The 71,020-nt window shown below is 46.1% G+C and overlaps 3 protein-coding genes across 4 annotated transcripts; all 3 read right to left on the bottom strand.

Annotated features, from left to right (window-relative positions):
* Nucleotides 1-1,481: 1,481 nt before the first annotated feature.
* On the bottom strand, nucleotides 1,482-14,236 carry Slc22a14 (solute carrier family 22 member 14). 2 transcript variants are annotated; one of them, XM_041677572.1, is made up of 9 exons: nucleotides 13,826-14,236; nucleotides 12,651-12,754; nucleotides 12,283-12,437; nucleotides 11,259-11,427; nucleotides 5,304-5,424; nucleotides 4,969-5,066; nucleotides 4,453-4,688; nucleotides 3,082-3,211; nucleotides 1,482-1,680 (listed from the first exon to the last, which is right to left on the bottom strand). In XM_041677572.1, exons 1-9 carry the CDS (start codon nucleotides 14,234-14,236, stop codon nucleotides 1,482-1,484), a joined length of 1,623 nt encoding a protein of 540 aa, XP_041533506.1. The 2 variants fall into 2 exon arrangements, 1 of the variants encoding a protein (XP_041533506.1); XR_005976523.1 differs by lacking the exons at nucleotides 1,482-1,680; nucleotides 4,969-5,066; nucleotides 5,304-5,424; ... (2 more) ...; nucleotides 12,651-12,754; nucleotides 13,826-14,236 and adding an exon at nucleotides 2,945-2,956 and having other exon boundaries at nucleotides 3,082-3,190; nucleotides 4,474-4,503.
* An 18,922-nt stretch (nucleotides 14,237-33,158) lies between these two features.
* Nucleotides 33,159-47,071, bottom strand: LOC121464504 (solute carrier family 22 member 13-like). Its single transcript, XM_041677536.1, has 10 exons — nucleotides 46,694-47,071; nucleotides 36,442-36,545; nucleotides 36,068-36,222; nucleotides 35,693-35,861; nucleotides 35,398-35,518; nucleotides 35,219-35,313; nucleotides 34,421-34,635; nucleotides 34,145-34,253; nucleotides 33,516-33,731; nucleotides 33,159-33,296 (listed from the first exon to the last, which is right to left on the bottom strand). The coding sequence occupies exons 1-10, from the start codon at nucleotides 47,069-47,071 to the stop codon at nucleotides 33,203-33,205; spliced, it is 1,656 nt and encodes a 551-aa protein (XP_041533470.1). The 3' UTR covers nucleotides 33,159-33,202.
* A 16,278-nt stretch (nucleotides 47,072-63,349) lies between these two features.
* On the bottom strand, nucleotides 63,350-67,386 carry LOC121464521 (solute carrier family 22 member 13-like). Its single transcript, XM_041677553.1, has 10 exons — nucleotides 67,009-67,386; nucleotides 66,237-66,340; nucleotides 65,850-66,004; nucleotides 65,460-65,628; nucleotides 65,165-65,285; nucleotides 64,986-65,080; nucleotides 64,569-64,783; nucleotides 64,293-64,401; nucleotides 63,664-63,879; nucleotides 63,350-63,455 (listed from the first exon to the last, which is right to left on the bottom strand). The coding sequence occupies exons 1-10, from the start codon at nucleotides 67,384-67,386 to the stop codon at nucleotides 63,350-63,352; spliced, it is 1,668 nt and encodes a 555-aa protein (XP_041533487.1).
* Between the last annotated feature and the right edge of the window lie 3,634 nt (nucleotides 67,387-71,020).

The raw sequence follows: 71,020 nt of genomic DNA, 5'->3' as shown, positions 1-71,020 counted from the left end.
GGTGGAGGTCAGAGGTCAGCTTCCCTGAAGCTCTTAGAGGACATCTCTCAGGATAAAGCCCATGGTGGGTGACCTTTAACGCCATACTTATTTGGAATACCGAGGGGGAAGAAGTGAGACTGGCCTAAGCGATGAGGGACATTCTTGGTAATCCCTCACATTCCGTCCAGACATTGATCGGTTCCGACCTCGGCCTGGCATTGAGCTGCTGGCTGGACTAGAGGTTATGATTGATACCCTTGTTCTTGCTCTGAAATACAGAGAGATTGCCCACACTACACACACTCCATCCAGAGAATTATTTGCTGTCCCTGAGGATTTAGCCAAAGATCCTGAAAAACTTTGGTTGCCTATCTAACCACCACCCCATACCTGTCTAGGCTGCATCTTCTGGGTTGTCGTGACAACTTTGACCTAACCATCTCAACAACAACATGGTATTTTATTGGATGAATCACAACTTAACTCCTCCTATACAAGCGGCTATTTTTAGCTCCTGAGGGCTGGCCTTCGAAAAGGACAGATTCTCCCCACAAGCCAGACTAGGCCTAGAATTTAAGACTTTGAATCCATGTCCCTCAACCCAGGCAGTAAAGTCCAGTCCACAATGTTCTGGGGAACCTGGCCCTCAGGGATCTGGACTGGGTTCTTCCCCATTGCTGGGATCCTTCAAGTCGGGGTCGAAGAACCCTCTTGCTTCTGATTTTAGCAGCAGGGCTTTGAGAATGGTATTCTTTGCCACTTCGTCGACCACGTTGCTGGGTTCTTCTAAGTCTGTGTCAGAGGACCCGCTTGCTTCTGATTTTAGCTGCAGGGCATTGAGAATGGTATTCTTTACCACATTGTCAACCCAGATGTCAGACATGGACTCCTCAGATAGCATCATTTCAGTGATGTCCTGGCTTTTCCTGTTGGAGTCAATAGACTCTCTGATGATGCTGAGAAAAACCACGAGACATTTTCAATCGTAACCTCTTCTGGGAGGGATGGGCTTTCTCATTCATCTAGGTCCCTGGCTAAGCCTGTTCTTGGATTTCAGGATCAGGCTGACTCCATCTCCTGACCCAACTAGATCCCTTTCTTTCCCGGAATTTTGGACCTTTTCTCAGTGTTTCTGTCACCAGCTTTCACTGAATGCCTGCCACATGCTGGATCTTTAACAATGTGGGTTTAATCTTTTCATACACCCTTCAGGAGAAAAGGTCCTAACACTGAAAGAATTCATGTCACCTTAGTTCCCTTGTCTCCAAGGATAATACCCCAGTCTAGACAGGCATATGGGGCAGGGCAAAGGGAGGTTCTATGGGCAAGGAAAGCCATAAAGAGGGGGAGAACTGGCAGGACCTAAGCTGGATCCAGGCCAGTGATCATATCCAGAAGACCTGGGGAGACGGCTTTGAACAGGGAGATCTGTCGTTGGGATGGACAATATCTGGCATACTCTCAATTCCCAGCACTTGTGACAAGCAGACCCTATTCATCTACCTTGAATCGTATTCCATGCTATCACGGAAAGGCTGGTTTCCTGTTTCTGGCACCAAGGAGGATAAACACAAGGCCAAAACGCAAGAGAGACAGCAGAAGAAAACAGGCAGCTGTGTTTTGATATGGTTGTAGACAGCCAGAGCTGTGACGCCTCCAGCTGAGACGGCTATAGCCACCATACCCAGACCTGTAGACCTGAAAGCAGAGTTGAGAACTGGTTTAGAAGACATCAGAGGCTCAGAGGCTGGGTACAGTGAAAGGGAGAAGCTACCTAAAGTCATACCCTCTGCTCTTTACCCCGTTCCATCCAAGTGTGTGACCTGGAAGAGCCTAGTTCTTTATTGACATAAGAGGGGTAGTTATTTCTCCTGGGCTGCCTTCTTGGATATCCAGAGTCAAAGAGTTATTAATCATGTACACATCATAATGGTGTATAATCATGTGAGGAAAGGATACAGCCCTGGGGTCAGTAAGATGGGGCTTCTATCACCAGGAACTCCGTGGTAGAAGAGGCAGAACCTCAGGGTAACCCAAACACATTACAAGCATCTGGTGTGGGCTGGTTAGTTTTGTCAACTTGGCACAGTTAGAGTCATTTGGGAAGAGAGAGTCTCAGTTGAGAAAATGTCCCCATCAGATTGGTCTATGGGCAAGTCTGGGGGCATTTCCTTGACTGATGATTTGATGTGGGAGGTACCAGCTCACTGTGAGCTGTGCCATCCCTGGGAAAGGTGGTCCTGGGGTGTATAAGAAAGCAAATGAAAATCCATGAGGAACGAGCACGGAAGCCGCACTCCACCATGGCTTTAGATTTAGTTCCTGTCCCCAGGATCCTCTCCTGAATTCCCCATGAAGGTGTGCTGTGAGGGGAAGCAAAACCTCTCTTCCCCAGATGCTTTTGGTCTCAGCATCCTCCACAGCAATAGAAAGAACTAAGGACCAGGTGCCAGGCAGGGTCTAGAGTCAGACCCCACGTTATGGTCATTATTCCTTGTCAATCAGACAGAATCTAGAATCACCTGGGACACTGACCTCTGAGCATGATTGCAGGGGATCAGGTTACCTGGACTGGGAAGCCTTCCCGACCATGGGCGGCACCATTCCCTTGGCAGGGATCCTGGACTATGCAAGTGGGGAAAGAGAGCAAGCAGTGGCAGAGCATGCATGTAAGCATCGCTGCTTCCTGACTGTGCTGTCATGGAGTCAGGTGCTTCGAGCCCCTTCTGCCCTGCCTGCCCCACCATAAATGATCTGTTTCCTTGAACCGAGAGCCACGATACACTCCCCTCTCTCTAAGTTACTTTTGCCACGGTCATTGGATCACAGTGACATATAAAGAAACTAAGACATCATCCCTTACAAATGCCAGCTCTGCTACCTGCTGGGCAGGACTGACAACAGGGACCTTACCTGTCTTTGGCTTTGTCAACTGGAAGAAGGTCGATGAAGGACAGCATTTGGGTTTTGTTTTCTGACAAGAGATAGGTGAGCCAACCCATGCAAACCGTGTTTAACACAGCAAATGTTTTTTGACAAATACTCAGGCTTGGCACTGTCCCATCCCCCTCCTTCCACTCAGCCCACCACACTCCATACCTGAGAGCAGTGGGGAGGAGCTCACAGGTGTAGATGAAGAACCCAGAGACACTGGCTACAATGTTAAACAGTCCAAGCACAAGCATCAAGGTTATCGTCGACTTTAGCTCTGGGTAAAGACAGCACGGCCCTGAGTCATGGGCCAACCTACATTTGGGGCCTTCCAGCCTTCTCTCAGTCCCTTACCAAAGGCAACTGAATGGCCCACCCCTACTACTTAGTCACCTAGCCAGCAGACTCAGACATTCAGCCAGAGGAAGTGTTGATCTGCATAGGCCCAGTCATTCCTGAAGTTACTATCCTGGCAGAGTTGAATAGGGCTAGGGTAGGCCAAACACTATTTGGGGGAGGTAGAGTTTCTCACTGAACCTGGAACTTGCTGATTCAGTGAGATTAGGTGGGCAGCAAACCTGAGACTCTCCTGTCTCTTTCTCTCCGAGGACCGGACAATGACATGTACTGTCCTGAATGCAGGGTAACCAAAGTCAACTCTTTATGTCTCTGCAGCAAGCACTTCAAAAACTGAGCCATGCCTCCAACCCTCAGACTTCTATCTCCAGAATCCTATGCCTAGTTTCTTGCCCACACGTGAGATCAGTAAATCTGCCAGCTAGATTCAGTGCTCTGTGTAACAGCAGCAACAATGTCAATACCAATAAACACCAGGATATGTGAACCTAAGAAAGTTTCATTTTTGTTTTGTAGCTAATCAATATCTGATAATGTCAGGGGGATGCCGAGAGTTTCTCTGAGAGAAAGAAAGGGGCTCCTTCTGGAAGCATGCATTGCAGCCCCCTAGTAGGCCTTGGCCATTGATGGGGCACCATAGCTCTGTGCACTCTGGCCCCACAGACTGACCCAGGTTCAAGGCCCAGGGATCTTTGAGTTGCTGGCTATAACACCAGACACCAGGAGCCAGGCAACGAGCCCCTGGCAAAGCCCTCTGAGCAAGAATATTGGCACTGGTCCAGTATCCCACCATCCCGATGTTCCATGAGTAGATTATCCTAGACAGCATAGGTAGCCGGGAATGCTTGCCAATCAAAGGCTGCATATGAGAGGCACGGCCTGGGGCGTGAGTTCAAAGAAGACTCTGCTACCATCTACTCTCATTGACCTACTAGATCTGCTTCTGGTGTGGACTGGAATAGAGTCCCGGAGACTGCCTGCCCTCACATACAAGGATAACCACTTTGGGGATAGCCTGAGTTCCTCTCTCAGGACTCTGAATGTGGATAATGCTGTCTTGGGGGCTGGGGTTTCCTTGAGGGGTGGGAAGAATGATACATGCAGGAAGCCACCTGCCGTGTGCTTTCAAGCCAGGCAAGATAAGAGACACTAGGAAGCCCCAGAAGAGAACAGACGGGAGGCAGCCTTCCTGGCAGGTTGTACCTTGAGTAAGGAAAAGGAGGAAGAAACACGAGATGGTAGCCAGAATGAGGTTCGCGAAGAGGGAACACTTTCTCCCCAAAATCTCCAGTAGAACGAGGCAATACAGCCGGGCTGGCACCTCCAGAATGCCTGGGATTATTTGTATGAGGAAGGTCTCTATCCCACAATCCTTCAACTTGAGGTTCAGTGTGAAATAGATGTAACTGATGGAAAACCTGAAACAGAACAACAAAAAAAGCAAGGGAGAGAGAAAGGAGGAGTAGGATGGAGAGGTGGGAGGAACAGCAAGAGGGAAAGGGAAGAGAAAGGAGAAGGAAGTGGAGGGAAGAGAAAGGGGAAGAGGAAGAGAGGAGAAGAGGGAGGATTGAGTGTAGGAGGAATGGAACAGAGGCAGAGAGAAGATGTGTGTGGTAGGAATGACAGAGACAGGCCTGGCCCTCGGCCTGACCAACCTCCATGCCATTCATGAGTTTGAAGCCAGCCCCAGCAACTCACCACACACAGGCCATGGTCAAGACCACCTTGAAAAGGTGCTGATTGGTGTAGAAGTCCAGGATCGAGACCTTCTTAACCTTCTTTGCCGGCGGCTGCAGCTACAAAACAACAAGACCAGTCAATGGCAGACAGGACCCGAGCTTGCTCTCTGCCCAAAATCACCAGGCAAGGCCTGCCCCTTCCCCAGTGCTGGCCACTCTCTGGCCTTGGCAGGCAGGGCTCAGTTTTGTTGCCATCATTCTGAAGCAGTAGACTAAGATCCCATGAGAGGATGAGGAAAGAGGCCTTCCCACAGTCTGCAGGCCTGGCCTCACTCCTGGCTCAAGGCTTCTTACCTCATTCAGTAGATTTAAAGGGATGGTCTTCTTGTTCACCTCAGCTGCGTAACACAGAACCTTTTTGGCCTCGTCCACCTTCCCTTTGACCATCAGCCACCGTGGGGATTCTCGGACAACCCTGTGTGACCACCTCTCTCTTACTTCACAATTCCAGGATGCCCCAACTCCAGCTGAGATGCCTCAGCTGTGGCCATCTGTATCAGCATGTGACCAAGGAACCTTTAGGTACCACCAACCTCAAGATGCCTTCTGCTCCTTGGTGGAAGCCAAACCTTCTTTCAAGCCTCCACAAACCCCACTGCTTAGTGATAATAGTCAGTCTCTTGATCCCTTTGCCCTGTGGTCTCTTTAACTACCCCAATCACCTCCCAGTTCTGCTTTCCGGCCCCAGGAGTACTGATACCTCTGTCTTCTGCAGATACATGCAACACTTACATACAATTTTTTTTTTTTTTTAGAAAGCAGCAGAGATGACTCAGAGTGGAACTTCCACGGAAGAAATCTTGAGCTGGCCATCTTGCTCCATGTGGTATGTGCCGGTATTCCTTCCTTGATGACTATGGTTTACCACATGCACACAGAGATACCTCCCACAAGGCTAGCAGACTAGAAAATAGGTTGTGATCCCTGACCATGGCAGTATGGACCAGAGCTGTCGGAACACTGCAGAGGCAGTTGCATGGCCGTTGCTGTGGGTCACAGGACAGGCAACTGAAGCTAAGCTGACTGCCCAAAGGGAACCTGTCCACAGCAAACAGAGAAGCTGCAAAGGGCAGACAATGACTATGATTTGACAGGAAAACTAGACAAGAGGGAAGACAGAGGGAAATGCTGGCTTGGCATTTTGAATATACCTTGACTTCAAAACTGAAGTCTAAAGGTATGTTACTTTGGAGAAGAGGATTTACTTTTGTTTCCACAGGAAATGAGAGGCTGTGGATTCATTCTGAGTTAAGAAAAATCAGGTTTGATCAAGGAAGACCATCTAAGAAATCCCTGGTAAGAACAGATGGCCCAGATGTCTGTCTGAGTTCTGCATCCAGAACAGATTCAAGACTGCTGCCTGAGATGATCAAGCCTCACAGGATACTCCAGTCATGACTTGATGATATTTCTCAATTTTCTTTAGGTCCCCATAAGATTATCAGAGCCCCCAACCAGCAGGAAGTAGCTTGGAAAACTATGCCCACATTCCCCCCAAAAATGGACTATGTATATTTTCCTTTGTTTAGAATGTTGGTTGCAAGTTGTTATGGATAATGGTCAGGAGAAAAGTTAAACAAAGGATATTAGATTCAGAGTTCTTTTTCCTTAAAAAAGTGGGGGGGGGGGGTTGCTGTGGGACAATGGTTTGTAACCTGTCAAGTGTATGTTAATAAAGTGCTGATTGGCCAGTAACCAGGCAGGAAGTATAGGCAGAACAACCAGATAGGAAGTAGAGCTGGGTCAATTAATACAGGAAAATTCTGGGAAGAAGGAAGCAGATTCTGCAGTCATGACCCAGTCACTGAAGAAGTAAGATGTGACTGCCTCGCTGAATAAGGTACCACCAATGTGGCTAGCATAGACAAGAATAATGGGATAATATAAGTTATAAGAGCTAATAAGTCTGAACCTCTATGCCAATCAGTTTTATAATTAATGTAGACTTCAGTGTATTTCTTTGGGTTGGGACAGAAACACCAGTCAACACACAGTCACCTAGGAGATAGGCCTCTGGGCATGTCTGTAAAGGAATTTCTATATCAGGTTAGTTGAGCTGGTGATAGCCACCCTAAATGGGGGCAGCATCCCATGGCCATGTTCCCAGACTGAATAAAAAAGAGAGAGTGAGCTGAAGATCAGCTTCTCCTTCCTCCCTCTTCCACTCTCCTCTCTGACTCTACCTACTGACTTGGATACAATATGCCAACTGCCTTAGCTCCTGCCATGATGAATTGTAGCCTGTAACTGTCAATCAAAAATAAACCTACATCCCTTCCTAAGGTTGCTTTTGGCAGGGACTTCATCATAGGAATGTGAATTGTAATTAATATATCCTTATTGTTGCAGTCATTTCTTCCAAATTGAAACACTCTCTTCTGGAGGAGGAGAAGGAGGAGGAAGAGGAGGAGGAGGAGGAGGAGGAGTAGGAGGAGATACGCCTCAGGAAGCTTAGAAAGTTACAAGACTCATCCAAAGGTTATAAAGGCAGTTAGATCACACAGCGTGATTCAATCTCAGGACCTTTGCCCCAAAGGCAGCAACATTCCTTACTTTTCTCATTTCTATGATAAAATGTCCAGCTAAAGCAACTTAAGGAAGAAAGTGTCAGAGTTCAAGGGTCCACCATGGTGGGGAAGTCACAATGGCAGGAACCTGAGGCAACTGCTCATGTCACATCTGAAGTCAGAAGTGGAACAATTGATGCTTCTAAGCTTTCCTTTTTATACAATCCAGGATCCCAGCTCAGAGGATGATGCTACCCACAGTGGGCTGATCCTACCATCTTGACTAATCAAGATAATCCCTCAGAGGCATGTCTCCCAGATGATTTGAGATCTCATCACCATAGAAGCCCACAAAGCCATTGTTGTACAGTGCATTTATAGGAATATGGTAGACTGTGCTAGCTCTAGAGGACCCTTGACACACGTTCTCACAGGTAGGGCTGCTCCATTTCCTTGGTAGTTCATGCTAAAAGTACAGAGGGGGCTGAAGACATTAAGAACCTGGAGACTGAGGGGAAATCCTCCAAACAGTGATAGGAAGGAAGAAAAGGGAAAGAATGTAATTATGTTATAATCTCAAGAAAAATTTTTCCTTTTTTTGTTTGGTTTTGGTTTTTTGAGACAGGGTTTGGTGCAGAAGAATTGTCTGTATTCTGTCAATTATGTTTTAAATAAACGCTGATTGGCCAGGCAGGAAGTTATAGGCAGGAAAACAAGACAGGAAGTAGAGGTGATGCAATGAGAACAGGAGAATTCTGCGAAGGAGGAAGATGATTTCTCCCAGTCCTGCGCAGAAATCCGAGGAAGCAGGATGTGTCCTGTCTGAAAAGGGTAGCGAGCCATATGGCTAAAATAGATCAGAATAATGGGTTAATGTAAGTCTTAAGAGCTAATAAGAAGCCTGAGCTAATGGGCCAATTTGTTTTATAACTTCTGGAGATCTCTGTGTGATTTTCTTTGGGGCTTTCCAGCTATGGGGTATCAGGCAGGACAGAAACCCCAACAAGCAGGCCCCTTCTTGTTACAAGGGTTACTCTGTGTAACAGTCCTAGCTTTCCTGGAATTAGCTCTTATAGACCAGGCTGACTTTGAACTCACAGAGATCCACCTGCCTCTGCCTCCTAGGTGCTGAGATTAAATGTGTGTGCCACCATTCCCCGGTAATAAAACTATTTTTTAAAAGGCAAGTGCTCCAGTCTCCAGATTTGTTGGAGAGTGTTACAGCTAGAATCAGTCCTGACTTGGCTTAGGGAATCCTTGGAGGAAAACCACCTAACAGAGTGGGTCCCACAGTGTGGCCTGTGAGTTAGAATCACTGTTGGAAACATTAGGCATGTAGATTAATAGACTCCACTGAGGCCTGCTGTTACAGACAGTAGGAGTAAGGTTCAGCTGTCAGTCCGACACTGGGGGTGGGGCCCTTGGACTGACTGTGGACTCTGGGGGTGGGGTCCAGTTGCTGCTCAGACACTGGGGGTGGGGTCCACCTTCTGGTCTGACACTGGGGGTGGGGTCCAGTTGCTGTTATTTTCAGGGCAGTAATGAAGCCTGAGGGTCTTCTATATGCTAGGCAAGCTCTCTACTACTGAGGTACATCCTTATTTTTTTTTTTTTGGTTTTTTGAGACAGGGTTTCTCTGTGGTTTTGGAGCCTGTCCTGGAACTAGCTCTTGTAGACCAGGCTGGTCTCGAACTCACAGAGATCCGCCTGCCTCTGCCTTCCAAGTGCTGGGATTAAAGGCGTGCACCACCACCGCCCGGCTACATCCTTATTCTTAGTTATCAAAGTGACATTTACTATTATAAGGAACAGTGGCTGAAAAGAGATGGAACCTTGCCAACATATGTCCGGTATTGAGGAATGATTAGCTAAAAGAACATGTCTGAAGGCAGGGGCTGAAGAAAATTATGCCCCAGAGAATTCAGCCCACTGAAGACAACATCAGCTCTAAGCAAGCACAGCAGCCAGAAGAAAGGCTAAAAGACCTCAGGAGGTAATTCTGGGAAAGAATCTGGAGGCAACAGAAAGAGAGAGGAGAAACTAGGAACTTGTCATCCCAAACTTACTGGCATTATTTAGTTTTTAATAATATTTACCTATTATATTAGTAACCCTTGTATGGAGGTTGTATGTAGTGGGTGTATATGTGTTTATGTGTGTGGCAATGTATGTGTATGTGTGCATTCATGTGGAAGCCAGAAGTCAACATTAGGTGTCACTTCTCAAGAACCAACCTGTTGACAGAAGCCACTCGTTCATTCCTGGGAGGCTGCCTGGACCATGAAATAATCACTCAGAAATTATATTATTTGCAATACTGTTTGGCCAATAGCTTAAGCATATTGTTAGAGAGTTCTTACAGTATTTTAATTGATACAGTTTCTGGGTGGTTGTTTTGGGTGTAAGCTAGCCAGGTGGCAGGGACAAACAAGCAGCCTCTCCTTACAACACTGTATTAATAACATTTTAAAAAAATCCTTGAGAGTTTTAAATCTTTTGACCCTTAAGATCAAGATGTCCCAAATACATGAGAAACACATGCTACCTGGCACGAGCTACCACCCACACTCACTGATATCTGGAGGACTGTCAAGGTTAGTCCCTATCTTGTGCAGGACTGGAAAGGTCCCAAGCCACTTACTTGTCCCCTGTAGTGACCCATTGCCTCCTTTCTCATACTTACCCTGTGTATGGTGCAGCAGGTATAGTCAAAGGCTCTGAAGCCAGGCAGGCTGGGGTCACATCCCAGGTCCAAATGCCTTAACCATTTCTTATGTACCTTACCTCCACCCTCTCCTGATGCCCATCAGAGCTGTGGGATAATGCTCTTGCACACTGTAAAGATTTGTCACTTGTATTGGTTTAATAAAATACTGATTGGCCTGTATCCACACAAGAAGTATAGGTGGGGCGACCAGACTAGGAGAATTCTGGGAAGAGGAACACCAGAGAGACAGTCACCAGCCAACCAGCCAGATGCAGAGGAAGCAAGATGAGAATGTTGTACTAAGAAAAGGTACCAAACCATGTGGCAAAACATAGGCAAGAATTATAGGTTAATTTAAGTTGTAAAACTAGCTAGTAATAAACCTGAGCTAACAGGCCAAACAGTTTATAATTTATATAAGCCTCCGTGTGTTTCTGTAGAACTGAATGGCTGAGGGACCAGGTGGGATGGAAACTTCCATCTACACATTAGAGTTGTTCATTTCTTGTCTCATAGTTCCTTCTCAGACTTGACTCCCCTCTCTTCAGACAGCCAGCACATTGCTGTCCCCCCATCCTTGTTTTTCCACACTCTGTAACATGAGCAGTACCGTCACAGCCCCAACTTAGATTGCTGTCTGTGGTCCCACATCTAAAAACCGCAAACACCTTGACCTAGCCTCAGCTGAACACAAGAACCTCTTTCCCTTTTCCCCTGAAGGGTCATTTCTTGGGGGACACCATTTACTCAATTTCAACTCATGGGTCATGCTTCGGCACTCCTCCAGTGAAGTCAACTCTAGAAGGTGACCATGGCCATCCCAAGCTTTCGGTCTCACCGCTTTAACCTTGACCCTTGCCTGTCTTTGGATCTCTGTCACTCCCACTGTCTGACTACCTCTTAGGTTCTTCTCTGAGGGTGGTGAACGGCTTCGGCTCCTTCTAAGGCCATGCATCTCCCACCCACTTCCATGTTCCCCATCCACTTCCACCTATGAGAATCATCCCCCAGTATGCGCTCTACTGTTCTGCTCACCAGATATTGGAGATGATGGGAAACAAGGGCGCGCCAGCCAGTAAGAACACGAGCCTCCAGTGGAAAATCTTGGTGGCAACTCTTGACAGGAGAATGATCCCTAAGGCCAGGAAGCAGTGCTGCAGGATGATCGCATGGGTCCGGTGCTCACCCACCAGCCACTCCATGACTGTGCAGAGCACATGAGAACAAAACTGTGGTCAGTTTGCAGTCCCCAGGTTGGCCATCCATACAGCTGGCTGGCATGCCCACCCTTCCCTTGACATGAATTCAGAGTAGACAGTGTCTTCTGCCTGTTCCAGATCTTTCTCAGAGATAGACTGTCTGTATCTCCCACCACACACCCCAAGTCTTGATGAACCTCCTCAGACCCATACACGCCCTTCCATTTCTTCTGCTCCCAACCACTCCCTCTAAAACTTCTGCCTAACTTGTTCAGGGACTCTCATGAGGTCTGACATGGGCTGAGACCAGGAACCACCTGTCTTGGAGTGCTTTGCTGCTTTGACCTCTTTGGCCTGAGGCTCTGTAGAGGGGTAGTTCCCTTTGGCTGTGTGCAGACAGATTCTCCATGTGAAGAAGAGTCAGAGAGCCCCAGGAAAATGACAGAATACGTTTGGATATAGGTATGGCTGTATATGCATTTAGGTATTAGCATGACACAGCTCCTGGGGAAGAAGCCCCAGCTCCTTCCTGCTGTGTGGCCCTGAACAAGTTGGCTAACTCTGTGAGGCTCAGGATGAAAGAAGCAAAGCAATAGAGGGCTTAGCAGCTCCCTTGATTCTCGAGGTGCAGGGTACACAAGTAGCAGGAGGGGGAACATTTGGGGTACAGGAGAATACTGTGGGGATGAGGGTTGGGGGCACTCCCTTCTGACTCCCTCACACTACTGGGAAGCCAAGAGGGGAGCCTCTTCTTCCTTCCCCACTAGGTTTTAGTCTGTCCATCCCAGGTAGATCTGCCCCCTGCTACCTCTTGAATTGAACCTATCTCGATCCCACCTTGCCCCTTGTGAGTCAGTCACCTAAAGACGAACTGCTGATGACGTAGCCCAGAGATGCCTGGGCTGAAGTGAAGCGGAAGAACAGATACTGGTTAAAACTTTTCACAAAGGCTATTCCGAATCCGAAGAAGAGGAAGCCTGCCAGTGACATCAGGAAGACGGGATAGCGGCCTATCCTGTGGGTATGAGGAGGAGATGCCACCAAGGGTCACACTTCCTGGCCAGCCTCGGTGGTGCACCTGGGCCAGGCTTTGGGTTACCTAGGGCTTTGGAGCATCCCTCCACTTGCTTTCCCCAGCTTGAGATTCATTCAGAGTTTGAGCGTTATGCCATCTCCTGAGAAAGAGGCAGGGTGTCCTAGGGATCAGTGGGAACCCCAGGACACTTACTTGTCACATAAGAACCCGAAGAACAGAGACCCTGTCAAGACGCCCGCCATAAACACAGTCTGCATGTTCTCTTTGTTTGGTTCATTGCCACACACCAGGTCAAACTGCAGGTGAGACAATGACATTGTTCAAGCCTCCACACAGACCTAGCCCTTCGGGAAAAGAGACTGAGATTGACCCCAAGGGGAACCCTAAGGTCAGTGATTCTCAGCTTTCCTAAGACTGCGCCCCTTTAATACAGTTCCTCATGCTGTGGTGACCCCAACCATAAAATAATTTTGTTGTCACTTCATAACTGATTTTGCTACTGTTATTAGTCATGGTGTAAATAACTGATTTGCAGTATATCTGAAATGAGACCCCTATAAAGGGTTGTTTGACCTCCAAAGGTGTTGCAACCCATAGGTTGACAACCGCTGCCTCGAGCAGATGACTGACATTCAGGGAAAGGGACAGGTAGTTCTATGTAAAGTGTCTTTTAACATAGACAGTTAGTTCTATGTAAAGTCTCTGTTATCCCTGGACTCAGTCTGTCCAGCACCTGGTAGATCCTGGATCTAAACCAGGAGAGAGGAAGCAAAGACATTGGGCCAGAAAGGACATTGCTGGGGACTTATTAAGCACAGGCACGAATATTGGTCCTGGGCTCCAACTTAGAGCTTCCCATGGACTAAAAAGACCCGGATTTCAACTCAGGGTATGAAGTCCTGTGAGAAATGCCCAACACAAGTTTTTTCTTTTCTATCTGTAGCTTCTGTGCATTCTGCTTGGTTGCCTCTTGACCCGTAACCCTTGCCCTGTGCCTCTACGGCCTCAACCCAGGCTTAGATCCAAGGTCTGCCAGATGTTGGAGAGAATACAGGGGTAACAGAGGAACACACCCTACACACAGCTACCTATGCCCCATCTAAGGGCCCTCCATCTAAGGGTCTCTCCTTGACCAGAAGACAAGAGCCACAACACAATAAGCAATTCTCTGGGCAGGTGGCAAGCCTGTCTCTACACCAAAATGCACTCTAGCTTCCTGCCTAAGACAGGGAGGGCACAGGGCTGGGAAACAAGAACCCCAGGTTCCTTTTCTGGTGCACCCCACAGATTGTACTCAGGCCAATTGCCCCCTGTCTCTGTCTCCTTTTCTGGGTAGCCATAGTCAACACAACAGAAGACAAGCATACCTCATTGATCAGGGAGCGCTTCTCAGCATAAGGGTAGATCCATCCATATCTGCATGTTTCTGTGTAATTGAGGCCAAAATGGATGATGGAATCGAGATCCCATGACACTGGTATATACATGAGGCAGGTCTGGAAACTGCCATCGGGTGCTCGGGGCAGGGTCAGGTTCATCTGCTCAGCCACTGAGAGGTTGGGACCTACTTTCAGGATCCAGCTGGTGTTACAGTAGGGTTTCTGGGCGGTGAGAACGAAGCTATCTGAGAACATGAAGAAGGACAGCAGCCCATAGGGGATCAAGGTGAGGGCCACCAGCCTCCACTGGAATGTGCCGAACTCCCCCACAGCATCCAGAACACTGGCCAGCTTGTCATCCTTCTTGAGCTCTATGGCCTTCAATTTGCGTAACAACATCTCCAAGGACCAGGAATGGGAGGGAATGGAAGTCTCATTCCAGTGTGTGCTCCTGGAATCATGTTGTTCCATCTGTTCAAGAAAGGCTGAAGTTCAGTCCCCTGTCACCATTTTCCATCATCAGATCCCAGGATGGGAGCCAAGGGACCGAAAACACCCTCTGCTTGGATCAGTGAGTACGAGGTACCTTCCTTGCCTTCCAAAGTCTCTTAGTTAGAATAATCCATTCCTCTTGGCTCAACCATTCAATTTACAGTGCAATGGATATTTTGGATGTTTTAGAGAACATCCCTGTAAATGCCAGGAACTCTCTGACAGCTCCCTCACCAGGAGCTACTCATACACCTGAGGAACTCTCTGACTGACAGCTCCCTCACCAGGAGCTACTCATACACCTGAGGAACTCTCTGACTGACAGCTCCTTCACCAGGAGCTACTCACACACCTAAGGAACTCTTTGACTGACAGCTCCCTCACCAGGAGCTACTCACACACCTGAGGAACTCTCTGACTGACAGCTCCCTCATAGCTAGCTACTCACACTACTGAGGCATCACTGGAATTTCCAAGGCAGCTGGGAACTCCAGGGATCCCCTTCTTCAAATAAGTAAATAATTAATTAAGATAAACACCTGGATCAGGAGCAGGGAAGGCCTGGGAGGAGGGGCCAAAGGCAGTGCTTTGGTGCCCTTACCAGAGGCTTGACAGCCAGGGCTGGACTGTGGAACACCGCACAAGGGGCAGAGACAGCCAGCAACATGGAGACAGAGCAGTGCAGCAGGCAAGGGCAGGGAGGGTGTGAGCAGTACTCAGGACACTGCCTTGGGATAGAGGAAGGAGCACACTCTAAGCCTAATCCTGTGTTTGGAGTAAAAACCCCTCCACAGCACTAGGGTGGTTATGGGTTGGGAATGCTGCAGTCCCTTTTTCTGTGGAAACATTCTGCAAACAGAGGATGCAAGATTCTCAAAGTCCAATGGCAAACAAACATTGTGGTCTGAGAAGCAAGGCACTATGGGACGACAACAGCTCACAGCCCAGAGGGTTAACTTCTAAGTATAAGAAGGGGTAAAAGATTGCTTGAAATAAAAATCCTAGAAGGGAAGTTAGACAAATATTCAATCCAGAGAGTTAGCTAGCTCGAATGTGCAGCTAGCACGTAAGGCAGGAATAAGATTTGGTAGGTGAACAGTGGCATGGGCCTAAGCAGAAATTCGAAAGAGAAACAGAAAAGGCAATAAACAATCATTTTTTCTCAGAATTAAAAACCATAAATCAATATCGGAAACCCAAAGCTTCTCTCAAGCACAATGGCAGGAACTCGTGGTTAAACACACTGTAATTAAGTCTTAGGACCCCAGGGGCAAGGAAGGATGCTGAAGCCCAGGCAAAGGAGAATGGAGAGCACAGCCAGCCTGCATGCGCTGTGTGAAGAACCAGGGTAGAATAAAGATGTGCATTGCCAGTCGGGAACTAAGTGGGCACAGAAGCAAGATGCCTAATCTGATGGAGTTGACAAAAGATCTCAGGGAGACCGCCTGAGATGCAAACACAGGTCAATCAAAATGACAAGCCTGTACAAGAATTTCAAATATGGATTCTTCTAAGAAACAAGGGGACTGTCAAACTATGGAGGAGAGAAAGAAGACGGTGGGGTGGCAGACATGGCCCAATGGTAAGAGCACATGCTACGTTTACAAAAGACTAAGTTCAGTTCCCAGCATTCATGCCAGGTGGCTCACAACCACCTGGAATTCTAGCTCCAGGGGATCCAACGACCTCTCTGGGCTCCAAGGGTGTGTGGTGTGTGTGTGTGTGCTTGTGTCTGTGTGTGTGTACATATGCTATTTGGGAGGGGAAGGCACCTATATTTTTCAGCGCTTCCTGTGACTGAGAAAGCATGCAAGGTGGAGGCTTTGGAGCTACCCTGCCTACTACAGATTTACAGGTACTTCAATGGGTGGATAAATGTTTACTAAAGGGAAATCAGTTCAATTCAGAAAAAAAAAATCTAAGGAAGAAGACACACAGACAAAGCGAATTCAGTAACCATAACTGGAAAAGTGAACTCAAATTCATTGTCAAAACTTATAGAGCCGGTTGTTTCTGAGGACTGAGGAGCCTTCAGAGCTGGGGTTCAGCTCGTGCTAGGTCAAATACTTGAAGGTTGTAGCCAGACCCCTAGTTCTAGGTGTCATCGGCCACAGATCTAAAGCAACGTGTTTAGCCAATGCCACGTGTTCCACCATGCCCTTCCCACCAGAGTGGACTAGAAGGTCTCAACCCTTGACCAAAACAAACCTTTCTTCCTTTAAGTTGTTTCTATCAGCTATTTGGCCACTGTGACTCAAGTGATCTGCCTATGTATCTATCATCTGAATATCTATCCATCACCTATCTATCAATATATCTGTCTACCTATCCATCACCTATCAATCAATCTATCTATCTATCTATCTATCTATCCATCACCTATCTATCAATATATCTGTCTACCTATCCATCACCTATCAATCTATCTATCTATCTATCTATCATCTATTTATGTATCTATCATCTATCTATCTATCCATGACCTATCTATCTATCTATCTATCCATCACCTACCTATCTATAATCATCTCTTTGTATCTATAACGTATCTATCAATCACCTATTAATCATCTATTCATCTATCAATCACCAATCTATATATCAACTATCGCCTATCTACATATCATCCTAATTAATCTGTCTACCTATCATCTGTAATTTATATATCTATCTTCTATTATCTCTCTATAATTTATTTATCACCTATCTCTCTTCCATCTATATATGTACAGGAGAATACCATTCAGACATTGAAGACCAACATTTTGTCATTTGTAGAAACATGGACAGAATTCTGGGCGGTCGTGGCACACGCCTTTAATCCCAGCACTCAGCAGGCAGAGGCAGGCGGATCTCTGTGAGTTTGAGGCCAGACTGATCTACAGAGTTAGTTTGAGGACAGGATCCAAAGCTACAGAGGAACTCTGTCTCAAAAAACCAAAAAAAAAAAAGAAAATAAAAAGAAACATGGATAGAAGAGTAAGTCATATACACAAAGACAAATAACCTGTGTTGTGTTCTCATTTGTGTGGAAGATAGAGTTGATCTCAAAGAAATAAGTAGTGGCTTCCCAGAGCCTTGACAAGCCAGGGGCAGGGGTGGGGAGATGATAGTTAATAGGGAGGGGTGTAGCTGGATCGGGGAATAATATCATCTGATGCTCTGTAGCACAGCAGAGTAACTATGGTGGACAACAATCAATAGACTAAGTAGTCAATAGCACTTTGAATATTCCCACGGCTAAGAAATAATGTTGAGCCCAGGACACGGAACTCAGACGTTCCTCATCCCCCCTATACTTCCTGGTCTTCCTACAGAGCCTATACTCCCTGCATACTGCCTCTCTCTTCCTATCCCACCCAGCATGCATCCAGACACCTCCCCTCTTCTGCCTCCCTCCCCTCTTCGGGCACATAACATCACCTAGCTCAGCCTGTCTGGGCGCTGGAACCGAATCTTGAGGGCAACCCAGGGGGCAGGATTTCCTTTGTTTCAATAGCCTGCCTGCAGCAAGTAAGGTAGGCGCTTTGTTTATGAGCTACCCAACCAGCACGGAGATCTGATCTCGGCACCAGGAAAGCCATCACTGGAGCACCTGGAAAGACATCACTGGGGAGTGCCATCACTGGGAAGGTACATCAGTGGGCAAGGAGACCTGATCCTGTAAAAGAAGATCCATAACGGAGCATTCGGAGGAAGAGATATGCAAGCGCCAATGCAAAAATTCATCCAACAATCTGAAAAAACAATATGACACCACCAGAACACAGAGACCTCACAACAGGAGGACATGAACACCTTAATCAAGAAGAAGTAGAAAAAAACGACTTTATGAAAGTGATTGACGCCCTTAAACAGCATGTAAAAAATGCCCTTATAGAAATGGATGAGAAGTATAACAGAAAGTTTGAAGAATTGAATAAATCAGTGAATGATACCCTAGGAAACCAAGGAAAAACAATCAAACAGATAATGGAAACAGTTCAAGACTTGAAAACTGAAATGGAAGCAAGGAAGAAAACACAAACAGAGGGCCGGCTGGACATGGGAAATCTAGGTAAATGAATAGAGACTACAGAAACAAGCATAACCAACAGAATACAAGAGATAGAAGAAAGAATTTCAGATCCTGAAGACACCAGAGAGAAAATAAATGCACTGATCAAAGAAAACAGCAAGTCTAACAAACTCTCATCACAAAACATTCAGGAAATCTGGGACACAATAAAAAGACCAAACCTAAGAATAATAGGAGTAGAAGAAGGAGAAGTACAGCTCAACGGTCCAGAAAATATATTTAATAAAATTATAGAAGAAAACTTTCCCAACCTAAAGAAAGATATACCTTTGAAGGTTCAAGAAGCATACAGAACACCAAATAGGCTGGTTCAAAAAAAAAAATTCCCTCACCATATAATAATCAAAACACAAAGCATACAGAATAAAGAAAGAATATTAAGAGCTGCAAAGGAAAAAGGCCAAGTTACTTATGAAGGTAAACCTATCAGACTTACACCTGACTTCTCCATGGAAACCATGAAAGCCAGAAGGTCCTGGATAGATGTACTGCAGAAACTAAGAGACCATGGATACAAACCCAGACTACTATATCCAGCCAAGCTTTCGTTCACTATAAATGGAGAAAATAAAATTTTCCAGGATAAAAACAAATTTAAACAATACGTAGCCACAAATCCAGCCTTACAGAAAGTAATAGAAGGAAAATCACTAACCAAGGAGTCCAACAATGACCACAATAACTCAGACATCTAGAGACCCTTCACCAGTACAACTCAAAAAAGGGAAACACACAAACTCTACTACTAAAAAAGTGACCAGAGTTAACAACCACTGGTCAATAATATCACTTAATGTCAATGGACTCAACTCACCTATAAAAAAGCACAGGCTAAGAGACTGGATATGAAAACAGGATCCAACATTCTGCTGTTTACAAGAAACACACCTCAACCACAAAGACAGGCACCTACTCAGAGTAAAGGGCTGGGAAAAGGCTTATCAAGCAAATGGACCTAAGAAACAAGCAGGTGTGGCCATACTAATTTCTAACAAAGTTGACTTCAAACTTAAATCAATCAGAAGAGATGGGGGGGCATTTTATACTCATAACAGGAACAATTCATCAGGATGAAGTCTCAATTCTGAATATCTATGCCCCTAATATAAAAGCACCCACTTACATAAAAGAAACATTACTAAAACTCAAGGCAGCCATCAAACCGCACACACTAATAGTAGGAGACTTCAACACTCCTCTCTCACCAATGGACAGGTCAATCAGACAGAAACCTAACAGAGAAATAAGAGAATTAATGGAGGTAATGAATCAAATGGACTTAACAGACATCTATAGAACATTCCACCCAAATAGGAAAGAATATACCTTCTTCTCTGCAGCTCATGGAACCTTCTTGAAAATTGACCACATACTTGGTAACAAAACAAACTTCCACAGTTACAAAAAATTAGTAACCACCTGTGTCTTATCAGATCACCATGGATTAAAGTTAGAATTCAACAACAATGCTACCCCCAGAAAGCCTACAAACTCATGGAAACTGAACAGTCAACTACTGAACCATACCTGGATTAAGAAAGAAATAAAGAAAGAAATTAAAGTCTTCCTGGAATTCAATGAAAATAAAGAAACAACATACTCAAACTTATGGGACACTATGAAAGCAGTCCTAAGAGGAAAGTTCATAGCACTAAGTGCCCACTTAAAGAAAAAAGAGAAAGCACACATTGGAGACTTAACAGCCCACCTGAAAGCTCTAGAAAAAAAAGAAGCAGACTCACCTAGGAGGAGTAGGAGACTGGAAATAATCAAACTGAGGGCTGAAATCAACAAAATAGAAACACAGAAAACAATCCAAAGAATCAACGAAACAAAAAGCTGGTTCCTGGAAAAAATCAACAAGATTGATAAACCCATATCAAAACTAATCAAACGGCAGAGAGAGAATATGCAAACAAATAAGATCAGAAATGAAAACGGGGACATAACCACAGACACAGAGGAAATTCAGAGAATCATTAGATCTTACTACAAAAGCCTGTATGCCAAAAAACTGGAAAATGTAAAAGAAATGGACACTTTTTTAGATAAATACCATATACCAAAGTTAAACCAGGACCAGGCGAACAATCTAAATAGACCTGTTAGTCGCGAAGAATTAGAAGCTGTTATCAAAAACCTCCCTACCAAAAAAAGCCCAGGACCAGATGGTTTCAATGCGTAATTCTACCAGAACTTCCAAGAAGAGCTAATACCTATACTCCTTAATGTATTTCACAATATAGAAACAGAAGAGTCATTGCCAAATTCCTTTTATGAAGCTACAGTTACTCTGATACCGAAACCACACAAAGACTCAACCAAGAAAGAGAATTACAGGCCAATCTCACTCATGAACATCGACACAAAAATCCTCAACAAAATACTGGCAAACCGAATCCAAGAACACATCAGAAAAATTATCCATTATGATCAAGTAGGCTTCATCCCAGAGATGCAGGGCTGGTTCAACATACGAAAATCTATTAATGTAATTCACCATATAAATAAACTGAAAAAAAACATATGATAATTTCATTAGATGCTGAAAAAGCATTTGACAAAATTCAACATCCCTTTATGATAAAAGTCCTGGAGAGATTAGGGATACAAAGGTCATACCTAAATATAATAAAAGCTATTTACAGCAAGCTGACAGCTAACATCAAATTAAACGGAGAGAAACTCAAAGCCATCCCACTAAAATCAGGAACACGACAAGGCTGTCCACTCTCTTCATATCTCGTCAATATAGTGCTTGAAGTTTTAGCAATAGCAATAAGACAACAAAAGGGGATCAAGGGGATTCAAATTGGAAAGGAAAAAGTAAAACTTTCATTATTTGCAGATGATATGATAGTGTACATAAGCGACCCCAAAAACTCCACCAAAGAACTCCTACAACTGATAAACACCTTTAGTAATGTGGTAGGATACAAGATCAACTCCAAAAAATCAGTCGCCCTCTTATACACAAAGGATATGGAAGCAGAGAGAGAAATCAGAGAAGCATCACCTTTCACGATAGCCACAAACAGCATAAAATATCTTGGGGTAACTCTAACCAAGGAAGTGAAAGATCTATTTGACAAGAACTTTAAGGCATTGAAGAAAGAAATTGAAGAGGATATCAGAAAATGGAAGGATCTCCCCTGCTCTTGGATTGGGAGGATCAACATAGTAAAAATGGCAATTCTACCAAAGGTAATTTATAGATTCAATGCAATCCCCATCAAGGTCCCATCAAAATTCTTCACAGATCTTGAGAGGACAATAATCAACTTTATATGGAAAAACAAAAAACCCAGGATAGCCAAAACAATCTTATACAATAAAGGATCGTCTGGAGGCATTACCATCCCTGACTTCAAACTCTATTACAGAGCTACAGTATTGAAAACAGCGTGGTACTGACATAAAACCAGAGTAATCAACCAATGGAATTGTATAGAAGACCCGGTTTTTAACCCACAAACCTATGAACACCTCATTTTTGATAAAGGAGCTAAAAGTATACAATGTAAGAAAGAAAGCATCTTCAACAAATGGTGCTGGCACAACTGGATGTCAACCTGTAGAAGAATGAAAATAGACCCATATCTATCACCATGCACAAAACTCAAGTCCAAATGGATCAAAGACCTCAATATCAATCTGAACACACTGAACCTGATAGAAGAGAATGTGGGAAGTACCCTAAAACATATGGGCACAAGAGATGACTTCCTATGTATAACCCCAGCAGCACAGACATTAAGGGCCTCATTGAATAAATGGGACCTACTGAAACTGAGAAGCTTCTGTAAAGCAAAGGACACTGTCACTAAGACAAAAAGGCAACCTACTGACTGGGAGAAGATCTTCACCAACCCCGCAACAGACAAAAGTCTGATCTCCAAAATACATAAAGAACTCAAGAAACTAGACTTTAAAATGCTAATTAACCCAATTAAAAAATGGAGCACTGAGCTGAACAGAGAATTCTCAACAGAAGAAGTTCAAATGGCCAAAAGACACTTAAGGTCATGCTCAACCTCCTTAGCGATCAGGGGAATGCAAATCAAAACAACTTTGAGATATCATCTTACACCTGTCAGAATAGCTAAAATCAAAAACACCAATGATAGCCTTTGCTGGAGAGGTTGTGGAGGAAGGGGAACACTCATCCATTGCTGGTGGGAATGCAAACTTGTGCAACCACTTTGGAAAGCAGTGTGGCGGTTTCTCAGGAAATTCAGGATCAACCTACCCCTGGACCCAACAGTACCACTCTTGGGAATATACCCAAGAGATGCCCTATCATATGACAAGAGCATTTGTTCAACTATGTTCATAGCAGCATTATTTGTAATAGCCAGAACCTGGAAACAACCTAGATGTCCTTCAATGGAAGAATGGATGAAGAAAGTGTGGAATATATACACATTAGAGTACTACTCTGTGGTAAAAAACAATGACTTCTCGAATTTTGCATGCAAATGGATGGAAATAGAAAACACTATCCTGAGCGAGGTAACCCAGACCCAAAAAGAGGAACATGGGATGTACTCACTCATAATTGGTTTCTAGCCATAAATAAAGGTCACTGAGTCTATAATTTATGATCCTAAAGAAGCTAAATAAGAAGGTGAACCCAAAGAAAAACATATAGTTATCCTCCTGGCTATGGGAAGTAGACAAGATTGCCGGTCAAAAAATTGGGATCTTGGGGGTGGGGTGGGAGGGGAGATGGGGAGAGAAAAGTGAGAAGGGGAGGATGGGGGGAACTTGGGGAAACGGGATGATTGGGATAAAGGAAGGTTGGATAGGGGAGCAAGGAAGCACAATTCTTAGTTAAGGGAGCCACCTTAGGGTTGGCAAGAGACTTGAACCTAGAGGGGCTCCCAGGTGCCAGGGCGATGTCCATATTTAGTTCCTTGGGCAGCTGAGGATAGGGAACCTGAAATGACCCTATCTTATAGTCATACTGATGAATATCTTGCATATCACCATAGAACCTTCATCTGGCGATAAATGGAGATAGAGACAGAGACCCACACTGGAGCACCGGACTGAACTCCCAAGGTCCCAATGAGGAGCAGAAGGAGGGAGAACATGAGCAAGGAAGTCAGGACCACGAGGGGTGCACCTACCCACTGAGACAGTGGGGCTGATCTATTGGGAGCTCACCAAGGCCAGCTGGACTGGGTATGAAAAAGCATGAGATAAAACCGGACTCTCTGAACATGATGGACAATAAGGGCTAATGAGAAGCCAAGGACAATGGCACGGGGTTTTGATCCTGCTTCATGTTCTGGCTTTGTGGGAGCCAAGCCAGGTTGGATGTTAACCTTCCTAGACCTGGATGGAGGGGGGAGGACCTTGGACTTTCCACAGGGCAGGGAACCCTGACTGCTCTTCAGATTGGCGAGGGAGGGGGAGAGGAGTGGGAGGAAGGGGAGGGAAATTAGAGGCTGGAAGGAGGTGGATATTTTTTTTTAATTAAAAAATAAAAAAAAGAAATAATGTTATATTTGAGATAGCAGATATGTTAAACACTGGCCTGATGATAACCTATTGCATAGTTTTAAAGAGCTACACTGTACTCTATAAACACACATAACTACTCTGCATTAATTTAAATGTTAATAAAATAAGTTAAAAATAAAAGAGAAATATCAAATCCATGCTATGTCTTAAAAGGGTTGTTAGCATTTCCCAATGTTCTTGCAGCGTACCTTGTTTATATCTTCTGGGCTGTCACAGGAAGTCACTTTGGTCCTCTCCTCTTATTAAAGGTCTTGATGTAGATGACAATTAGGTCACCCTGTAAGAAGACACGTTTAAGGCACAAGGCCAAGAAAAGGCAGAGAGCATGGGAATGTTCTATTTGGTGCAGTAATCAAAAGGAAGTGGATATGGCTAAATTACTCAGATAAATGCTAAAGGACCCAGAGAGGTGGCTGCTCTTGCAAAGGCTTCAGGTTTGGTTCCCAGCATTCACCCAGCAGCTACAACCATCTGTAACTCCAGTCCCGGGGGATCTGACACCCCTGTTTGGTGTTTGTGGCCCTGCACACATATGGAAAGTGCACAAACATACATGCAGACAAAACACTCGTTTACATAATATAAATCTTTGACAAAAAGAAAATTACCAAAATTGGACATAACTAGGAATAGAGAGATTTACTACCTAAAGATAAAACATTCAGAAAATAGCTGGGCAGTGGTTGTGAATGCCTTTAATCCCAGCACTTGGGAGGCAGAGGCAGGTGGATCTCTGTGAGTTTGAGGCCATCCTGGTCTACAGAGTGAGTTCCAGGACAGGCTCCATAGCTACTGAGAAACCCTGTCTCAAAATTACCCTCCCGCCAAAAAGTTTCAGAATATAATAAAACTCTTAAACTATCTGAGCCTACTAACCCCCTTCAAATACTTCAGACAAAGTGGGCAGAGAGGAGCCACAGCTCCGACACGGTGATGACATTTGTAGCCCTTCAGGTTGACTTTTAATTGTGTACACGTATCTGTGTGGAGGCATGTGTCTGTGTGTGGTGTGTTTGTGTGTGTGCAGGCACCTTCATAGGCCAGAGCGGGTGTGGGACGCCCTGAAGCTGGACTGTGAGCCCCTCATCGCGGGCCCGAGGAACAGAATTTGGATCCTCTAACAGCAACACGCTCCTAGCCACGGAGCCACAACTGCAGACCCTAATGGAACTCCTCTAAGAAGTAAAATGTATTTAGCAATGATATAGACTAACACTGCTTGGGAGCTCTATCTTGCCACCTGTGGGGGTACATACCTGCCACCCCAAAACTCTGTAGTGGGAGGATCCCAAGTTTAAGGCTAGCCTTGGCTATAGAACTAGATTCTTTCTCAAGAATGGGGGTGGGGAGGCTTACTGGAAAGTTTCCGTGGTCTAGGGTGCTTGGCACACATCCCAAAGACTGAAGTTATGAGCCTAGCACCCACGTAAAAGCCAGGCAAGCAAATTTGCACCCCAGCTACAAGATGGATGGAGACACGAGGATTGCTGGGATTTTACGGTTTCCAGTCTAGCATTAAAAAAGGTAAAAAAATAAATAAGTAAATAAATTCTAAGAAAATAAAAATTACGGCCAAAGACCACGAGCAAGGAAATCAGGACGGGGAGGGGTGCAACCACACACTGAGACAAGGAGGATGTTCTATATATCGGGAACTCACCAAGGCCAGCTGGCCTGGGTCTGAAAAAGCATGGGATAAAACTGGACTCGCTGAACATAGCGGACAATGAGGACTACTGAGAACTCAAGAACAATGGCAATGGGTTTTTGATCCTACTGCACGTACTGGCTTTGTGGGAGCCTAGGCAGTTTAGATGCTCCCCATACTAGACCTGGATGGAGATGGGTGATCCTTGGACTTCCCACAGGGCAGGGAACCCTGATTGCTCTTTGGGCTGATGAGGGAGGGGGACTTGATCGGGGGAGGGAAATGGGAGGCGGTGGCAGGGAAGAGGCAGAAAACTTTAATAAATAAATAAATAAATAAAAATAAACTAGAGCCAAAGTAAAGGAAGGAAGCTGGACCTGGCACTATAAGCCTGTGATTCCAACTACTTATGAGGTTGAGGCAAGAGGATCAAAATGCTTGAGACCAGTCTAGGGTACAAGATGAGTTCAAGGCCAGCTTGGTTAATTTAGTTAAATTGGTTCATTTGCTCAATTACTTTAATTAACCCCTCCCTCCACGGACTACCCATGGGAATTGGCAGTCTGCAAGGGCCCTGACCACGCCACCGTCCCCAATCCCAAAGGTCCCACTAGAAGAACAGAGTCCAGTACTCCACCTGCACACAGAAAACGGCCAGGTGCCACATCTGAAACCCCACAGTTCCCTTGAGGACAGCCTGCTATTTCCAGAGTCCCACAACTGAACAGGCTCAGGCACATTCCCGTCCAGATCTCTGCTGAGAACATGGCCCCACACTCACCAGGTGTTATCATACCTACCACCTTCTACACCTGCCCCCAGTCCATCCTCCCTGGGGACAGGAACACAAGCCAAAGCCAGGGCCCACCTGACTGTTGTCCAGACCCAACCAGAGCCTCAGAAGCAGAACCCTGGGGTTCCATTGGTGGCTAGGGAGATCGTGTCACAATGGGTCGCAGAGGGTGGACTAGGAATGTTGAGGGCCGTATTCTACTCCAGACACACAGGTGGCCATGGTCTCGAGGCCAGAAATGGTTAAGGCAAGTATGCAAACTGCCTGTGAGGAAACCTTGTGCTTCTACACAAACTGTCTTCTATACCAGAAGCACTTCCCCTCCAAATGAAAGCCCACTCCCGGTCAGCTGTCCTTCAAGCCTTCCTGACCCCACCCCTGGAAAGGCCTCCCTCTGTGCTACACTGCTTTTGCCTCAAGGACACAACTCTGTCAGTTTGCTAGACCTGCTCATGTCTGACCCAGCTTCCCAGGAGCCGGGGCCTTCTCTGCTAATGCCAATGGGACTACAGTCTTTATGCTTGTTAGGGGTGGGGAATCTACACAGGCCTAGCAGCCAGCCAGAACTGAGGTGGGGAACAGAGGGCTCGTGGCTTTAGGACACGGCTCAGGATGAGAACTGAGTAAGAAGCAGGAATGACAGCAAAGGACGCTGGGGACCAGACTTGCCAGATGGCTCCTTCACTGCAGGGCACTGGCAAAACTGGCAGAGAACGTCAGGAGGCGGGACTCAGAAGACAACTCAGGAGGCCAGGGGCTCACCACACAAGCATAGAGGACCCGTGTGAAAGCTGAAAGTGGTGGCTTGTAAGCCCAGCCCTACAGAGACAGGAGGGTCCCTGAGGCCGGCTGCTGATTGGCACGTCTCTCATCCCAGTGAAAAATCCTATCTCATATAACAAGGTGGAGGGGTTAGGGAGAATGCTCAGTACTTGGCAAATGCTTGTCACATAAACATGAAGACCTGAATTCAGATCTCCAGGAACAATAGAAACTCCGGGCCCATCCCCAGATATCTGTATTCCAAGCCCTGCAATGGTAGGAGGCAGGATGGGATGGGGACAGGAGATACAGGGTGGGAGGATGGGATGGGGCCAGGTAGACCCATGGAGCTCAATAGCCAGCCAGAATATCTGAATCGGAGTTCAGGTTCATTCAAAGACCAAGTCTCAAACTCTAAGGTGGAAAGGGATTGAAAACAGACACCTGGTGCGGACCTCTGGCTTCCACATGTATACACACTCATGCATACAAATGAGAGAGAGAGAAACAGAGACAGAGAAGGTATGTGGCTCCTAAACCAAGACAGTCAAGGTGAACATCCGGCTTATGTGCATAATCACACATGCACATTCTCTCTCCCTCTCTCCAAATTTGCTATTAGATTAAAGTCATAGCTACTCTTTAGTTCATGGAACTTCAAGCCTCCTCTTCCCTGTGAAGGCACAGAAATCCTCTTGGTGTCTGGAACCCAGAACTCTCTTCTTCATCAGGATTCCCAGGTGTTTATAGGTCATCCAAGCAGCTGCTCCAAGGCCCTCAAGCCCCTTTGAGTTCCCCGATCTTAAAACCTGAAGTGTTAGGGATGAGGGCCTGAGCAGCAGCACAGTGGGAACCCAGCATTGGTAAGAAAAATCATCAGGATGGGGAGCCACTGGTCCTGCAAGTCCCAAGTCTCTACCCGTCTGGTCCTGTGAGCCCTGCCTCTGGCTTTATCTCTAGGCATCGAGGAACACTGCTGTCATCAGAGACTGACATTCCAGTGATCACATGACAGAGAGAGGCTTAATGGAAGGAGACACTGGTTCTTTACACATGAGCTTAAAAAGCTAATAGTCACACCAGCTATCCATGTTAATTAGTTTTGCTTTTAATTATGCAGACACACGCACGTGCACACACATACACACCACAGGGCTGAGAAGGTGGTTTAGTGAGAAAGATGTCTGCCATGCAAGCATGAGGGCCTGTGTTTGAATTGCCCAGAGCTTCTGTAAAGCCAGGAATGGAAGCACACATCTGTAACCCACCAGCACTACTGTACTGAGACAGGAGGGAGAGATGGGGAAACCCCATAGGCTACCCTGTAATACAAAGCAAAGACTCCAGCCCAGGCAAGATGGGAGGTGAGGAACGATATGCAAGGTCACCCTCAAAGAAAATGGCTCCCAAAGGGAGTCACTGTGGGGTGCTGTGACTTTGTTGGAGTGGATATGGCCTTATTGTAGGAAGTGCATCACTGTGAAGGAGGGCTTTGATAATATGTCCAAGCTTTGCTCGGTGTGACACTCAGACCACTTCCTGTTGCCCATAAAACCTACATAGGATTCTCAGCTACTTCTCCAGCACCACATCTGCCTGCATGCTGCCATGTCCCACCATGATGGCAATGGACTGAACCTCTGAACCTGTAAGTTGCCATCTCAACTAAATATTTTCTTTATAAGAGTCATCGTGGTCCTTGTGTCTCTTCACAGCAATAGGAACCCCAACTAAGATACCGTTTGACCCCACATGCCACCCATATATACCCTATGCATGCACACATATAATTACATCATATATACACATCAGCCTAGAATACCATTTCTGTCTCCCTTGCTGTATGAAGGAGCTAGTAAATATTAGGGTCTTTCAACTCATGTGAGCTAAATACAATACGACAACGTAGGCCCTCACTTCTGAAGTACAAAAGCCAGGAGATGGCAATCAAGGAAGAGTGATACAAGCCCAGTCCCACAGGGAGGCCCTGAAACTTTCTTATCCCCAATATGATGGTGGTCAAGTCCTGTCCCAGACTCCTCTAGAAACAAGTGGCCTAGGCTGACCACGTGGCACTGTGGACAGTCGATGGCTCACTAGAGAGCTCTGAAAGCGGCTGGCACTTCAGAAGGAAATGAAGTTTCTCGCTGACATGGAAACACAGAGGCAAATGCAACTTCGAGCCTTCCCTGACCTCCCTGACAACCAGGACGCCTGATCCAAGGAAAGAGAGAGTAGAGACTGAGAAGAGGTTTAACCTTTAGCAGCAACCAGGTTTGTGGTAAAGGTCATGGCATCTCCTCCAGGACAATACGGTTGCTGGTAGGCAGCCAGGAGAGGTGACCAGAGGTGGCCCCCATTTCTGAAGCAAGGGGAGGACTTCTTGGTTGGGAAATACTGGATGAGAGACACGCAGAGTGAAGAAGAGAAATGGCCATTAGTGAAGACAGAAAAGAAGCCCAATAGGAGCTGGGCTGCTAAGAGCCTGTGAAGGCTGGTCACTGGATTCACAGAAAAACCGAATGGCACATGACTATCCTGCAGTCTGGGGTGCAGAGACAGCAGAGGTACCTGGGCTCACTCGCTGCTGTGGCTTTTCTAGTTGGACACAACCAAACAGCACAAGAATTAAAGTGTGAGGTGCTGGTAACAACAACAGGACCGATCTGTCTCCACAGCAGGTGGAGGGACAGCTTCTGCTCTGGTCTGGGAGGTAACAGAGACTGGGAGAAGAGTCAACAGACCGCAAGGTCCCAGTGGAACTAAGAAGGTTGCTGTAGAATGTCTGCATTCCTTCCCTCAGGGTCACAGTATGTGGAGGTGAGGCCATGGCCATGATTAGATCATATCGAAATATGATCATCAGGGTGAGAACCCCCCCTCCCGATAGAAATAGTGACCTAATAAGGGGAGGGGAAGAGAAACTTTTCTCCATACACACACACACACACACACACACACACCAAGAAAGGCCACGTGAGGACCAAGAGAGGTGGCCTTCCATTCCCAGAGGTCTAGAAAAGCTCATATAGGCATGCATACAGGCACAGAGAAAGGCTCTTTACCAGAACCTGGCCATGCTGTCGGTGTAGGAGTTCCTTCTATCTTTGTGTTGCTTTCATTGGTTAATAAAGAAACTGCTTTGGGTCCTTGATAGGGCAGAACTTAGGTTGGCAGAGAAGACAGAACCGAATTCTGGGAGGAGGAAAGCAAAGTGAGGAGAACTGCCATGAAGCCACCAGAGTCAGGCATGCTGAATCTTTCCCAGTAAGCCACAGACATGTGGCAATATTAATTTAAATGGGTTAAATCCAGGTGTAAGAGTTAGCCAATAAGATGTTAGAGCTAATAGGCCAAGCAGTCATTTAATTAATACAGTTTCTGTGTGGTTATTTCGGGGTTAAGCTAGCCGGGCAGCTGGGACAAACAAGCAGGCCTCTCCTTTACAATATGCTGGCACCCTCACCTCAGATCACCTGGCTGCTCCTGTGCACCCCAAGCAGACCAAGTCAGGTGGAAGAACAGAGGAAACCAACCAAAGTGTTAGCATGCCATTAGGGTTTGAGTATGAAATGACCCCAAGGGTTTCATGGGTTGAATACTGGATACTGACCTGGTGGCCCTATTTTAAAAAGATTGAGGAACCTAGGAGGTGGGTCTTTGTCAGAGAAAGTAGGTCACTAGAGGTAAACCTTCAAAAGCTGTACATGGTCCCTGGGCCATTCCTAACCTTCTACCCTAACCTTCAAGAGGTGGAGAACCTCACCCCCCCCGTTCCCACACCCATGACGTTCAGCTAAAGCACATGGGGTTGAGTGGCCATGGAGGAAGCCTTTTGAAAACATGAGCAGAAATCCTTCTTCCTAGAAAGTCATTTTGTCAGGGCTGAAGGACGTCTCAGCAGTGAGGAGGTCTTGCAGCTCTTCCAGAGCTCCCCTGTTCCATTCCATGCTACCTACTTCAGGCAGCTTGCATATGCCTGCCACTCTAGTTCAGGGCACCTAGCGCCCTCTTTTAGCCTCTGCAGGCATAGCATTCACATGGCAGACAGATAAACATACACAAATAAAAAGTAAGTCTTGAACCTGTTCTCTTACGTTTCTTGCAGTTAGACAGAAGTAACCAGAACAGAGACTGTGGTGAGCAGTGTCTGTGAGAGCTCACTCTTCTATTCTCTTGTATGAGATTTTGGAAGGAAAGGGTTTTCTCCAAAGGATGACAGTAAGCAGAATATACGGGGTAGCTATGCCCAGAAGAAAAGTTATAGAAGGTGGGCACATGATCTAGAGGTGCAGAAGAGGGACCAGACTCAGTGTGGGGGCTTCCACAGACTGAGTTTAGCAAGTGAGGGGATGTGAGGGCTAAGAAGTATCACTGAGGAAGGGGCCCTTCACCCGGCTCCCCTGCTGTGAGAGCTTTCACAGTGTATGCACAGGCAGAGGGGACAGAGGCCTTCTGAGAAGGGCTGAGGACATGGGTTGTCTACCAACATTAGCCCACAGTAACAAGAACGCAGTGGCCCATAGTAAGGACACAGTTGCCCACAGTAACAAGGGCACAGTGGCCCACAGTAACAAGGACACAGTGGCCCACAGTAACAAGGACGCAGTGGCCCACTGTAACAAGGACACTGTGGCCCACAGTAACAAGGACACAGTGGCCCACAGTAACAAGGACACAGTGGCTCACAGTAACAAGGACCTAGGTTTACATTTGTGAGAGGAAGTGGATGACATAAGGATCAGGCCTTTAGGGACTGTGTCAAAGTAGAGGCACAGATAACCAGAGCTCAGATACAGAACTCAAGCCAGTGTCTAGTACAGTGGTCTTAATCCCAGACATGGCCTGCAGAGAGCACACTCCTAGATCTCTTCACTTTGCATTACCTGGCAGAGTCTGAGGTTTATTGTGAAGTAACCCATGAAATCACCCATTTTGAACAAGCGTGTGGGTAGGTGAGAGCATTGAGAAGTGAACTCAATGCCTCCCACATGCTGAACAATATCACTCTTTGTATAATGGGAAGGCTGGGGTCCAGGTCTGAGAGGTGCGCCAACCCCAGCAAAGATAACCTCACCACCTAGTAGCTCTGGACTGGCTATTCTCTGTTCAGCAGTGCCCTCTAGAGGTCAGGTGTGGATTGGCATATCAAGCCACTATGTCTTTCTTAAGGTTCCCTGCTACTAAAAAGAGATCTGGCCTGGGTAGAATCTCCCCTGGGATCCCAGATGTCTTAGCGTCTGTAGTGCTCATGAGAAATCACTAAAGATAACCTGATTGACAGAAGAACGTCTGTAAATGTACACAAGAGCTTGGTCCCAATTACATCTCTTACGGGTAAGAAAATGGTGTTTCTGCTACCAAACAACACAGAGAACCTCTAAATGGCCCCAGCATGTGCCCAGCAGCAAAGCCAGTTCTTCGAAGCCATCAATGGCAGACTGCCGATGAGCCAGGGCCCACTGGGAAGAAACAACAAACAGCAGTTAAACAGAAGGAGCTCTGCCCTCTTCCTTACCTACTGGGCATCATGGCACAGCGGGCAGGGGCAGGGCACCTTTTCCTTGCCAGCCTCACACATGCGAAGCACAAGCTGACGACTGGCCAGGAAGAAGGGATTCTCAAAGTGAATATGGCACAGCATTTTTGTTAGCCTGCTCCTGCAGCTGGCCCTTCCTGGCACCCTGTTCTGGGTTTGAGCTGCTTTGTTTGGGATGGGGCTGTTGGCTTCTGTTCTGTTTTAGGAGGGTGGAGTATTCCAGGCTGAGGGGACAGTGAGGCCATAACAGTGAGCCTGTCAGGAAAGACCAAGAGAGACCCGATCCCAACTCAGTCATGGTACTGGGGTGTAGTTTGTGTCTGCGAGCTGTGAAGAAGAAGGGGTCCAGTCCTTGATGCTTCCATTGGGCTCTGCCGCATGGAGCTGGGGCCGTGAACAGGTCATGCTGTGTTGCTACATGAACAAGGCTGTCTAATCCCTGTGTCCCTGTGGATCCTGACAAAATCCAGATGATGTCATGGGAAGTCCTCTGTCTTTGGTGGGCTGGCTCTCAGTGGCCACAGTCAGAAGTACGAACTATTCACAATGGCCTTCCTCATGCTGGAAGTCCTTCCTGTGGTGTCCATTTCTTTTCTCTGGGGTGCGGTGTTGTGGGACCTACAAGAAGCAGAATACAGTCAGTGACTGCCCAACACATGGTCGGTCCCATGACAGAGCTCTTACCATTCCCTGCTCAAAGTAGGGGGAATGTGCTCTAAAATAAACCAGATAACAGCAGTGCCAAGGGGGCACAATGTTGCCCAGTAAGCAATGAGTAAAGGGGTAATGGTGATGGGGAAGCCTGGCCATAATGAGGTCCAGCAAGTCAGTGCTCACCGCGAGGGGAGCCCCTTCTCCAGGTCCTGGATGGTGTCCTTCAGGGTCTGGCCCTTCGTCTCAGGCAGCAGAGCACACAGTAGGCCTGCCACGATGGGGAAGCTGCCAAAGATGACCATGGGGACAGCCCTGTGGTACTGTTCCAGCAGCATCACGAGCGGTGTGATGATGCCAGCAATCCTGGAGAAGATGCTCACCAGCCCCATGCCTGTTTGCCTGGGGAAAGCAGCACAAGCTGAGACTCTGGTCGCTGGTCAGGCTACACCCACTCCAGAGATGCGAGGACCCAGGTCTCAGCCACCGTGCCTGCCTACTCTAGCTGCTTCCTGGAGTAGTAAGCCCTCTCTGTTGCTCTCCTGTCACCTCTAGAGACCCAAATGCCTTTTCCATTTCTGAGTGCCCTCTCCTGGCACTCTACCTTCTCCTTTGCTCTAACTTCTCTCCCACATTCTGGACCAGAGGCAGGCAGGGCGTGCCCATGTCTATCTGTCCTCCAGTGTCCTGTGGTGACTCGGTGAGCAGACCTACACTTCAGTGGCCTAGATCCATAGGCAGCACACTGGCTGCCTGTGGCTGGTAGCGGAGCATCAGAGGAATGGGTGTTATTAGATCCCCAGGGCAGTGCTTACCTGATGATGGTGGGGTACAGCTCAGCAGTGTACACATAGGATATGGTGAAGGCAGAAGATGAGGCTGATTTCCCCACCACAGCCAGCACAGTGACCACCGTGGGGAGACCTGAAGGAGAGCCAAGGTCAGCCACATAGGGGGAAGACACCATCACCTAAGCCCACGCACCTCCCTGTCACTCAAGTGTCTCACCCTCCATGCCCAAACCCTGGGGAACCTGTAGTGGTGTGGGAGCAATGGGGGTAGCCCTGGCAGGGAGGAAGACAACCTGGTACCTGCTGGGATGAAGATGATGATGATGCACATGGTACCAGCCAGAGTCAGGGAACCTAACAGGCTCCACTTGCGACCCAGCTTCTCCATTATGAAGATGCTGGAAAAACGGGCAGGCATTTCCACTACTCCAAATATCAGCTGTGTCAGGTAGATGTCCAGGCCAAAGTCCCCCACTTGGAAGCTAAAGCAGTAGTACACCAGACTGTCCACAAACCTACAAAGTGCCCAAATTTCCTTGTCACTGCTGGGTGTACATCAAGTCACACCCAAAGGAACAGCCTAACTTAATGAATTCACACCTGGGGAGAGACCACCATGTTCACAGAGTAGTGTAGGAGTTCCTTCTGTTTATGTGTTGCTTTCATTGGTTAATGAATAAAGAAATTGCCTTGGCCTTGTGATAGGGCAGAACTTAGGTAGGCAGGGAAAACAGAACTGAATGCTGGGAGGAGGAAAGCAGAGTCAGAGAGAAGCCATGTATCCTCTGCCTGAGATGGTCACCAGTGAGAATCTCTGGTAAGCTACTGCCACGTGGCGATACACGAATTAATGGAAATGGGTTAAACTAGTATGTAAGTGTTAGCCAATAAGAAGTTAGAGCTAATGGTCAAGCATTATTTTATTAATACAGTTTCTGCATGGTTATTTTGGGTGTAAGCTAGCCGGGCAGTCAGGACAAACTAGGGGCCCTCTCCTTTAACAACAGAGCCTCTGTTCACCACTCCAGTGAAATACAGCAGAACAAGAGAGGTCCTCTGACTCAGCCCTCACTGAGGGACAAGACCCTGGACACTTACCAGACAGCAATGAGAACCAGTGTCACCTTCCTGAGATAGGGGTGTCTGAAAAGATCCAGCGCATTTCCAGAGGGACCTGTCTTCTCAGGGATCAGCTAGAAGAAGGACACAGTGAGGGGCCGGGACACAAGCATAGAGATGCCTGAGGCAGTGGGGAGCCTGTACCCACTGACAGGTACCTGGCTCAGGAGTTCTGGAGAAAGGGAACGCCTGTTCACCAAGGCTGCCTTCTGGATCAGTTGTTTGGCCTCCTCTATCCTTCCTTTGGAGAGGAGCCACCGAGGAGATTCTGGCAAAACCCTGTCAACCACACATGGCTCTGATACTGGGGTCTTGAGCCCAGTGCAGCCACCCAGAATTCCAGTGCATGATGAGCCTCCCACCCAAGCCCCACGGGTTCCCTCTTCTGGGTCCTGCACCCCGCCACAGCACTCCCAACAAAGGGTGGCCTATCACTGGCAAGGGCCTCCCTACCAGAAGTAGAAGATGAGCAGGAAGACTGGTGCGGTGCCTATGATCTGAAGGAGTCTCCAGTTGCGGACACCATAGGCCAGGCCTGCTAGCACCATCAGTCCAATGGCAATGTTACTCTGGGACAGGACCATGGCCCGTGTTCTCCAGGACGGCCCCACCCATTCTGAAACTGAGAGCAAAGGCTGAGCCTGGGCTGGAATCTGCCCACTCACCCACCCCTGGAGATTCCAAGTGCCAGCCTGTCAGGGATGTGACTCAGTGCCAGCACAGAAAACTTAGCTGTGACCTTTTTGGATGCACTTGGCTGACTCCATGCCCACAGGTAAATCTGGGCTCTAACTCCGAGGAATCAGGCTTTTGGGCCCAGATACTCACGGAGGACATTGGTGCTGAGTAAAAATCCAGCCACAGTGGTAGCCAAGCCAAAGCTTAGGGTCATATAAAGCTCAAAGCTGGACACACAGGCTGCGGCCATGCCCGTGATGGCAGACAGAAGCAGCTGCACCAGGAGGGAGGGTCTGCGGCCAATCCTGAGGTAACAAAAGGACAAGGCATGAAGCTAGGAGAACTTCCTAAGATGGGAGACCCAGACAGACCTGTCCTCGGCTCTGTAAGAGGAGAGACGGGGTCTTCCATGGAGCCCCATTTGAAGGCAGGCATGAAGACATATCTTGATGACTAACAACTCTCCAGGGGGGTAACTGAGTCAGCACCAGGAGCTTAAAGCACCCTGGTGCAGCAACACTTACCAGTCACAGAGGGGCCCAAAGATGAGGGCCCCAACGAGGAGGCCAGCCATGACTACCGACTGTAAAGTCCTCTTCAGGTACTTCCGACCACACACCAGGTCAAACTGAGGCAGAAAAATACTCATGTAAGACCAAGCGCAGCATCCAGGTCCAACTTCACTCTCTAGGGTCCCATGTTTTCCACACTGTGTACCAGTCAACACCATGGGCATAAGATAGTTAAAAGTCTAAATGGAAACATCATAGCAATCTTTGAATTCTCTCCAACATCACAACTAGCCCAAGAATTCACAATTCAAAACTGGGTATGCTTTTTTCACCTCCAATGAGATTAATGCCACAGTATTTTTCTTGACAGTTGCTTTTATAAAAAGCAAATAACATGTGCAATTCTGCATGAAACGAAACATGAGGGTGGCAGCATTGGGGGGCCAAGACGCTGTGCCCCTGCAGGCACCGACTAGCATGTTTCAGTCTTCTAAAGAATGGAGGAAGTGTTTCTTTTCTTTTTGTTGCAATGATTAAAAAACATGACTAAAAGCAAGAAAGGCTTATTTGGTTAACACTCCCGGGTCATAATCCACTGCTGAAGGATGTCAGGCCAGGAGCTCAAGGCAGGAATCATGGCGGAAGGCTGGTTACTGGCTCAGCCCTCCCACATCCATCACCAGTCAAAACAATCTTACAGACATGGCTGATGTAGGTGGGTCTTCTATCGATGTGTTACTTTCATTGGTCAAATAAAGAGACTGCCTTGGCCTTTGATAGGACAGCAGCTTAGATAGGAGGAGTAGACAGAACAGAATGCTGGGAAGAAAGCAATGAGTCAAACACCATGATTCTCCGACCCAAGATGGATGCAGGTTAGGATCTTTCCCAGTAAGCCACCACCTCATGGTGCTACACAGATTAATAAATATGGGTTAAAGCAAGATGTGAGTATTAGCCAATAAGAGGCTATAATGGGCCAGGCAGTGTTTAAATGAATACAATTTGTGTGTCGTTACTTCTGGGCATAAGCTAGCCAGGCAGCCAGGAGCCAGGCAGCAGGAATGCAACCTGCTGTTCCTTCTAAAAGCAGGCCTGCTGGCCTCATCACTATACATAGCCATGGGTTAATCTGATCTGGGATATTCCTCAACTGAGGTTCCCTCTTCCCTGGTGACTCTGGGTTATGTCAAATTGACAGTAAACGAACCAGCACGGAGTGTATTCAATTTTCCATTGTTTATTTTGAGGCAGGGTATCATGCGGACCAGGGTGTACTCAAATCACTTTATTACACAGGATAACCTTGAACTCCTCATGCTCTACCTCCTGAACACAGGATTATTAGTATTTGTCACAATGCCAGCCCTGCGTATTAATTTTGAAAATAATTACTTGTAAAAAGTACCGTTCAACTATTTGAATGTAATTACTTAATATGTAGAACTGAGGAGTACTTTTTCTGGCATATAGAATACCCTGCAAAACCATTGACAATTAGAATGTAAAGTCTGGAAATTTCTGACAGACCTCTAATAACTCTTCCTGACAAACAGCCTGTCTCTCGTGTGAGCTGCTTGGACCCTCCCAAGACTCACAAGTGGCTGACCAGTTTCCTTCATATGCCCACAGTCTGATCAGAATCCTAGAGTACTGGCATGCCATGTGCCCTCTGGTCAAGACACAAATATGCACTCGAGGGGTCGGAAGAGAAAATGTCACTCCACCTAGAGAGATAGGCTGAGCACACAGGCATACCAAGGATCCCCACATCCCTGCCTAGAGGTCTTCTACACACATGCTGACTGCTATCCTTGCAGGCTGCGACCCGGTCCCTGGCATGCCTGTGAGGCTCTTCCGGGGTCACAGCTACGCACTGTGTGAGGGACTGGGATAAAGGCATGCAGCACTCATGTCCTGTAATTAGACCGCACAAGTGTGAACTTTGTAGTACATAATGATGTTGCATCACAGGGTCAAAAGTTTAGACACGCCTGGTAGGTGTTTCTTACGCCAACTGAGTTGACAAAGCTAACCATCCATAAGGTTGAAAACACTGAAAAGAGCTGTCTTTTGCCTTTTCATAATTGCTATCCCAAACTGAACAGAAGGACCCCTGGCTGGTTAGAAACACTTGGTCCAAAGTCAGATGGTGAAATGTGGATGTGGTACATGCCTGTTGCTGCATGCATAGAATAAAACCATGTGAAAGCTAAGAGAATGTTTGCTGGAGATGGGTTAATGAATAAATCAACTAACGCTTACACCTAGCTAGCTGATTGTCAGTTAAGTAACTTAGCAAGAAATTAACCAATCCAGGAGTTGCTGAACTCACACTTCTCAAGGACAACAGCTCCTTCTGAAGGACTAGTGGGATGTGCATGATGGTGACCTAAATGGCCTGGTGTGACCTTGAGCCTGTTAGCCAATTGCCTTTGTCTTGTTCTCTACTCATGCAAAAATGGGGATAAAATTGATTATGTGTTGCTACCCAGTATGATTGGATCGTTTATAACACTTCTAGACTAGTGACTGTCACACAGGAAGCTCCCAGTCCAGGATGGCGATGATGACTGTGAGCTGTGCCTATGGCTCAGAGCTGTTGGGGTTGCACGGCTTTGCAGACACAAATGGCAAGCCACAGACACTTCCAAGTCTGGCACCATTTGCCACCTCCCCTTAGTTTATATCCGTTGTAACTGAAGTTTTGGGGAAAGTTTACCACTGCATTGTTCAGGAGCAGCACCTAAGATTTGAAGCCCACCCTCCTGCTAGACATCAAGGAATGAAGGGTTCCAATTCAGCATGGCAGTCATCACCGTCTTTGGGTTTTAACACATACCGTGGGTGGTTCTGTTCAAGGCCCACTGTGGTGGCCTACAGAATTCCACTCTCATTTCTTAAAGCACATCCCACCATCTCTCTCTCTCTCTCTCTCTCTCTCTCTCTCTCTCACTCTCACTCTCTGTCTCTCTCTGTCTCTCTCTGTCTCTCTCTGTCTCTCTCTCTCTCTCTCTCACTCTCACTCTCTGTCTCTCTCTGTCTCTCTCTGTCTCTCTCTGTCTCTCTCTGTCTCTCTCTCTCTCTCTCTCTCTCTATATATATATATATATATATATATATATATATATATATCCACTCCATCAATGGCTCTCTTGAGTTTCTAGAAGAGAGCGCCAACTCCTTGGCACTGGCCCTGGGACCTTTCAAGAGCTGGCTCCTACCTATGCCATACTGTAGTGAGGAGGCGACCCGACCTGCTTTTCATCCTGCCCAGCTTGGCACGGCTAGCTTAACACCAGAAATAACAACACACAAATTGTATTCATTTAAACACTGCCTGGCCCATTATATCTAGCCTCTTCTTGGCTAATTCTTACATATTTGTTTAAGCCATATCTAGTAATCTGTGTAGCATCACGAGTGGTGGCTTACCGGGAAATATTCTAGCCTACATGCATCTTGGGTCAAAGAATCATGGCGTCTGACTCACTTCCCTTCTTTCCAGCGTCTGTTCTGTCTACTCCATCCACGTATGTTCTGACCTATCAGGCCAAGCAGTTTCTTTATTAATTAACCAATGAAAGAAGACCCACCTACATCACCATACTCTTATGCCAACATCCCTCACCTGTGCTAGGCATTTCATGCCTCAAGACCCCAAAAAGAGGTTGTTCTTTCGATTTTCCCTCCCTTCCATTCATATGCCTCTAGTTCCTGGACAAATCACATTGCTGTGGCTCATTGATGGTGCATCCATTTCTCTTCATCAGTCCATGTGGACAGTGTTGCCAGACATGTTTTCATTTTACTAGGTATCCAGGGAATGGTGCAAAGGTACACTGAGAACGGGAAACCTTTTCAAGGATACACAATCTATCAGAAAAAAAAAAAAACATGCTCTCTTCAAATCAGTGTGATTTGTGTTTCCATCTGAAAATGAAGCCACTGATAATAGTATAGACAGAAGTTTCTCCCCAGCTGGTCCTATAACAATTCAGTACCAAAGAAACACACAAAGGCTTATATTAATTATAAACTGTTTGGCCTATTAGCTCATGCTTACTATTAACTATCTCTTACAACTTAAATCATCTATGTTTAGCCACGTGGCTTCGTACCTTTTCTCAGTAAGGCATTGTCATCTTGCTTACCCTGCATCTGGCTGGTGATTGTATTTCTACCTTTTCTCTTCCCAGAACTCTCCTAGTCTGGTCGCCCTGCCTATACTTACTGCTTGGTTACTGGTCAGTCAGCATTGTATTAAGCCAATATGAGTAACAAATCTTTACTGTGTACAAGAGCATCATCCAACAGCATAGTAAAGTGTCTTCTCAGAGAGAGTCCCTTGGTTTGGTCTACAGAGCCATTCCTTGGATATGGGAGCTCACACTAAGATTGTCCCTCTGGAATAGAGTTTGGGATTACCATGTGGAAGAGTACCCAAATTTCCAAAGGTAGCAAAGGTGAGTTCATTCTCTGGAGAGTCTTAGGTGGGAGGGAGCCTGTGGGGTAGACAGGCTACCCAAGGTCTAGCCTACCCAGCACAGGCTAGGTTACTGACTAATGATAAAGAGAGGCCTCTGAGCCAGGCGGTGGTGGTGCACACCTTTAATCCTAGCACTCGGGAAGCAGAGACAGGTGGATCTCTAAGTTTGAGGCCAGCCTGGACTACAGAGCAAATTTTAGGACAGCCAGGGCTAAACAGAGAAGCTCTGTCTTGAAAAACAAACAAACAAACAAATAAATAATACAGAGGGAATGAGAGTGAGCTCTGAGTGGTCAATACCACGGTGAAGAAGCTGAGCTGGATATCTATCAAATCTGAAGTATGTAAAGTGGATACCAAACAATTCCAGGACAGCAGACAGACCTAGCTCGTTCTCTGTGGCTGTGAAAAACACCATGAGACAAAATGACTTAGGGGAGTATCAGCTTACAGGTTACAGTCCCTCAGAGGAAAGTCAAGTCAGGAATTCAGGGCAGCACTTGAAGCAGAGTGGAACAATGCTGCTACCAGTCAGCTCCCAGGCTCTCAGCTCCCTTTCTTTTACCACTCAGGATTTCCTCCTAGAGGTGGCACTGCCACGGGGGGGGGGGGGGGGCTCCTATATCAGTTAGCAATAAAAATGCCCCCACAGACATGTCCACAGGGCAATTGATCTAGACAATTCCTCAATTGAGGATCCTTATTTTTTAGGCAAATTTTATTGGTTTCTTTCTTTGTTTCCCCCCTCACACACTTTGCTTTTTTTTGAGACAGGGTTTCTCTCTGTAGTTTTGGAGCCTGTCCATCCTGGAACTAGCTCTTGTAGATCAGGCTGGCCTTGAACTCACAGAGATTTTCCTGCCTCTGTAGCCTAAGTGCTGGGATTAAAGAATGTGTACCACCACTGCACCGGGTTAAATTTCACTGGTGTAAAGTTGACAATAAAACTAGCCAGGACACTTTCAACCTAATGCACCAACACATCACATGCTAAACTATAACTTTCCTTTCTTTTTGTCCCCAAGATCTTACATCAATATCATAACAAAAATTACAGGACAAATTTAAAACCCCTAGTCTTTAAAAAATTCTAGGGTTTTAAAAGTTCAATGTCTCTTTAAAAATCTAAATTCTCTCAACTCTGGGCTTTTATAAAATAAAATTAAAAAACAAGTTATATAATTCCTTACTTCCCAAAGAGAAGAACCAGGACATAGGAAAAGCAAAGCCTAAATCCAAAAGTCAAGGAACCGGATGTCCAACATCTGGAACTCACTCATGAACTTTTGGGCTCCTGGTGGCTTGGGGAGCCCCGCTTCTCTGCTCCACCATCCAGAACACACACTGCTTGTCTTGTAGGCTCAGGCTGGCTCCACTCCATGCATGCTGCTCTCCTTGATGACGCTCATTGCATGCTCCTGGCATTGTCAATATTCTGAGACCCTCCTTGCAACTGAGGCTGTCCCTTCACCAATGGCTTCTCTTGGCCTTTCTGCTAGGACTCCAACTGTACCTCATGGTGCCAAGTGTCAGCTTCTCTCCATGACCCCTTCAATCCTGGGGTCCCCATTGCAACTGAGGCTAACCTACACTAATGATCTCTCCTGAATTTTCTTTAGGGACTCCAATACTGCCACATGGTTCCAGGCTTGAACTGCTCCTCATGAACCCCTCAATCTTGCATCTCTCATGCGTTCAAAATCAGAACCACATAGGAGATTCTTTCATATGGTCAAGTTCATTTACCAACTGGAGATGCAGCCACGGCCCCCACCTCCACCCCAGACCATAGCTTCTCTGTGTTGACTCTAAGGAGATACTTTGCAAAAGATTTCACCTTAATACAATTAATTGTGGTGATATTTTGTTTGTACTCTAACAAATAAAGTTTGCCTGAAGATCAGAGGGTGGAGTTAGTCACTAGTTAACCACAAAGACCAGGCAGTGGTGGCACACATCTTTGACCTGAGCACTTGGGATCTCATACCTTTGATCCCAGTACTTGGGGGGCACATGCCTTTAATCCTAGCACTAGGGATGTGGAGACAGAAGGGACATGGCTGAGCAGAGAGAGGAGTATAAAGCAGGAGGAGATAGGAGCTCAGCCCCATTTAGTCTGAGGATCTGTAGAGAAAGGATCTTTCCTCTTTGATCTGAGGATTTGGTACAGGTAAAAAGTCTCTCCAGTGGCTGGCTCCTTTACTTCTCTGATCTTTCAGGATTTACCCCGATATCTGACTATGGGTTTTTATTATTAAGACCAACTCGAATTCACACTATAACTAATCTCTATTAATCATAGCTGATTTTTTAGTCTCAGCTGACCAGCATCCATTGTCCCAGTAAAGCAAAGGTTTCATTTCCATACATTCTAATCTTACAAGACACAACCATAATAGTTTTTGCTTCCCTCTGAAACCTCACAAGCCATGCATCCACCTCCAGCATTCCTCTCAACATTCTTATCTTCCAAGCTCCCACAGAGCAGCCCGTTAAGCTCTTAGCAGCTGATGGTTTTTCCACTTAAAGTTCCAAACTCTTTCACAATCCCCAAAGCAACATGGTTAGGTCCAGCATGGCAACAATCCTGTCCTGGTCCCAATTTTGCTTTTCTGTGACCAGAAACAGCTTGTGGAGGAAATGGCTTCCTTGGTTTATAGGTTACAGCCCATAATTAAGAGAAGTCAAGGTAGGACTCTAAAGGCAAGAACTGAAATAGAGACCTGGAGAAATGCTGCTAATTGGCTTGTTCCCAGGCTATCTTTGTTACACAGCTGAGGCCAACCTGCCTAGGAATGGTTCTCCCAGCAGTGGGCTGGGCCTTCTCAAATAAACTACATGTCTCAGAGACATGTCGCCAGGCTGATCTGCTCTAGACAACTGCTCAATAAAGGGGTCACTATTTCCAGGTGACCAGGACACAGACTATCAAATGAGTTGCTTTGAGAAATGGTAACATCCTGACATCCAATCCAACATCCCAGTGTCCATGTGAGGACATGCTGGTTTTTTCTTCTCATTTATCATGTGTGTGCCTGTGCATGTGTGTACATGTGTATGCCATAGCATGTATATGGAGGTCAGAGGACAAGTGACAGGAGTTGATTCCCTCTGTCTACTGTATTGAGTTAGCAGACTTGACAACTGAGCCATCATCCTCCTGAGCCATCTTGCTGACCCTGTGCTGCTTTTTTTTTTTTGTATCTGTGTTGCCGAGGATTGGTGAAAAGTCATAAAATCTTGCATTTTTTGATATTCCAGGACAAGAGAGCTATGGGGGATTGTGGTGGCTGAGTAACCGCAAACAGGTATATTTCAATGATCTCTTTGCACTCATTCAAAACTGTAAAAGAAACGGAGGTCTTCCACTGTCCCATTGTTTTCTTGATGTGAGGACCCAGACTGATCTTAGGGATGACCCCTCTGACTGAGAAGCCTGTCAAGAAGACACACAAGGCCATCACATCAGAGATTCCTCAGAAGCTGGGCCTGGCCAGAATAGGGTCAAGCATACGGAGACTATTCTGAAGAACACAGAAAGACCCAGTGCGTGCATCTATGGTGAGCGAGAGCCAATGCCATGGAGCCTCCAGGGTCGAAGAAGAGCTTCTGGTGGGCACTGTCATTTAACAACACATTCCATTTTCTGCCACCCATGATCCAGCGTTTGGTGGACTCATTAAAGTGGATGACTCCCGTCCTGCCCCTCCTCATTCCCAAGAGGTTCTGTATGGCTATTTTTCAATGGAATCTACTGGCTGTTGGAGAGAGAAGCTGACTTCTAACTTCTTTCACTGATAAATGAAGGAAAGGATTAAACTTTTTATTTTTTCTAAGTCAGGGTTTCTCTGTACAACAGTACTGGCAGTCCTGGAACTTGTTTTATATACCAGGCTGGCCTTGGGGGATTAAACTTTTTCAAACACCAAAATATAGGCTTGTAAAATGGATCATGGGCTAAAGATACTTGCTACCAAACTTGAAGAGCTGAGTTCAGTTCCCAGGACCTAGATAGCAACAGATCTGGCTTCTTCAATTTGTTTATCTGACTAAATGCCTGCTAAGACCACCCCTCAAGACACACACACACACACACACACACACACACACACACACGGAGTAAATAAATGCATTTAAAAACAAATGCATTGGGACTTGGAGATATGGCTCAGCAGTGAAGAACACTGCCTACTCTTGACTCCCAACACCACATGGAAGCTCAAAATCACCTACAACTCTAGCTTCAGAGACTCGATGCCCTTTTCTGGTCTCTACAGGCACGAGGCATGCATATGGCACACACACACAAAGACAAAATGCCCATTCACATAATAAAACAACTTAAAAGCAAAGATACACCAAATGGATTGAGCTCGTGATTTCAGCAATTGTTCCCTTTCAGTTCTGTGCCTTATGTGTGTAGAGTAGACTTGGAACCTGACAGTGAAGGGCCCAGCTGAAGGCTGGGGATAGAGGAAACTGAGAAATGGTACTAGGTGAAGGGTTTGTAGCAGACTCCTAGGTGCTTTAAAGCCATGAAGATTCAGGCCTGCTGCTGAGCTTTGGCTGAGTAAAATTACATAACAATTCAGCATATGCAGTGGACAAGGCTTAGAGTAGATTCAGGGCAATCTGGGAGGTTCACTGGGCCTTAAAGATGCTGTTGTTTGCCAGGTGGGCAGAGCAGTTCTGTGCAATTATAAGTATTCTCCAAACATCTGAGGGATAGTAAGAACCTGCTATAAGGTGATGCCAGGGAGTCATGGAGAGGCCTGAGTCTTCCAGGCCAGGCTGAGCTAGATCCAGTGGATAGGAGTGTCCTTAAGGTAACCTAGTTCCCCTGGGTAAGGGGGAAGGTGACAGAATGAGGAGAATCCCAGAAAGGACACACTCCCAGACGTGGAAAGATTATAGTCCCATCTGAAAAAGTGAATGTTTCACTTTGGTTAAAACACTGTCTCCAGAGGCTTCTAAAAAACGGATGTTTTTTTTTTTCAAGTGTGTGTAGGGCAGGAGAGTGAATGTTTAATCTGTGGGCTCCAGATCTACAACCACAAACGTGATGAGAATGCAGAGACCCCCTCATGAGCCTGCACCCTTGAGTTTCTAGACTCCCCACACATGCTTCTTTGCTGGAAAAAAAAAATTAAAAGACAAAGCTGGACACCAGGGACTCAGCATAGCAGCCTGGCACCATGATCAGCTTCCTATACTTCCTGGACTAAGTCACCGCCTTAATCCTTCCATTCTGGAAATGAGAACAGCCTGACACAAGAGTACTTTCCAAGGGCCCGGGGATGCTGAGATAGCTGGAGAAGTTGAGTTATGTGCTTGAGTTTGTAAGAGAACAGAGATTATGAATCCTAGCAAACTTTCCGTCTTCTTTACTGTACCAGAGTTGGATTTGGCTACTAGACATTGTCTATTGCCTGTGACCAGTCTTCCTTTTGTTTTTCTTCTCTGATAAATATTTCCTCTTCTCTGTCAACAGTTTATAGGTACCTTGATACCACCAGGCTCACAAAAGGACAGGCGAAAAATGAAACCGTGATAGAAAACAAGTAAAGCAGGCAGGGCAAATCAGAGAGTGAGAGAGGGCCAAAAGACAGAGGACAAACAGAAACACGGGCTGACGAGAAAAGGGGGGAACAGGCGACAGACAGCTACATACAAGCATAAAGGCAGAACCAGAGCAACAAAGGGCATCAAAGGCACAAGATCAGACAGAGAACGGATAGACTCCACACAAGACACACAGATAATAGGCAATCCTACCTCATTCTTTAGGGACTGAGGCCTGTTCTCAGGATACTCCCAGCCTGAGTCACAGGCCTGTGTCTCATTGAAGCGGTGGCTGAGGATGTCTTCCAGGCTGGCATTGTCAGGAGGTGGCTGGAACATGAGGCAGGACTCAGGTCTGCCCGCTGTGTCGTTGGGTATGCTTACTGCCAGCTGCTCTGCAGCACTTAGGTTGAGAGTGTGGTTCTTGACCCAGGGCACTGAGCAGTGGTGAGCCTCATCGAGGACCATGAAGACCTGACTAAACACGAAGAAGGCAGACAGGAAATTGGGGATGCCCATCAGGATGGTCACCTGTGCCTGGAAGCGACCAAAGTCGCCCACTTCAGCCATGACCTGCGCAAAGTGAGCCATGTCTGCAGCTCACTCCTTAGTCTAGGAGCACCAGGCAGCTCTGAAACTTGGCTTTGGGATGCCTGCTGTTCTGGGCTGTGGTGACAGATGCGTTAATGTTTAACCCAGTCTTACTGAGCTCTGCCTATTGTACCTCTTCTACTGGCTATAGTCTAAGATGCTATGGCGGTCTCATCTGTTGAGGGCTTGGTGTTCACCTGAGGGTACACTGAGAGAAAGTGCAACGTTAGGGGGTGGGGCCTACTTGCTGGAAGAGAGTGATGTAAGGCATGCCTTTGGAGGAGATACTGCAGCCCCTTTATTTCCCCATCCCTGTGCTTCCAGGATAGCAGGAGGCTGGCAGCCTTGTCCCAGCACTCCCTCCTGTCATATCCTCTGGCTTCACCACAAAACCGCACAAAAACAGAGCCTGGTGACGAGGATGCCTCTGAAAACATGAACCAAAACAAACCTGTCGTACTTTAAGTTACTGCTGCCAAGTATGTTGTCAGCCCAGAAAGCCGATGAGCGCCCAAAGCCAGCATTGAGAACCAGGAGAGTGGCTGCTACAGCATCTGATCAAGAGGCTCAGAAGTCTTTGCAGAGGATGGTGGGAAGGTTCAGGGATGCAAATGAGCAGTCTTTTTGTAAACATCTTTGTGGATCACTCTGGCAAGAGTACCAAAGACCAGACCCGGCGCACAGGCCCCGGCAGCAGATGCGGGATAGTCCAAGCATGAAACAGTGAAGCCAACACTGAGAGCAGATCGCCCCACTACTACTAAATCAAGTAGGTTTTTTGGGGCCTGGCCTGCAGAGTGGTAGACCTTTTATTGGCGAGGTCCACGGGCGAAGGGGAGCCTGGTCCTGCCCCTGAAGAACCTATTGAGTGGGGAGAGTGTTCTGGGCCCCCAGCAGGACACAGGAAACGGAGCAGGGGCATTCCCCCCCCCTTGCCCCCCCCACTCCCCCCCCCCCCCCCCCCCCCCCCGTTAGTCTGACAGAGCAGGTACCCTCTGCTGGGGCTGCTCCTCCTCTGCTGCAACCTCTCTCTCCCTGACCCATCCCAGCTTGTGCCCAGGGGCCTCCTTCATTCCCCCTCCCTTCCGCGGGGCTGCTAGATCACCCAGTTTAGCCTGTTTGGGCGCTGGGTCGGGAGCTCAGGGCAGAGGGCAGCGGGAGTTTCTCTGTTTTGGTGGCTGGCCTGCAGAGTAGTAGCCCTTTTGTTGGCGAGGTACCTGGTGAATGAGGAGCTGGGCCCTGTTCCTGAAGACCCTTCTGAGGGGTGAGAGGGATCTTGGCCCCAGGCAGGAGCCAGGAAACAGAGCTAGGGCATTTTGTAAGAGGAGCACCTGGCCAGCAGGGAAACCTGATCCGGTTTTTAAAGACCCATTAGATAGCATCTATAGGAGGAGCTGGGCAGGTGCCAAGGCAAAAATTCACCCAATAATCTGAAAAACAACATGAAAACACCAGAACTCAATGATCTTACAACAGAAGGACTTGAACACCCTAACACAGAAGAAGTGGAAAAAAATGACTTTATGAAAGCATTAGAGTCCCTTGAACAACATGTGAAAAATACCCTTATAGAAATGGATGAGAAATATAACAAAAAGTTTTAAGAAATGAGTAAATACATACATGATACCCTGGGAAAATAAGAAAAAACGATCAAACAGTTAATGGAAACAGTTCAAGAATTGAAAACTGAAATGGAAGCAAGGAAGAAAACACAAACTGAGGACCAGCTGGATATTGAAAATCTAGGTCAATGAGCAGAGCCTAAAAGAAATAAGCATAATCAATAGAATACAAGAGATAGAAGAAAGAATCTCAGATTCTGAGGACACCATAGAGAAAATAAACGCACTGACGAAAGAAAACAGCAAAGCCAACAAATTCTCATCACAAAACATTCAGGAAAAATGGTACACAATAAAAAGGCCAAACCTAAGAATAATAGGAATAGAAGAAGGAGAAAAGTCACAGCTCAAAGGCCCAGAAAATATTTTGAACAAAATTATGGAAGAAAACTTTCCCAACATAAAGAAAGATATTCCTTTGAATATTGAAGAAGAAGACAGAACATCAAACAGACTGGATCAAAGAAAAACATCCCCTCGCCATATAATAATCAAAACACAAAATACACAGATTAAAAAAAGAATATTAAGAGCTGCAAAGGAAAAAGGCCAAGTAACTTATAAAGGTAAACCAATCAGACTTACACCTGACTTCTCTATGGAAACCATGAAAGCCAGAAGGTCCTGGATAGAGGTAGTGCAGAAACTAAGAGACCATGGATGCAAATCCAAACTACTATATCCTGCCAAGCTTTCGTTCACTATCAATGGAGAAAACAAGACATCCCAGGATAAGAACAAATTTAAACAATACGTAGCCACAAATCCAGCCCTACAGAAAGTAATAGAAGGAAAATCGCAACCCAAAAAATCCAACATTGCCAACACTGCCAACAATAACTCAGGCATCTAGCGACCCTTCACCAGCACAACTCAAAGAAGGGAGACACACAAACTCTACTACCAAAAACAATAAGAACAACTGGAGTAAACAACCACTGGTCATTAATATCACTTAATATTAATGGTCTCAATTCACCTATAAAAAGGCACAGGCTAAGAGATTGGATACGAAAAAAGGATCCAACATTCTGCTGTTTGCAAGAAACACATCTCAACGACAAAGACAGGCATCTACTCAGAGTAAAGGGTTGGGAAAAGGTCTTTCAAGCAAATGGTCCTAAGAAAAAAGCAGGTGTGGCCATACTAATTTCTAACAAAACTGACTTAAAACTAAAATGAATCAGAAGAGATCGAGATGGACACTTTATACTCATAACAGGACAATTCATCAGGATGATGTCTCAATCCTGAATATCTACGCCCCTAATATAAAAGCACCCACCTATGTAAAAGAAATATTAATAGAACTCAAGGCAGACATCAAACTACACACACTAATAGTAGGAGACTTCAATACACCTCTCTCTCCAATGGACAGGTCAATCAAAGAGAAACCTAATAGAGAATTAAGAGAATTATTGAAGGTAATGAAGCAAATGGACTTAACAGACATCAATAGAACACTCCACCCAAACAGCAAAGAATATACCTTCTTCTCTGCAGCTCATGGAACCTTCTCTAAAATTGACCAGATACTCGGAAACAAAGGAAACCTCCACAGATACAAAAAAAATATCAGTGTCCACCTGTGTCTTATCAGATCATCACGGATTAAAGTTAGAAGGCAACAACAATGCTACCCCCAGAAAGCCAACAAACTCATGGAAACTGAACAGTCAACTACTGAACCACACCTGGGTTAAGGAAGAAATAAAGAAAGAAATTAAAGTCTTCCTTGAATTTAATGAAAATAAAGAGACAACATACTCAAACCAATGGGACACGATGAAAGCCGTCCTAAGAGGAAAGTTCATAGCACTAAGTGCCCACTTAAAGAAAACGGAGAAAGCATACATCGGGGACTTAACAGCACACCTAAAAGCTTTAGAAAAAAAAAAGAAGCAGAAGCGCCCAGGAGGAGTAGAAGACTGGAAATAATCAAACTAAGGGTGGAAATCAACAAAATAGAAACACAGAAAACAGTCCAAAGAATTAATGAAACAAAAAGTTGGTTCTTGGAGAAAATCAACAAGATCGACAAACCCCTATCCAAAATAATTAAACAACAGAGAGAGAACACGCAAATAAATGAGATCAGAAATAAAAAGGGGGACATAACCACAGACACAGAGGAAATTCAGAGAATCATTAGATCTTACTACAAAAGCCTGTATGCCACAAAACTGGAAAATGCAAAAGAAATGAACATTTTTTTAGATAAGTACCACATACCAAAGCTAAACCAAGACCAGGTGAACGATCTAAACAGACCTGTTAGTCGCGAAGAAGTAGAAACTGTTATCAAAAATCTCCCTTCCAAAAAAAGCCTGGGACCAGATGGTTTCAATGCAGAATTCTACCAGAACTTCCAAAAAAAAAGCTAATACCTATACTCCTTAATGTATTTCACAATATAGAAACAGAAGAGTCATTGCCAAATTCCTTTTATGAAGCTACAGTTACCCTGATACCAAAACCACACAAAGACTCAACCAAGAAAGAGAATTACAGGCCTATCTCACTCATGAATATCGACACAAAAATTCTCAATAAAATAATGGCAAACCGAATCCAAGAACACATTAGAAAAATTATCCATTATGATCAAGTAGGCTTCATCCCAGAGATGCAGGGCTGGTTCAACATACGAAAATCTATCAATGTAATCCACCATATAAATAAACTGAAAGAAAAAAACCATATGATCATTTCATTAGATGCTGAAAAAGCATTTGACAAAGTTCAACACCCCTTTATGACAAAGGTCCTGGAGAGATTAGGGATACAAGGGTCATACCTAAATATAATAAAAGCTATTTACAGCAAGCTGACAGCTAACATTAAATTAAACAGAGAAAAACTCAAAGCCATCCCACTAAAATCTGGAACACGACAAGGATGTCCACTCTCTCCATACCTCTTCAATATAGTACTTGAAGTTCTAGCAATAGCAATAAGACAACATAAGGGGATCAAGGGGATTCGTATTGAAAAGGAAGAAGTTAAGCTTTCATTATTTGCAGATGATATGATAGTATACATAAGCAACCCCAAAAACTCTACCAAAGAACTCCTACAGCTGATAAACACCTTTAGTAATGTGGCAGGATACAAGATCAACTCCAAAAAATCGGTGGCCTTCCTATACACTAAGGATAAGGAAAGAGAGAGGGAAATCAGAAAAGCATCACTTTTCACGATAGTCACAAATAGCATAAAATATCTTGGGGTAACTCTGACCAAGGAAGTGAAAGATCTATATGACAAGAACTTTAAGTCTTTGAAGAAAGAAATTGAAGAGGACACCAGAAAATGGAAGGATCTCCCCTGCTCTTGGATTGGGAGGATCAACATAGTAAAAATGGCAATTCTACCAAAAGCAATCTATAGATTCAATGCAATCCCCATCAAAATTCTTCACAGGTCTGGAGAAGACAATAATCAACTTTATATGGAAAAACAAAAAACCCAGGATAGCCAAAACAATCTTATACAATAAAGGATCATCTGGAGGCATTACCATCCCTGACTTCAAACTCTACTACAGAGCTACAGTATTGAAAACAGCTTGGTATTGGCATAAAAACAGAGAAGTCGACCAATGGAATCGAATAGAAGACCCTGACACTAACCCACAAACCTATGAACACCTGATTTTCGATAAAGGAGCTAAAAGTATACAATGGAAAAAAGAGAGCATCTTCAACAAATTGTGCTGGCAAAACTGGATGTCAACCTGTAGAAGAATGAAAATAGATCCGTATCTATCACCATGCACAAAACTCAAGTCCAAATGGATTAAAGACCTCAATATCAGTCCGAACACACTGAACCTGATAGAAGAGAATGTGGGAAGTACCCTACAACACATGGGCACAGGAGACCACTTCCTATGTATAACCCCAGCAGCACAGACAATAAGGGCCTCACTGAATAAATGGGACCTCCTGAGACTGAGAAGCTTTCGTAAAGCAAAGGATACTGTCACTAAGACAGAAAGGCAACCCACTGACTGGGAGAAGATCGTCACCAACTCCGCAACTAACAAAGGTCTGATCTCCAAAATTTATAAAGAACTCAACAAACTAGACTGTAAAAGGCTAATCAACCCAATTATAAAATGGGGCACTGAGCTGAACAGAGAATTCTCAACAGAAGAAGTTCAAATGGCCAAAAGACACTTAAGGTCATGCTCAACTTCCTTAGCGATCAGGGAAATGCAAATCAAGACAACTTTAAGATACCATCTTACACCTGTCAGAATGACACCAATGATAGCCTTTGCTGGAGAGGTTGTGGAGAAAGGGGTACACTCATCCATTGCTGGTGGGAAAGCAAACTTGTGCAACCACTTTGGAAAGCAGTGTGGCGGTTTCTCAGGAAATTCGGGATCAACCTATTCCTGGACCCAGCAATACCACTCTTGGGAATATACCCAACAGAGGCCTTATCATACAACAAAAGTATATGCTCTACTATGTTCATAGTAGCATTGTTTGTAATAGCCAGAACCTGGAAACAACCTAGATGCGCTTCAATGGAAGAATGGATGAAGAAAGTATGGAATATATACACATATATATATTAGAGTACTACTCAGCAGTAAAAAACAAGGGCTTCTTGAATTTTGCATGCAAATGGATGGAAATAGAAAACACTATCCTGAGTGAGGTAAACAAGACCCAAAAAGAGGAACATGGGATGTACTCACTCATATTTGGTTTCTAGCCATAAACAAAGGACATTGAGCCTATAATTAGTGATCCTAGAGAAGCTAAATAAGGAGAACCCAAAGAAAAACATATAGGCATCCTCCTGAATATTAACCTTCAGCAGGCGATGCAAGGAGACAGAGACCCACATTGGAGCACCGGACATAAATCTCAAGGTCCAAATCAGGAGCAGAAGGAGAGAGAGCATGAGCAAGGAACTCAGGACCGCAAGGGGTGCACCCACACACTGAGACAATGGGGATGTTCTATTGGGAACTCACCAAGGCCAGCTGGCCCGGGTCTAAAAGCCTGGGATAAAACTGGACTCGCTGAACATAGCAGACAATGAGGACTACTGAGAACTCAAGATCAATGGCAATGTTTTTTTTTATTGAGAAAAGGAAAAAAAAAAAACAAGTTTCCACCTCCTCCCAGCCTCCCATTTCCCTCCCCGCCTCCCATTTCCCTCCCCCGCCTCCCACCCTTCTCCCCCTCCTCCCACCCTTTTCCCCTTCCTCCCACTCCTTTCCTCCTCCCTCTCCAGTCCAAAGAGCAGTCAGGGTTCCCTGCCCTGTGGTAAGTCCTAGTCCTCCCCCCTCCGTCCATATCTAGGAAGGTGAACATCCAAACTGGCTAGGCTCCCACAAAGCCAGACCATGAAGTAGGATCAAAACCCCGTTCCATTGTCCTTGGCTTCTCATCAGCCCTCATTGTTCGGCATGTTCAGAGAGTCCAGTTTTATCCCATGCATTTTCAGACACAGTCCAGCTGGCCTTGGTGAGCTCCCAATAGATCAGCTCCACTGTCTCAGTGGGTGGGTGCACCCCTCGTGGTCCCGACTTCTTTGTTCATGTTCTCCCTCCTTCTGCTTCTCATTGGGACCTTGGGAGCTCAGTCCAGTGCTCCAGTGTGGGTCTCTGTCTCTATCTCCATCCATCACCAGATGAAGGGTCTATGGTGATATGCAAGATATTCGTCTGTATTGCTATAGGATAGGGTCATTTCAGGTACCCAAGGAACTAACTGGGGACATCGTCTTGGGCTCCTGGGAGCCACTCTAGGTTCAAGTCTCTTGCCACCCTAAGGTGGCTCCCTTAACTAAGAATTGTGCTTCAAAAAAAAAAAAAAAAAAAGAATTGTGCTTCCATGCTCCCCTATCCAACCTTCCTTTATCCCAATCATCCTTTTTCCCCAAGTTCCCCCCATCCTCCCCTTCTCACTTTTCTCTCCCCATCTCCCCTTACCCCCATCCCACCCCACCCCCAAGATCCCAATTTTCTCCCCGGCAATTTTGTCTACTTCCCATAGCCAAGAGGATAACTATATGTTTTTCCTTGGGTTCACCTTCTTATTTAGCTTCTTTAGGTTCACCAATTGTAGACTCCGTGACCCTTATTTATGGCTAGAAACCAATTATGAGTGAGTACATCCCATGTTCCTCTTTTTGGGTCTGGGTTACCTCACTCAGGATAGTGTTTTCTATTTCCATCCATTTGCATGCAAAATTCAAGAAGCCCTTGTTTTTTACCACAGAGTAGTACTCTAATGTGTATATATTCCACACTTTCTTCATCCATTCTTCCATTGAAGGACATCTAGGTTGTTTCCAGGTTCTGGCTATTACAAATAATGCTGCTATGAACATAGTTGAACAAATGCTCTTGTCATATGATAGGGCATCTCTTGGGTATATTCCCAAGAGTGGTATTGCTGGGTCCAGGAATAGGTTGATCCCGAATTTCCTGAGAAACCGCCACACTGCTTTCCAAAGTGGTTGCACAAGTTTGCTTTCCCACCAGCAATGGATGAGTGTACCCCTTTCTCCACAACCTCTCCAGCAAAGGCTATCATTGGTGTCATTCTGACAGGTGTAAGATGGTATCTTAAAGTTGTCTTGATTTGCATTTCCCTGATCGCTAAGGAAGTTGAGCATGACCTTAAGTGTCTTTTGGCCATTTGAACTTCTTCTGTTGAGAATTCTCTGTTCAGCTGGGTTTTTGGTCCTACTGCACGTACTGGCTTTTTGGGAGCCTAGGCAGTTTGGATGCTCACCTTACTAGACCTGGATGGAGGTGGGTGGTCCTTGGACTTCCCACAGGGCAGGGAACCCTGACTGCTCTTTGGTGTGACAAGGGAGGGGGACTTGATTGGGGGAGGTGGAGGTAAATGGGATGCGGTGGAGGGGAGGAGGCAGAAATCTTTAATAAATAAATAAATTTAAAAAAAAAGAGTACCAAACACCAGTATGCAGATAGGAACAGAGAGAAAAGGCTGTGCTCATGGAGCTCCTGAAGGAATAGAAGAATGAGGAACCAGACCAGAACCCACCCATGTCACATTCTGGAAAAGAGGTACAAGCTTGTCTATATTTAATCTGTTCTGTGACTTTGTGATGTTGAATTAGCAGAGGAAATATGTCCTGTGAGCACATACTCAGGCAGCAGCATTGAAATGTATTGCTGGCTGGCTGTTTTCAGGTGGGTATACTGTGAGAATTAGGAATACAAGCTCAGGTATAAAGATTTGAAAAGCTTTGACCAGTAAAAATCATTTAATATTGGGCCACACTTTAAACGGTGTGAGTACTGAGAGATTAATGCCATTAAAGGAAGCCAAGTTCTTTTCATTTGGGGACAATGAGAAAAATGACTTGAGAGCTGCTTAAGGATTGGCCCCTCCCACTCCAGCTCAAGGGTATAAGTCTGTAAACTCATTTGAAAGGTTTTACTTCGAGAAGAGAGAGCTAGGATGCCCTCCATATACAGAACAACCTAAGGCAATGCATTGGTGTGCTCGGACACTCAAGACCTGAAAGGTTACTTCGGCCATGGTCAGAGGAGGACCAATTACCTCTACAAGTGGTGGCAGACCTTGAAATAATCTATACAGTCCCGGCTTTGTAGTCATACAGAATTTGAAAGTTACCAGATCATGGGGGTCAAGGAAAGTCTGTGAGGTCAGGGTATGTGTGTTCGTTAGGATTTCTATTGCTGTGAAGAGACACCATGACCACGGCAACTCTTATAAGGGAAAACATTCAATAGGGGATGGTTTATAACTTCAGAGGTTTAGTCCATTATCATCATGGTAGGAAGCATAACAGCATGCAGGCAGACATGATGCTGAAGAGGTAGCTGTGAATTCTACATTTTCTCTGCAGGCAACTGGAAAGGAACTATCTCTCACACTGAGCGTGGCTTGAGCATATGAAGCCACAAAGCCTGCCCTCGCAGTGACACACCTACTCCAACAAGGCCACACCTATAGTGCCACTCCCTATGGGTCAAGCATTCAAACACATGACTCTTTGGGGGGGCATACTCATTCAAACCTCCACACTCTACTTCCTGGCTCCCATGGGCTTGTAACCATAACATAATGCAAAATGCCTTTAGTTCATTATGTGTTTAATGGTTGAAGTTTGTACAGGCAGCTGTTGAATAAGCAATAACTTAAGCCATGAGGATGATACCAAGGCTGTAATGGAGACCCCAGGAATTTAAAGATGGCTGGAGCATGAACTGTTAAGGACAACCACACACATAGAGCGGTGGTCTGTTGGGACTAATTAAATCCTGACCTTCAGCTGCTCTTCCCTGTCTAGAGCCTTCTAATTGAAGTTACCAGAAGCTGTGCTTTGCCTAGAGGATCAGAGGATGGGATTTTCACCTGTTGGTCACTGACTGCAGGGTATTTAAGCCTCCATGGCGCTATTAAAGACGGGCTTTTGTACCAGCGATCGGAGGTCCGTGTGTTGGTCTGTCTCTGCATGTTTCCTCAACCTCCAGCCCTTTGCCCGAACTGGGTTCTAGCGCATAGAGTGCAGATGGGGGTCCGCAGTGTGCAGCAGTGGTCATGTGGGATGCAGACAGCAAGGCTGTAAGGATGAAGCTGTCCAAATCCTTGGTGCTCACATCACACCACACCACTGTGTGCCCAACACACTGAACACTGGCCCCTCCACATTGATCCCACCAGTCGTGTATGTAGAAAGGCTCCTTTTGCCATGTGACCACTAGCATTTGTTGTGGCTTGCTTTCTTGATGATAGTCATTCTAAGTGGATGAAGCATAAACCCAATATAGTTTTGATGGCTAAAGATATTGGATATTTCTTCATATATTTATATATTTTTTGAGAAATGTCTTTGAATTTATTTGTGCATCTAATGTTTGCCCTTTTGGGGAAAGGACGTGTCTTTACTTCTTTATATATTAGGAATAATCGTCCCCTGTCTGATATGCATACAGTACAAGGGTGTTTTCTTCCGGTTGATCATTTCCTTTGTTATGCAGGGGCTTTTAAAGGCCGAACAATCCCATTTGTCAACTCTTGTAATCTTTCCTTGTACTGGTGGAATCCTTTTTGGAAATTCCTTGCCTATACTTCTCTCTTGAGGTGTTTGCTCTACATTTTCCTCTTGTCTTAGCAGGACTTACAAGGTCTTTGAACCATTTTGAATTAATTTTCATACAGAGTGATGTAGGCAGAGTTTTGTAGCAAGAATAAAAACTCAGGGTCAGAAATTGGGGTTCAGCCTAAAGATCAGAAAAGCAAAGCAGCTAGCCACTGACTCTTACCTCAACCTCAGTCTGAAATGGCAAGCTGCCTCCAGGAATCTCAGGAGATTGCGTCTGAGAGCTGTCTCACCCCATTTTATATTCCTCTCTAGGGCTGGGATTAAAGCTATGGCAACTAGGGGCCGGGCGGTGGTGGCGCACGCCTGTAATCCCAGCACTCGGGAGGCAGAGGCAGGCGGATCTCTGTGAGTTCGAGACCAGCCTGGTCTTCAGAGCTAGTTCCAGGACAGGCTCCAAAACCACAGAGAAACCTTGTCTCGAAAAAAACCAAAAAAAAAAAAAAAAAAGCTATGGCAACTAGTGTGGCTATTGAGATTACAGGTGTGTGTTACCATAACCTGGTCTATAAGGCTGACCAGTGGGACTAGATTACTCTCAGATCTTCAGGCAGTCTTTATTTATTAAAATACAAATGACATGCCACTACAGAGTTTCTCTTGTGTCTCGTCAGCTGCTCCCAAATAACCACAAAGAGGTTTAATATTAATGAGAAATGCTTGGCTGGTAGCTCATGCTTTTAACTAGCTAACTCTTATATTTAAATTGACTCATATTTCTTATCTACCCTCTGCCATGTGGTGGTACCTTCTTTCAGCATGGCATGTTTATCACCTGCTTCCTGAGTCTCTCCTGCAACTCCTGACTCTGCCCTGAGAAGTTCTGCCTAGCTATCAGCCAATCAGCTTTTTATTAACAATGAGAGCAATACAAATACCAAAGGGTTTTTCTGCAGCAGAGTGAGAAATAAGTACTTGGTTTATTAGTCTGCTTGTCAAACCCAGCTTTTCCAGCACTATCAGTTGAAGAGACTCTCTTTAATCTACATTTTCACACTGAAGTCAAGAGCCATGTAGCTAGCTATGGCTGCATGGGTTAAATCTGGGCTCTCTGCTCTACTACTTTAGTTTACACAATGACGCTTCCAACTTTGCTTTCCGCTCAGGGAATATTAGTTAATCAGGGTCTTTTGTGCTTGCATATGAATGTTAGACTTTCAAAAAATTCTGTGAAAAATGAAATAAACTATAAACTAAGTCCAGTGATATATCCATTTTCGAAATATCAATCCAGGAGCATGAGGCATCTTCTGTTGAAATTGGAGCGGCGGGCTATGTTCCTGCGCCCGGCCGCCCGCATGGCTGGCTTTATACCCGAAATAATTACACGGAAACTGTATTCTTTTAAACACTGCTTGGCCCATTAACTCTAGCCCTTACAGGCTAATTCTCATATCCCGATCAACCCATCTCTAATAATCTGCGTAGCATCAGTCTTACCGGGAAAGATTCAGCATGTCTGACCTGGCAGCTTGCTTCATGGCGTCTGCCCGGGAGAGGGGAGCATAGCCTCTGCTCCAGAGAGCAGAGCTGTCGAGTCTGAGCTCACTTCCTCTTCCTCCCAGCATTCTGTTCTGTTTACTCCACCCACCTATGTTTTAACCTATGAGGGCCAGCCAAGCAGTTTATTTTTTAACCAATGACCTTCCTCCATCAATCTTCCCATTTTCTACTGTGTCCTTCAAATTCTTCCTTCAATGCCTCAGACTTTTCATTACAGCAGTCCTGCAGTCTTTGCCAAGATTGTACATGTGTGCTTCCTTGGTTTTCCTGTTCTCTCAGCATGTTTCCTACTGTAGAAAAGCTAAGGAACTTTGTTTATTCTGCTCTAAGTATTCATCTTGAGAGAACTCAAGATCCACAGAACAGCAGGGCAGTGATCTTAATCTCTGGGTGGGAGATTAGATTACTAGAGCCTTTTGCTTTTAAACTCTAGTCAGGGCATCCAAGAACAGAACCCGAGAGGACATACACAATCACCCGTTACTGTGTGTGTTTGTATTGCTAGAAATAATGCCCAGGACCTTGTGCATGCTAGCTGTCTAAATTACTGTTCTATTATTGTGAGGCGACATCATGGCCACCACTCTTACAAAAAAAAATTAATTGGGGGCTGGCTTACAGTTCAGAAAATGAGTCCATTATCATCATGACAGGAAACATGGCAACAGACAGCCAGGCATAGGGCTGAATGCTTACATCTTAATCTCCAGGTGTGTGTGGGGGGGGGGTAGTAATTGGAGCGGCAGAGCTGCGTTCCCAGCACCCGGGCCGCCTGGCTAGCTTATGCCCCGAAATAATTACACGGACACTGTATTCTTTTAATCACTGCTTGGCCCATTTCTATCTAGCCTCTTCTAGGCTAACTCTCACACCTGGACTAGCCCATTTCTAATATTCTATGTAGCACAGCTAGGTGCGCTTACCGGGAAGATTCTAGCCTACGTCCATCCTGGGTCGGAGCTTCATCGCATGTGTCTGCCCAGGAGCTGGGAGCATGGCATCTCTGCTCCAGAGAGCAGAGCTGTCCGTCTGAGCTCACTTCCTCTTCCTCCCAGCATTCTGTTCTGTTTACCCCACCCACCTATGTTCTAAGCTATGAGCCCAAGCAGTTTATTACTTAACCAATGAAATCAACAGATTGATATATGACACTCCCACATGGGGGGGGGGGGTAAGATAGATACTGGGTCTGGCATGGGCTTTTGCAAACTCCAAGCCCACTCTAGTGACATACTTTCTCCAACAAGGGCACACTCCCTAATCCTTCTCAAACAATTTCATTCCCCCCACCCCACCTGTGACTAAGCACTCAAATATACGAGCCTAAGGGGGTCACTCTTAGTCAAACCACCGCACTAGATGAAATTGCCACTATAAAATAGTAAATCTGTCACCTGGATTGGGGAGACTCCTGCCCCTGTGTTTGAGTTCTGAATCCTGTACCAGCTTCAACAATGAAACCACAGAACAGAGCAGTGGTCTTACTGCTACCATGTCTCGAATTTGGGGCTATTTTCTCTTCAATGGTGCCCTGCTGAGGACAGGTATGGCTTACCGAACGCCAGCCATGTCTTTCCCTGTATAGCCCCTTCTGTTGTGCCCGTCGAGATACAGACAAGAACATACTATGGCATTACTTTCCTAGGGAGGGACAAGCAAACATCTGTTCACACTACAGACCACCACACCTAAAACAGAGAAAGAATCCACCCAAATCCACTTTGATAAACTAGTGAGTAATTTACTGAGCAGGTTATGAATGAGGTGTTACAGGTGTGGATAACCTTCAACAGTTGCATACTGAAAAGTCCAATCCTAGATGAGCAATAACCTAATAGCTGTATAAACAGAGTCCGCACTACATGAACTTTCATGAACCTTCACCCTTCTGCATACTCTAGCACCTCCCAAGGCCACATACACCAGGGACAGATTATGTAACACTAGTTGGAGGGAAGAGGCGTGTAGCCACTGAAATCTCAGGTCCAGTAGGGCCTCTCTTGTCATATCTCACACTGGGAATCCCAGCTGCTTTGATGTGGCCATGTCATGCCTGGAGGACATGATCTACAACAAACTGGTATGACCCTCAATTAGCTACTGATAAAGACAGACCTTAACCCAGCAGCAGACCAAGACCAGGACACTTACAAGAACACCCAATTGAGCTCCAGCAATGGCCTTGTGTGGCCCCACCCTCCACCCTGAACTTCTCACTTGAGCTGCCTCTTCTCTCCTGTTGGATGCTTTCTTCACCCTCGGACATTTGTCATGGTCCCTAAGAGCCTCCTTGGAGGGAATCCAAACCTATCACATCCTACTTGTCCTCAGAAGCTTTCTGGAACCTTGCTTAAAGCCTCCATGTCCCTTCACATCTGTATCTTCTGTGCTTACAGAACCTGTACCATGTATATGATGCTGCCAAGTCCTGCAGCCAGCTTGAGATGTAGCCTAGTCCCCTTGGATGAGAGGTAAAGTCTGCAGTGACCTCTGCATGCTCACCCTTGGAGGAGCATTTATTTCACAGTTTCTGAGCAGGAAACTCCTTCAGTGTCTTAGTGCAGGCTCTTCCTTTGAATGAACTTGTATTTTCACAAATCCCAGTCTTTCGCAGGTGGGGGCTCAGCTTTAAGGCTACCTGTCTTACTGTATCAGGGAAGAGATTGGGTTGCTCTTTAACAGTGCTAATTCTTCTAACATTTCATTGTGGTGCTTGGCCTGCACTTTCCTTATCTATGGCCTGAAATGGCTCACACCACGCTCCCAAAGGTCACGTTTCTTATCTTTCTGCTCACTCACTGTAGATGTGAACATATGAGCAATAGCTACATTAAAGCCTGAGAGTGCACTGGCTGGAATCTCTGAAGAAAAACAATGTGTTTGCATTCAGTTTCGCTCAAGTTCTTGGGGGAGAGAATGCAGCCAAACTCTTGGAGAGAATGTTATCATCACAGGCATCCAGCCAATTCGCAGGGGAGTCTTTCTTTGCCCTTGAAACCTCTCTAGTTGAGGGAGACTACCTGGCTTCTCTTGGCCTTTTTCTCTCACAAGCTCTGCTTATGGTATCTTGGGGATCCTCTGGCACAAAGTCCCATACGCCTGTATTCCTCCTGCGAACTGTTTTCAAGAGCCTAAGAACTGCATGACCACTGCACAGCGAAACACTTCTCAATAGACATGCAATCCCTAACAAATGGAAAAGATAATGTTTACAGAGACCCCAAAGGCAGGTCTGGGAATACAGCTCATACCATAAAACAACACAAACAAAAGCAACAAGAACACCCTTGTAATGTTGCTATGTCAATAAAGGATCCCTTTAAGTCTTTTCCCAGGAGTGAGAACCACTGCCAAGGGGGGCGCACATCACATCATGCAGAGAAGCAAACAGCTTCAGCCTTAAACTGCACTCCTCCATTGTTGCAGGTTCTCTTTTTACTAAAGGGACATACAGCAGGAAACTCCGGATGGTAACGGTAGGAAGCTGAAGAACATGTTTGTCCACAATTTCAAAAAAGGACAGTACGAACTATCCAGGACTGGCCGCACAGAGTACGGTACAGCCCTGCTCACGCCCACCTGACAAGAGACTGACCGGGCATGAAGAGGAAGGTTTATCAACAATCTGAGACACACTGGCAACAGTTTCGCAGTGTTCCCCAAGGGTTCTCATCTTGGACACTGGGCCCAGATGTGACAGTAGGAAAGCTGGTGGGACCAAAGGAGGGATTGCCACTGGCACTTCCCTGAGTCCTGGTTTGTGCTGCGACATCTGACATCTGACATCTGCATATACTTCTTCCTCTGTGATCCTACTCACCAGACATGGCACAGATACCAAGAGGCAAAGACAAAGACACACAGTGACAAAGGACTGTAACTCAAACATGTAACTGGACAATAGAGCTAAGCAGGGAGGCTGGTATGATCGACAACAAGTTGGTCTTGTCCCTACCTCGAAACAAACCCCAGGAATAGACAGACACCATGTGATCTGTTGTTGTAAATGAACACACTCCTAACAACCATAATTGGAGGAAGAAGCACTGCCAAGAGTACTCGTGGGCAGAGGATTTCTTCCTTCAGTCGCCATTTCTTTCTTAGGGGACTGTTTCACTGAGGACCTGCAAGGAGAAACAGCAGTCAGTGGCAGTCTAAGGTGAGCTCCTATGAAGAGTTCCCATCAACATCTGTAGGAGGACAATGACCTACAATAAGAATCTGTGGCATGAAGTGGGCACCATGTTGCCCAGTAAGCAATGAGTAATCAATAAAGGGGTAATGGTGATGGGGAAGCCTGGCCATAATGAGGTCCAGCAAGTCAGTGCTCACCGCGAGGGACACCCCTTCTCCAGGTCCTGGATGGTGTCCTTCAGGGTCTGGCCCTTCGTCTCAGGCAGCAGAGCACACAGTAGGCCTGCCACGATGGGGAAGCTGCCAAAGATGACCATGGGGACAGCCCTGTGGTACTGTTCCAGCAGCATCACGAGCGGTGTGATGATGCCAGCAATCCTGGAGAAGATGCTCACCAGCCCCATGCCTGTTTGCCTGGGGAAAGCAGCACAAGCTGAGGCTCTGGTCGCTGGTCAGGCTACACCCACTCCAGAGATGCGAGGTTCCAGGTCTCAGCCACCGTGCCTGCCTACTCTAGCTGCTTCCTGGAGTAGTAAGCCCTCTCTGTTGCTCTCCTGTCACCTCTAGAGACCCAAATGCCTTTTCCATTTCTGAGTGCCCTCTCCTGGCACACTAACTTCTCCTTTGCTCTAACTTCTCTCCCACATTCTGGACCAGAGGCAGCCAGGGCGTGCCCATGTCTATCTGTCCTCCAGTGTCCTGTGGTGACTCGGTGAGCAGACCTACACTTCAGTGGCCTAGATCCATAGGCAGCACACTGGCTGCCTGTGGCTGGTAGCGGAGCATCAGAGGAATGGGTGTTATTAGATCCCCAGGGCAGTGCTTACCTGATGATGGTGGGGTACAGCTCAGCAGTGTACACATAGGATATGGTGAAGGCAGAAGATGACGCAAACTTTCCCACCACAGCCAGCACAGTGACCACCGTGGGGAGACCTGAAGGAGAGGCAAAGTCAGCCACATAGGGGGAAGACACCATCACCTAAGCCCACGCACCTCCCTGTCACTCAAGTGTCTCACCCTCCATGCCCAAACCCTGGGGAACCTGTAGTGGTGTGGGAGCAATGGGGGTAGCCCTGGCAGGGAGGAAGACAACCTGGTACCTGCTGGGATGAAGATGATGATGATGCACATGGTACCAGCCAGAGTCAGGGAACCTAACAGGCTCCACTTGCGACCCAGCTTCTCCATTATGGGGATGCTGGAAAAACGGGCGGGCACCTCCACTAGTCCAAATATCAGCTGTGTCAGGTAGATGTCCAGGCCAAAGTCCCCCACTTGGAGACCGAGGCCATAGTACACCAGACTGTCCACAAACCTACAAAGTACCCAAATATCCTTGTCACTGCTGGGTGTACATCAAGTCACACCCAAAGGAACAGCCTAACTTAATGAACTCACACCTGGGGAGAGACCACCATGTTCACAGAGCCTCTGTCCACCACTCCAGTGAAATACAGCAGAACAAGAGAGGTCCTCTGACTCAGCCCTCACTGAGGGACAAGACCCTGGACACTTACCAGACAGCAATGAGAACCAGTGTCACCTTCCTGAGATAGGGGTGTCTGAAAAGATCCAGCGCATTTCCAGAGGGACCTGTCTTCTCAGGGATCAGCTAGAAGAAGGACACAGTGAGGGGCCGGGACACAAGCATAGAGATGCCTGAGGCAGTGGGGAGCCTGTACCCGCTGACAGGTACCTGGCTCAGGAGTTCTGGAGAAAGGGAACGCCTGTTCACCAAGGCTGCCTTCTGGATCAGTTGTTTGGCCTCCTCTATCCTTCCTTTGGAGAGGAGCCACCGAGGAGATTCTGGCAAAACCCTGTCAACCACACATGGCTCTGATACTGGGGTCTTGAGCCCAGTGCAGCCACCCAGAATTCCAGTGCATGATGAACCTCCCACCCAAGCCCCACGGGTTCCCTCTTCTGGGTCCTGCACCCCGCCACAGCACTCCCAACAAAGGGTGGCCTATCACTGGCAAGGGCCTCCCTACCAGAAGTAGAAGATGAGCAGGAAGACTGGTGCGGTGCCTATGATCTGAAGGAGTCTCCAGTTGCGGACACCATAGGCCAGGCCTGCTAGCACCATCTGGCCAAGGGCAAAGTTGCTCTGGGACAGGACCATGGCCCGTGTTCTCCTGGACGGCCCCACCCATTCTGAAACTGAGAGCAAAGGCTGAGCCTGGGCTGGAATCTGCCAACCCATGCACTGCTGATGGCCAGATGGTATCTTGTTTAAGTGCCGTGCACTTTCCCAGCAGAGGAAGCTCTGCCATGACCTCCTTAGGTACAGATGAGTGAAACTATGCCCACAGGTTGTTCAGGGGCTCTTAACAGCTCAGATTTCAGACTGCACCTGAAGGCCGTGGGGCCCAGATACTCACTAAGGATCATGGTGCTCATCATGTATCCAGCGACAGCAGTAGCTGAGAGAAAGCAGAAAGTCATGTAGAGCTCAAAGGTGGGCACGAAGGCTGTGGCCACGCCCATGATGCCTGACATAAACAGCTGCACCAGAATGCAGGCTCTGCGGCCAATCCTGAGGTAACAGAGAGACAGGTTGTGAAGGGAGGAGGCCTGCCCAGGACTCAATCAAGGGAGACCCAGGCCGGCCTGTCCTCGGCTCTCTGTCAGAGGGGGAGAGGGGGCCCTCAATGGAGCCCCATTTGAAGGCAGGCATAAAGATTTATCTTGATGGCGAACAAGTCTCGGGGGGGGGGGGACTCAGTCAGCACCAGGAGCTTAAAGCACCCTGGATCAGCTGCACTTACCAGTCACAGATGGGCCCAAAGATGAGGGCCCCAACAAGGAGGCCAGCCATGAACACTGACTGTGAAGTCCTCCTTAGGTTCCTCCGATCGCACACCAGGTCAAACTGAAATGGAAATAGTGTATGTAAGACTGGGCATAGCAGCCAGGACCAACTTTATCGTCTAAACCCTGCAGTTTCCTCACTGTGTGTCAAGGCCAGCCTTGGCACCGTGGTAAATTCACTGAACACAGTCTATTTAAAATTATATATGTTGACTTATGACAGAGGCAAGCATGCATGTACAGAACTAAGTACAAGTCAAAAAGCAGTAAAGCACCGTGGGCATGTAGTTAGGTCGGTGAACAAACGTGAAGGGAGACAGCATAAATCATGACAGAAGGGAGATCGTGGGGCAGATCTTATAAAATAGACAGAGAATAGCAGGTAGGGAGAAGAGTGTAGAAAATCCAGGCAGGCAGATGGACAGACAGAGAGACAAGCCAAAAGATACAGACAAGAGGACATGCAAAAAGAAAAAAGGGGGGGAGGCAGCAGAGCATACAGAGAACATGAGAATGGCTCATGCAATCAAGTGGCATACAGAGCCCAAGGTTGGCACAAGGTTGTAGCCTGCCCTGTGATGCCCAGCAAGGATAATGGACCAAGATGACTGGCAAAGGAGAAAATTAGGTATACAACCCAATGAGGTACAAGGACAACAAGTATGGACCAAAGGCACAGGGTCAGATGACTAGACAGACCTATGAAAGACAGAGAACAGGCAATCCTACCTCATTCTTTAGGGACTGAGGCCTGTTCTCAGGATACTCCCAGCCTGAGTCGCAGGCCTGTGTCTCATTGAAGCGGTGGCTGAGGATGTCTTCCAGGCTGGCATTGTCAGGAGGTGGCTGGAACATGAGGCAGGACTCAGGTCTGCCCGCTGTGTCGTTGGGTATGCTTACTGCCAGCTGCTCTGCAGCACTTAGGTTGAGAGTGTGGTTCTTGACCCAGGGCACTGAGCAGTGGTGAGCCTCATCGAGGACCATGAAGACCTGACTAAACACGAAGAAGGCAGACAGGAAATTGGGGATGCCCATCAGGATGGCCACCTTTGCCTGGAAGCGACCAAAGTCGCCCACTTCAGCCATGACCTGCGCAAAGTGAGCCATGTCTGCAGCTCACTCCTTAGTCTAGGAGCACCAGGCAGCTCTGAAACTTGGCTTTGGGATGCCTGCTTTTCTGGGCTGTGGTGATAGCTACATTAATGTTTAACCCAGCTGTGAGCAGCTACAGCTGTCAGCTTATACCTTTACCTCCCTAGACTGACAGGAAAGAATACGGGAAAGTGTAGCTGGATTCTTTTCTCTGTCCCACCCGGTCCTGCTAGACTGGTTTATCTCCCGCCCACCAGTCCCTGCAGCCTCTTATAAAGTAATCACTCAGAAGCTAATATTAATTATGATTGCTTGACCAATGGCTCAGGCTTATTACTGGTTAGATCTTGCATATAAATTAACCCATTCCTATTCATCTATGTAGTACCACATGGCTGTGACATTATCTTAGGTGTTCTGGCATCCTGTTCTATGGGTGGCTTGCTGGCATCTCTCGAATCTGCCTTTCTTTTCCTATTTATCTGTTTGGATTTCCTGCCTAGCTATACTCTGTCTTACCTTAGGCCAAAGCAGCTTTATTTATCAACTAATGAAAACAACATATATTCGCAGCATGCAGAAAGACATCCTACAGCAGGAAAAAAAAACCAAAACCACTCTCATCTGAGAATATTTCATGGCTTTGACAGACATAGGCACCACAACAGTGAGGAAGAAACATTTCTAGGCCAAAATCTTCAACAAGATGTAGCTGTCATCCTCACTGGCTCCAACTAGAACATCTTCTACAGTTCCGTCAACTCCAATACCTTCCCAACACTAAGAAGCCCACCTTCCAGGAACTACACCTCACCAGAAGTGGGGACATGACAGGTGCACAGTAAATCTCCCAGCTTTCAACCACGGATGCTACAGTGCCAGGGAAAATGTGCCCACTAGTGCAGTGTGGCGAGACTGTTGCAGGGTTAACCCAAACGTTCTCAGTGGAATTTGAGACCTGCCCCACGGAAGGACATTTATGCTTGGTGCTGTAAACACAATCAAATCACCTGACTACTGAAGTCTTAGGCCCTAGGGAGAATTTATAAGTATTGCTTTGTTAAAGAGACAAAATATAAAACTACCTTCTAAATACTTGTGTTTTTGTATTCATGTATGTGTGATGGTCTCAGTCTTGGTCAAAGAAGCTTCTCGTAGAGGGCAGTAGTTAACTCTGAGACTTACTAGCTATTCAAATAAGTCCTTGTGAGTGTTCAGTTAGAGAGAACATCTATATCCACCTCCTAATGAGCTCATGGAGCATACAGAAAAAAGCAGAAAGGGTGTAAGAGCTTCAGGATGGGGTCGAGTGCATGTGGAATGCTGACTTCTAGACATGACATGGCTGTTGTACACATCAACTCCCTGGAACTACAGTTAACTGCACATGGACCTATACAGTATCAAGCCAGTTAAAAATGCCAGTTTTTAAGAAACGGAAACAGCCAAAGTGTCCATAAAAGAAATGTGTCATATATTACAACAGACTATTATTCACCATAAAAAACAATGGAACTATTCTCTCTGACAACATACTTTAAACTGGAGATCACTATAATAACTGAACACAGCCAAGCATAGAAAGACAAACATCTCATGATCTCACATGTGACATCTTTAAAATCTCTATCTCACAGAAGGTAAGAAGAGTAGAATACTGGTTCCCTGAGTCCCAGGAGCATAGGGAGGGAAGGGATGAGAAAGGGTTAATTAATGTCTATTAAGAACCATGAAAAAGATAGTTTGGTGTGCTACTGTCTCTCCCCACACCCCTCCTTCACTCTAAGCTGAGGTGCTAATGGCAGCTGATGGCTGCTGCTGAAGGAGGAGTCATCCTTCTTTGAAGGACAGGCTACTGACAGGCTGACCATGCTCCTCTGGACCCATGCATATATGAACTCATATGTCTACTAATTGTATTCTGTAGATTTTTTACTGTTTTTAAACAAGGGGCCATAGAGATGGCACGGTGGTTAAGAGCACTTCTTGTTCTTGCAGAAGACCTAGGTTTGGTTCCCAGCATCCACATGGCAGCTCACAACCATCTGTAACTCGTTTCAAGGCATCCAACGCCCTCTCTCATATCCATGGGCATCAGGCATGTACACGATGAATATGATATATACATGTAGGCAAAGCACTCATGTACATAAAAATAAATACAACTTTTAAAACTTTAAAAACAACATTGAAGACATGAAGCTGGGAAGGATGTAGTTGGACCTTTTCGTTGAGACTGCTGGCTTCCCAATAATGACATGGAGACTTGTTAATTATAAAAATTTGCCTGATAGCTTAGGCTTGTTACTAACTAGCTCTTACAACTTAAACTATTTTTATCAATCTAATTTCTGCCTCATGGCTTTATTACCTTTAATCTGTACTGTCCATGCTGCTTCCTCTCTGTCAAGCTGGCAGCTCCCCACTTCTTCTTCCCAGCATCCTGTGTGACTGAAAATCCTGCCTGGCTAGTGGTTATTTATTAAACCAATTAGAATGACACATCTTCATGGTATATAAAAAGATTATTCCACAACAGAAGGAGATGTGTTAGGGAGAACTGGTTAAGAGGGAGTAGAGGTGGGGAGGCTGAGACACACACGTATGGGATAGGGAGTAGAGGTGGATGTACTGAGACACACACACGAGATAGGGAGTACACACACAAGTGTAAATGTTCTCTTGCACACGCACATGCACACTGCCCTACTTTCCTTTCCCACTACTGTAAAACCCAGAAAGGTGAGTGCCAATCGTTTTCTAACCACAGGTCACTCATAAATATAACCTCTACTTAGAGAGTGTCAGGAAAATCGCCAGCATCATGTCTATAGAGAGAGACTGATCACGTGTGTGGGGTAAAAGTGAAGTTGTCCTCAGCTTCAACTAAAGCACTAGACAGATTACACTGGGCAGTTTATTTAAGTAAGAAAACTGTCATGAACTGGGCAACAGCTTATACCAGCAAAGTGCTGAGAGCCTTCCCTAACAATGGGGAGACAGTGCACACAGAAATAATATACAAACACTTAATTGAATCATATCCTAAATATAAAACACAAACCTTACAATCCAGAAGATGATACTGGGTTAAAGTTGGATAATTTTGGACATACAAATGGCTTTTTAAATAAAACAGCAGTCATAACCTATAAGATAATTGATAAGCTGACCTTCATTGAACTTAAAATACTGTTACTCTGTGAGAGACACTGTTAAAGAGGATGAAAAGACTTCTTTTGATATAGATAGTCACAAAAAAAAAAAAAACTTTTTTAAAAGATAAGATCTCACAACATCTCCAGGCTAGTCTTGACCTACTGATTCTCCTACCTTACAGCAACCCAAATGCTAAAAACATAGGCATGTAGCATCATGCTCAGCTGTAAGAAACTCTTAAAACTCAGTAAGAAACACAAGTGATTAAAAGCAGTCTATCGGCCATTTACATAAAATGGTCTTCTGCCCTTCCAATCTCTCCCAAGTAAAAATATCAAATTATGCCTATCAGTATAATTTCTTTTCTATTAGCCTACCAAAATAAAGAAAATCTAGGACAACGCATCCTGCTGGCAAGTCCACATTCATGCAAGTAAGTGGGTTCAATACAGTGAGAAGAAAAAAATCACTTCCTCACAGTGGAATCACA

This window comes from Microtus oregoni, unplaced genomic scaffold (genome assembly GCF_018167655.1).
Source record: "Microtus oregoni isolate MIOR12 unplaced genomic scaffold, Mior012 000028F_ref0000031, whole genome shotgun sequence".
NCBI lineage: Eukaryota > Metazoa > Chordata > Mammalia > Rodentia > Cricetidae > Microtus > Microtus oregoni.
Note: the sequence above shows the minus strand (reverse complement) of the source record. Positions and strands in the feature narration are given on the sequence as shown.

What these genes read in the sequence shown, in the direction of transcription:
- Slc22a14 (XM_041677572.1), bottom strand. Translation starts at nt 14,236, where the DNA reads ATGTTGTTACGCAAATTGAAGGCCATAGAGCTCAAGAAGGATGACAAG. An exon ending in CATCAGCAGTTCGTCTTTAG is followed by an intron (nt 11,428 to 12,282) that starts GTGACTGACTCA and finishes TGCTCTGCACAG; the next exon opens with TCATGGAGTGGCTGGTGGGT. An exon ending in TTGACCATGGCCTGTGTGTG is followed by an intron (nt 4,689 to 4,968) that starts GTGAGTTGCTGG and finishes GTTCTGTTTCAG; the next exon opens with GTTTTCCATCAGTTACATCT.
- LOC121464504 (XM_041677536.1), bottom strand. Translation starts at nt 47,071, where the DNA reads ATGGCTCACTTTGCGCAGGTCATGGCTGAAGTGGGCGACTTTGGTCGC. An exon ending in TTTGGGCCCCTCTGTGACTG is followed by an intron (nt 36,223 to 36,441) that starts GTAAGTGTTGCT and finishes TTGTTACCTCAG; the next exon opens with GATTGGCCGCAGACCCTCCC. An exon ending in ACTCAGCACCAATGTCCTCC is followed by an intron (nt 35,862 to 36,067) that starts GTGAGTATCTGG and finishes CTTTGCTCTCAG; the next exon opens with TTTCAGAATGGGTGGGGCCG.
- LOC121464521 (XM_041677553.1), bottom strand. Translation starts at nt 67,386, where the DNA reads ATGGCTCACTTTGCGCAGGTCATGGCTGAAGTGGGCGACTTTGGTCGC. An exon ending in CTCCAGAACTCCTGAGCCAG is followed by an intron (nt 65,081 to 65,164) that starts GTACCTGTCAGC and finishes TCCTTCTTCTAG; the next exon opens with CTGATCCCTGAGAAGACAGG. An exon ending in GAGAAGGGGTGTCCCTCGCG is followed by an intron (nt 63,456 to 63,663) that starts GTGAGCACTGAC and finishes TTCTCCTTGCAG; the next exon opens with GTCCTCAGTGAAACAGTCCC.